This window comes from Telopea speciosissima, chromosome 2, assembly GCF_018873765.1.
Source record: "Telopea speciosissima isolate NSW1024214 ecotype Mountain lineage chromosome 2, Tspe_v1, whole genome shotgun sequence".
Taxonomy (NCBI): domain Eukaryota; kingdom Viridiplantae; phylum Streptophyta; class Magnoliopsida; order Proteales; family Proteaceae; genus Telopea; species Telopea speciosissima.
The window spans coordinates 76,945,820-77,006,767 of record NC_057917.1 but is presented as its reverse complement, the minus strand read 5'-3'; the positions used below and the strand labels follow the sequence as shown (position 1 = coordinate 77,006,767).

General features: G+C 38.8%; 6 protein-coding genes and 1 pseudogene across 12 annotated transcripts in view; 4 read left to right on the top strand and 3 right to left on the bottom strand.

Moving 5' to 3' along the window:
- Window positions 1–782: 782 nt before the first annotated feature.
- LOC122652470 lies at window positions 783–4,527 on the bottom strand. The gene is made up of 3 exons (XM_043846214.1): window positions 4,442–4,527; window positions 1,639–2,136; window positions 783–1,552 (listed from the first exon to the last, which is right to left on the bottom strand). Exons 1-3 carry the CDS (start codon window positions 4,521–4,523, stop codon window positions 966–968), a joined length of 1,167 nt encoding a protein of 388 aa, XP_043702149.1. The 5' UTR covers window positions 4,524–4,527; the 3' UTR covers window positions 783–965.
- Window positions 4,528–8,054: 3,527 nt separating this feature from the next.
- On the bottom strand, window positions 8,055–9,724 carry LOC122651141 (annotated as a pseudogene).
- A 931-nt stretch (window positions 9,725–10,655) lies between these two features.
- Window positions 10,656–12,718, top strand: LOC122651140 (pectinesterase QRT1-like). Its single transcript, XM_043844462.1, has 5 exons — window positions 10,656–10,819; window positions 11,557–11,746; window positions 11,848–12,051; window positions 12,168–12,406; window positions 12,559–12,718. The coding sequence occupies exons 1-5, from the start codon at window positions 10,656–10,658 to the stop codon at window positions 12,716–12,718; spliced, it is 957 nt and encodes a 318-aa protein (XP_043700397.1).
- Window positions 12,719–14,350: 1,632 nt separating this feature from the next.
- On the top strand, window positions 14,351–18,558 carry LOC122649466 (putative disease resistance protein RGA3). The gene is made up of 2 exons (XM_043842638.1): window positions 14,351–17,760; window positions 18,287–18,558. Exon 1 carries the CDS (start codon window positions 14,844–14,846, stop codon window positions 17,748–17,750), a length of 2,907 nt encoding a protein of 968 aa, XP_043698573.1. The 5' UTR covers window positions 14,351–14,843; the 3' UTR covers window positions 17,751–17,760; window positions 18,287–18,558.
- A 2,250-nt stretch (window positions 18,559–20,808) lies between these two features.
- On the top strand, window positions 20,809–23,614 carry LOC122652772 (pentatricopeptide repeat-containing protein At3g09040, mitochondrial-like). Of its 5 annotated transcripts, none has more exons than XM_043846625.1 (2): window positions 20,809–21,368; window positions 21,735–23,614. In XM_043846625.1, the coding sequence occupies exons 1-2, from the start codon at window positions 20,834–20,836 to the stop codon at window positions 23,591–23,593; spliced, it is 2,394 nt and encodes a 797-aa protein (XP_043702560.1). In that variant the 5' UTR covers window positions 20,809–20,833; the 3' UTR covers window positions 23,594–23,614. The 5 variants fall into 5 exon arrangements, with proteins under 5 accessions (XP_043702560.1, XP_043702561.1, XP_043702559.1 ...); XM_043846626.1 differs by having other exon boundaries at window positions 20,810–21,353; XM_043846624.1 differs by having other exon boundaries at window positions 20,810–21,353; window positions 21,468–23,614.
- Window positions 23,615–26,194: 2,580 nt separating this feature from the next.
- On the bottom strand, window positions 26,195–43,975 carry LOC122652168 (mannosyl-oligosaccharide 1,2-alpha-mannosidase MNS3). Its single transcript, XM_043845846.1, has 6 exons — window positions 43,818–43,975; window positions 39,685–40,658; window positions 34,136–34,397; window positions 27,428–27,625; window positions 27,093–27,241; window positions 26,195–26,950 (listed from the first exon to the last, which is right to left on the bottom strand). The coding sequence occupies exons 1-6, from the start codon at window positions 43,887–43,889 to the stop codon at window positions 26,692–26,694; spliced, it is 1,914 nt and encodes a 637-aa protein (XP_043701781.1). The 5' UTR covers window positions 43,890–43,975; the 3' UTR covers window positions 26,195–26,691.
- A 6,216-nt stretch (window positions 43,976–50,191) lies between these two features.
- The window catches only part of LOC122652064 (ubiquitin carboxyl-terminal hydrolase 15-like), a 22,894-nt gene continuing 12,137 nt past the window's right edge, over window positions 50,192–60,948 (top strand). The window contains exons 1-7 of one of the 3 annotated variants that reach the window (XM_043845721.1): window positions 50,192–50,360; window positions 50,641–50,743; window positions 51,844–52,228; window positions 52,811–53,261; window positions 53,349–53,766; window positions 53,850–54,013; window positions 54,153–54,241. In XM_043845721.1, coding sequence (XP_043701656.1) covers window positions 51,942–52,228; window positions 52,811–53,261; window positions 53,349–53,766; window positions 53,850–54,013; window positions 54,153–54,241 — 1,409 coding nt within the window. In that variant the 5' untranslated portion in view covers window positions 50,192–50,360; window positions 50,641–50,743; window positions 51,844–51,941. The other 2 variants (XM_043845719.1, XM_043845720.1) reach the window with 2 other exon arrangements.

Genomic DNA, 60,948 nt, shown 5'->3' with positions numbered 1-60,948 from the left:
CACCATTATTTTGAGAGATTCATGCCACAACCATTCCTGGGGAAGAAATATCTCATGCTTTCTCATCATTAGATTCCCATGAAAATGTTATGACCAGCATCCAATAGAATCAATTTTGAACTGAGAGAAAACATGGATAAGAAGCTGCAGTAAACAGAATTCAAACTTATTTTACTTGTAACCTCTTAAATCAGTATAACTGTCTAATTTGCTTCTTTGTTGCTGATTTTGATAATTTGATTATGTTCTTCATAAACCATGGTATGCCCGTGTTCCAGAAACAGAGGTTTTCTCAAGATTTAAATACTTATCATCCTTGATTTTTTCTTGTTAAGTATAACTCACAAGCTTTATCAATGAACTTCCCCAGATTCTAATCTCATCCAATCAAAATCCGGCCTGGAGCTTTCCTTACACTCTTCTCCCTCATTAACACCCATCACTTTTTAAACTTTATCCCACTTGCCTGCTTCTGCATAAATGTCTAATAACAAGACATAGTTCCCCGAATTATGGGGCTCAAGGTCAATGAGTACCTTAACTACGCATTCTGCAAGTTGTAGGTCAGAACAGGGTAGAAGAGGGAAGATGGACTGAGAGGTTTTTATTTAAATAACTAATGGGGTTAAATCCAGGAAGTCTTGAGGACAGGGTTGGTGGCTTAATGCTGAAAATTTCAGTACAAATAATTCAATCCTCCTCGAGGCTTAGTTGGTGATGCTAAATACAGATTGACATGGCAAAGATTAAAACTCACTCTTTCAATTCATGTGGAAAAAAGCTAGCCTAAAAGTCTTGCTCCATTCATTCACCTCATCAAGAACTACAGTTATGTAGAGAAGGTTGTTACATTCACAAAGGGGAAGCTCAAATACAACTTAAGACATGGGAATATGGTTAACCGAATCTCCCATACCAAATTACCAAAGCATTCATGAAATATTAACTCAAGATAGCCGGCAATCCTAAACCAATACCAAAACTAACAATAGAAACCCTAAGCCCAGACCTCCACACATGTTTCTTCTGTAAGCAGAGGATGCCAACACCCTCACATCATCCACCACTGGTCCACATAAGGAGCTGTGATCATCGGACCTTGTATTGTAATAGATGCTATAGAATGCAATTCGCGTTCTCTCTGCCTTGGCTGTGAAAGTAAGATTTGTAGTTTCAAAGGTTGAATTGGAATTGGGCAAGTAATGGATGTTCTGCGCTTGATCCCCTGCAAAGGCCATGATGGCTAAGGGCTGTTGGCATTTATCATCAGCATGTCCCAAGTTGAAGATCAAGCTATATTGTTGCTGGGATTTTGTTTCCACCATCTGAGAAATGATACCCTCCTTTCCTGATAGCAATTCAATGGCTCGTTTACCTTGAGGAACACTGTAATGATACGAATCAATGTACCTAACAGCTCTGTTTGATTCGACAATCCAGCCCGGCAATGATGATGTCTCTTCATCAAGGTTTGTAGGCAATAGAACCCCTAGTGAAGCATTTCTGAACATCCATGGACCTTCTTCAAAGTCACCATTAAGGACAGCATTGTCTGCAACACAAAACAGTGAGGCTCATGCTACTGCATTTCATATAGAAGAAGAAACCAATATTATCACATCATAGTGTTATTTATACCTTTTGGTTTATCAGGTGTAAAAAGCTTCTTGATGGCAATGTTATCGATGATGGGCCCACATGTAGGGTCATCTTCCATGCCAGTATTCCGGAACACTACCTCTCCAGCATCTGACTCAGCCTGGAAGGCCCATGCATATGAATCCCAGCCCTGCACATTGTAAAGGGTCTGCAGATCAATGGTCTGAGATGCTGGGGGTACAGATATATTGAGAGACTCCAACTGAGCACATGTCCTTGCAGCACTGAATGTGATCGAGTACAATGACCCCTTCTCAACCTTGATATCCTGCCTTATCTCTGCATCATTGCCAAGCCTCACTGCATGCATACCTTGAGGTACTATAAGGATCATACCCCCTTGCTTTTGCCCTGATTCTACTAGTTCTACTGTTCCATTCAATTTCCAATCAGGGATAGAGATTGGACCATCTGCCAGGCCCTCATTTGAGAATCCGCTCACCGGAGCCGTTTCAAAATCACCATTTGCTAGTAAACCTACATACAAATTAATCAGTAAGAGAATGAACTGAAAGTTTATCACAGGTTCTACAGCTGCTTTTGGTATGCATTCTTGAAATAGAAACAGAGTCTAGAACACATTCTAAAACCCGATACTTTTATATTTTCTCACTTCAGAATGTGTTCTAGACCCAGAATCTATTCCAAGAATGCATACCAAACACAAGAATACATTTGGTATTCTAAAATTCTGCATTATTGATTAGGTTTTATTACATTATGTCCAGTTTGAACCAGTCAACAACCAGTTTTCATATTTCATAATCACAAGGAAAAGGCATGGTTAAACAGTAACACCATGAAATCATTTGAGACAAGCATGCATGACTTTATTTAAAGCAAAGATGCCTGCACCTGCAGGATCTGTACTCCGGACCCAAGATGGTCCCCCTCTTACATAATTATATTATATTGATCAGGCTACTGATGAACCGGGCTTGGGTCTAACATATGCTAAAACTTGAACCAGTCCAGTAAAAATGTGAACCCAAATCCTTAATATTGGGTCAGTCAAAAAGACCAGGCCCAAAATAACCATAGTTCCAAAATCAGACCAAGCTAAACCGAACCAGTCACTTGAACAATTTCCTATTCTTTATGTTACATTGGATATTAGTGACAAAAGTAAAGTGAGAACAAAACACCAAAATGGTTCCATTGGGGATTTGATTTTTCTGATTTTGGGCCAAATACAAGCTAGTATAGCAAGTTGGTTCAGACCATACCCACATGCCCTACCACAATTATAAGTGGAAAACTCCACTTTAGTCCAAACTATTCCAAATCGGTAAAAAGTGAAATCCGCGTAAATGGTGGACCCTTTTCCCTTGTTTTCCCGCCATAGAAGAGAATCTGACAACTGGAAATTTAGGACTGTTTGGTGCTCTCATTGTCAACCATTTTTCATGAATCGGTATCGGCTATGGGATCGGTCTCAGCCGGTACTGATATGATACCGATCCAAATCTCCTCTATCGGTCTGGATTGGACAGATTTACCCTTATTTTCATTAAAAGATGGGTTTTCCCCCCCCCCCTGTCCGAACCAGACCATCCTTGGATGGGATCAGGACTACCGATACAGATCCGGCGATTCCACCAATCCGATACGATCCCTAAAACCATGCACATAACAGATCTGAAATGGACAAAAGTAAAGAAGATCTTCACCATCTCTTCCCACAATCCGTATCAATTTTAGTCTCTCTCCTTGACAATAAGCCAAGATGTCCCCCATCACCATGAATACTCCCCTGGGACCACTCTCAACACATTTATTCCAATCACACGGTAGAAATTTATGGAGCTCACGTAAGACCCTAGCACATTCAGTCATTCCCCTTATGCTCAACAACAACGACAAGAAAAAAATTTATAGTACAACCCACTAATCTTAGCTACCAAACATGGAGTGGAGTGGGGTTGGAGTGAGTTTGTCCGGTAAGCTGAAGATTTTTTTTTTGGGTAAAAGAAAGAGCAGAACGTACGAGAGAGAGAGAGAGAGACTTAACTAAATATTAATGGAGCAATGCAATGGAAGCTGTGAAAGGGAATCAAGTTTCCCAAAGGACAAGGCATCAAAGGACGTTAGGTCACATTAAAAAACAATGTCGGTGCTAATCAAGGTTTTCTAGTTTATTACAAGATCATCACTCAGGTATCATTCAACTATTTAAAAAAAAAACTTGAAACTTCTGCAATTTGCATAGAAAAAACAATGGATGGTTAGGTACACGAATCCCAAGAACCAAACACCGCCAATAAGGGGGTACTTTTGAGATTTTACTGGTGAATGGAAGACCTTTGTTCAGTTTGTTCAAAGGTTAATGGCAAAATAGAAAAAAGTACTACTGGGACTGCAAACCACACTGGTTTTTTTTTCCCCAGTGATTTCTGTTTGATGGGTGGAAATGGGGTTGAAAGTTGTAGTTGAAACCATGGAACTATATTCCAATAAATTAGTTGATTACCCGAACGCAACTCTCCCCTCTGAAATCAAATCTTACTTCCACTGAAAACTAGAGGTATTTGAAGCATCAAAGCAAAGAAAAAGAGGAACAACAAATCTATTTTGCTTTACTGCTCAATAAAATAATCTTTGGGGTTTCTTTAGGCGAAACGAGAGCAGAAAACCTTAAATGGAAGGAAAAGAACTGAAGAAGACACCAGAAAGAACTCCCTGAGCTTCTCCTTTTGTGTAGATTAGAGAAATATACTCAGAGCTTCAAGCTTTAGAGAGATAATAAGAGTGTCCCAAAATGAGAAGAAAGAAGAGAGCTTACCGTCTTCTCCAGCAGAGAAACAAACAAAGAACATCATCGACAGTACTGCAACCCATTTGCAACTACTCCAGCTTTCACTCATCTTCGAAGCCGCGTTCCTCTCACTCTCTCACTGAACCACACAAACAAACAGAGAATGAGAGGTGAAGGACAGAGTGAGTGCGATGGAGTTGCTTTTAATCAGAACTCCAACTTTTGTTATTTACCCTTTTGACCCAGCCGTAATTACTTTATTTTTAACCAGAGATTAATTACTTCGTTTTTTTTATTTTACTGTAAAGAAAGGACTTTTTTTTTTCTTCTTTCCAATAAAATAATGAGAAATGGAATAAAAAGAGAGTTCCTAGTTTCCAACTCCAAATCCAAAGTAGTGTTCACACGATCACACCGATTGACTGATATTCTTCCATGTTTTACGATTTGTCTCCGCCGTTCTTGACAGCTATGGAGGGTTTATCGATTGATGATCTCTCGTCGTCTAGTAAGTAAATTATAGCATTTCCGCAGATCTTAACAATGGTCTATAAATTCTATGGACCTAAACCTAAACCTATGGTCTACAAAGATTTTGATTTGTTAATATAATATATGGATAAGGTAAAGGGTGTTTTTGAATTTGGTTTGACATACATTCCGAGGAGAAGAGAGAGAAGGGGTCTTACCTGTTGTCAGCAACTTACTGGAAAAGATAACGAAAGTTGAAACGATCGATCATGAAAGGGACCCACACGCTCCATTTTTCTTACTTTATACTAACTTCTTTTCAACTCTTTCCGACCGTATGTTTTGATTAATTTTCTTTACATGAAATACACAAATATCTAAGGCTTCGTCTCCCTTTCTTAAATTAATGGACAAATATCTTGGGAAGCGAATTAGGTTGTCCTGAAGTGGGTGAGTGCGAGACCGTAAGAGTGTCTTACCAAAAAAAAAAAAAAAAGTCTGCAAGAGTGAGTTCTGTTCCGCAAACTCAAAGACACTGTTTCTATTCTCATCGGAATTCTGATAATCTGAGATATGGGACAGGGTTGGGTATGTCGCCAGTTTTCGATAATCTAAAGGGAGGGCATTGGGTATGTCGTCAGAGTTGGACGCATGAGATTAAGAGAGTCTTTTACAAAGAGGAAAGAGATGACACTTGTTGGATACCCTATTGAAAAATTCTCTCTTGTAATTCTCTTCCCGCGTCAATTCTCTAGTGCTTATAATAAGAGGAGGTAGATTCCACCTGGGCTGGGGTGGAATGATCATTGCACCTCCTCTTTTTAGGGGCACTATAGATGAGAATTATAGGGGATAAAGATTCGTACCCTACTAGTGTGCCGAGTCTTTTTTCCTAAAATATTTGAAAAAATTTTTAAAAAAATATGATATACTTATTGGAGTTTGACTAATTAATACATGTGTGGTCAAGTGCCTAGTGCACTTGGTAGCTAGTGATGTGTAAAGGTCCATTGCTATCAGGAGGTCTTGAGTTCAAGTCTTCTGGTTCACATCCTACATCCTCCCCGTATCTATCCAAAAAATAAATAAAAAATATTTATACATATGTGAATGTTGTATGTATATTCATCCACCGTTAATTTTAGAGTTTTTGAGAGGTATTTAAAAAAAAATGTGGGTTCTCCTATATATGATCGTGAGACATTCTCTTCCGAGCGCTCGTTGGCTTGGTGTTGGTGAATGCCAATATATACAGGCCTTGTGTAGATCCCTCCCAGGGATTAAAAATCGGATTGAATCGATTGATTTTAGTTGATTTATATCAGAATTGAGAAGCCGATTCTGATTCCAGCCAATCTTCATTCGACCAATCCTTGTACGGAAACTGTCCTAATGAATATGCAAGTCAATTCTAGACCGATTCAGGCCAATTATGTTCTGATCCCAATTCTGAGATTTTGAACCCTAGCCTGATTCCTCCCCTCCCCACTTTATATTATTCTAAAATATTTTAAGTATCGAAAATTTCCAAGGTTTCAAATTTGACTCCTTAATTGAAGCATCATCATCGTTTACCAAAAATAAAATAAAATTGAAACATCATTATTTATCACAAAAAAAAAAAAAAAAACCTATTGAAATTTGATATACATTTTAGGTCGATTTCATATTCTAGAATGCATATCAAACACAACCTAAGATAACAAAATTTTAAAACCATGATTAGGTTTTTGCACTTTAGAACCTAAGATCTCACCCATTTTATCTTGTTAATTTGTTTTAAGTGTAAGGGTGTCAATTTGGAACCGATCGTTGAAAATTTTATTGAATCGAACCAAAGAAAGATCGATATAGTTTCAGTATTTAGAAAAATAATCTTCCTCGATACAATACAGTTTCAATTTCTAATGCAAAACTGTTCAATACGAACCAAATTATACCGAATTACCTATTCTCGAATGAAACTAAAAATACACATGTATAATAATTATAAATTATGTATCTCATTATATATTATATATGTATCTCAATACTTCAATATAATTTATACATGATATATCATATACTATATATGTATCTCAATATTTAGATTTTCAAACCGAATAAAAACCATACCAACTATTACTTTTTAAAACCGAATAAGGAACCGATTATAAAACCGAATAAAAAACGTACCAGAACCAAACCAGCTCAGTATGATTTTGGTATTGAAAATGCATCCATGTTATTGGTACGTATGATTTTAGTTTCTCCCATCCGTCTCACACCGAACCGAAACATACCGATTGATACCCTTGGCATAGTACTGGTGATTTGGGTCCCACTTTTTGGTATCCTTAGAGGCAACCTAACTTTTCAGTTGATTGGTAATTTGGTATCTAGTTTTCAAATTGGCAAAGACTATTTTCCTGCCCTTTATTGTGAAAGTCATATGCATGGGGCCACCACACATCATACATTCAAAGGATTAGGAAGCATACATGATTAAGTCCCACGTTAAGAATCTTTTATTAGTACAATCAAATGATTTTTACCCTCCTAAAGTTTTGAACCAAGATTCTATGATATTTTGAAATCATATTTGAATGCTTCTCACTATCCAAATGAATGAAAAAGATATACATACACAAACACATAATCGCGTATCCAATGCACGAGGCTCCATCACTGTGGGGTCTGAAGAGAGTCGCAATGTATGCAATTTTACCCCCATTTTGTGGGGAGACTCTTTTTTTTTCCGCAACAACTAGGTCACAACATCATTGCAACAAACATGCCATCACAAAATTTGGTCTTAAATATGAAGAGGAGTAAAGGTCTAAAAAAATCCCACATAAAAGATAATGCATAAATATTTGAAACCAAAACATAAGTAGAAGGCTCATTTGGCTCTAGCTTGACCAGTAACTCAGCTATTCGGTTGCCAACATATATATTACCAGGATTTGGATCATCTACGCCTTGGGGTTGAGTGACCATCGTGCTATGCTCAACTCACAAGCTGCCACATGGATTTGATGCAAATCCAATGGTTGATAGACGACCTCAATTCAAAATTCAAAATTACTGTACAGAATTCAAAAATTTCAGGCCCCCGTCTACCAACCATTGGATTTGCATCAAATCCATGTGGCAGCCTGTGAGTTGAACGCCCCAAACCGCAGAGGATTCAAATCCATATGACCATACTTTCACACTTCCAACACATATCTATCAGCTGTGTCCATGCTGTAATAATGGTGCTTCAAGACACAAGATCTTGTTCAGGCATAAAAGAGAATACTCGAGAAGCATCACAAATGTCACTTGGACTTGTTGCATACATGACAATCAGAGCACTTCCCACAAAAGCATGGGCCTCATATCCTGTTTTTATGAAGTAAGCATGGAGTTGTCTTCCTTGATCTGGCGCCTCAAGTCTTCTAAAAGCCTGAATGACAACAACAATGGTAAACTGGCTTGGTTTTGCAGGGCTGGAGAGAGAAGCATATCATGAAACAACTACAAGGCTTCACTGTAGCTCTCTAATTCAGTGTAACTCAATATAGTAGTTGTCCATGTGAACTCATTTGGCATGTCCATCCCTTCAAACGCTATTTTGGCTTCCTCAACTCCTCCAAATTTTGAGGGCATTCCCTGTGCATAAATTAGAATCAGGATTCCCCAAAGTTTTCAATATGTGAGAATGGAGAGCTTTACTTTCTTCCAACGTATTCAAATATGCAGTCTCTGATGGTGTAGCTTATTGTGGAATGACCCAGGATCAATCTTATATTCTCCATCTCAGAGAACAATTCCAGAGCTTTTATATCCTCTGAATTTAAAATGAAATCAGCAATAATGGCATTGAAACATATCTCATTCTTATCTCTAACCTCAAGCAAAGCTTTATAAGCATCAAAAGTCATTCCAGAACTGACATATATGTTGATGACAGCATTCCCAATGAAAGAATCCAACAAGAAACCACTCTTAATGGAACTGCAATGTATCTGCAAACCAACTCTTACAGAATCAAAATTTGAACACAGATAAAATGCACTTGCGAAGGTAAATGGATCTAGCTCATGACCTTTGGATACATATTCAAGATATCAGGCCAGCTCTTGTTTGGCATCCCCAATCTGATGGTAACCGGCCAGCAGAGTACTCCAGACCACATTGTCCTTCTCTTCAAGACTGCAAAACACTTTAGAGGCATCATGTAAGGCTCCTAATTTTGAGTAGGCATCAACAAGGGCTCCACCTACAAAACCATGGGTTTCAAAGACAACCTTAATTATAGAGCCATGCAAAGACCTTCCAAGGAAGACATTCAAAAGATCAGCATATAATTTAATCATAATTCTAGAAGAGAAACATGTAGACAATATATCGAACTGCTGTATCTAACTGTCAAGCAATGTATTCCACAAGGCTTTAGATCTTCCTTATACTGGAATTCTGTCAAATAATCTGTGTGTATCGTCCTAATTCGGATATTCAACTTGCAGTCCAAGAACGGAGGTACTACAAAAGCCACAGAATTCCAATCCACATTTTAGTAGTTGACCATGAGAGACCTAACACCCCATCTGCATGCCTTGAGTGCCACTGAGAACCCGAACTCGTTTGGTAGCAATCCCAAATGAAACATTAGGACAAAAGAGTTGGCTACAAACCAAAGTCGTTAAAACCATGATGTATATAAGAGGAGATCATGCTTGTCCAAGAGACCAAATTTGGGTCTGGCATTTCGTCAAACGTAAGACGAGCATTTATCAAATCATATTTTTCTGTATAATAACATTCTAGTTTTAACTCTGTCAAATCTCCTAGATGCCCGCAAAAGTGAACCATTGCAGAGAAAACTGAGGCTCACTGTTACCAGACACAGAGAAATTGAAGGCGTAAATCATTCTTTGAAACCAAAATTTATTCCTGTTGAAATGAATGAAATAATTCCTGCAATTGGGTATTACAGAGAGGATTTTACTCAGAATAAGGGAAGATACCCTGAAGGGGTATGATAAAAACCAAGAACCAATACCCCTCTTCTGGGGAAATCCCTCACGAGAACGCAAATATTTTGGGGAGTTAAACCTTCATTCATTCCAAGACTTCTTAATATAGGACTCGGCTGAATACTCGACTAAGTACCCAATTACAATTGGACTCAATAACCAAAGCTACAAATAAGAGACCCAACGGAAAACTAACTTATAACAAAGAAACCCAACTAACTGATAACTGATAAGAATGCGAAGTCAGCTATAACTAGGATCGTATCAACGAAGATGAGATTCATTTGTGGTTCTCATGATGGAGCTTTGGCGGTAGGACTTAGCAAGAAAGGCTAGGAGTTTGTGGAGAGGCAAGTTTACGAACAGGAATCCATATTAGAAGGATACCTTTTCCTATCTCAACGTGGAATTGAGACACAACCGATAATGTAGTTTTCGAACAGAAATCAAACTCTTTAGGACTGTGAGACACACTCATTCCTTGTTGCTCTACAATTTGAATATGACTGTGAGTAGCTCTCACTTCTTGCTCTACAATCTTATATATAGAACACCCCTAACCGAGCTCTCCTCTGTTGATCGGTTGCTCTACCACAAAACCATCATAATAAAAAGCTACAAGAAGCATGGGTTTTTCAGTTTTTAAAATTATTTTCTTGGTTTTATCGATATTCTTGATTGTCCAATTCTGTGCAGCCCAAGGAGAGGGAGATCCATCTTTACAGAAATATATTACTTGGAATGACTTCAGAATTAATGAGTATGATATGAGGTTTAACTTAACAGAAGGGTTTAATAATAATAGCACACAAGTGATTGTTGTAGCCAAAGATGGAACTGGTGATTCGCTTACTGTTCAAGGTGCCGTGGACATGATTCCTCTTAATAATGAAATAAGAGTGAAAATTTTGATTCAACCGGGTATTTACAGGTTAGTATTTTATTTTTGAGTCTTTGCATTAAGGTGTTAACGAATTTATAATTGTTTACCCATTTTGGTGAGCCGTGTAGCCCAAATAATATATATATTTTTTCTTTATTACCAAGGTTTTAAAAGATGGAATCAGGGATCGAATCAGTGGATGTCGATTCTGATCCTAATCGATCAGAAATAGAACAAAATCAGTTGAATCTATCAAGGTTGATCGATTTGATTTTGATTATTGAAACCATATTTGTTACTTATGTGTTAGAATACCATAAAGATAAACAAGTCATTCGTTAGTGTTTCTTTAAACCCAAGAAACTCGATAGCCCTTAAAATTCATGAATGGATGATAACGAAGTGGTGGTATTAGAGATTGTGTTCTGGTTGATTATTTTATATTTTTCCAAAATCAATTGTAATTAATTTAAATATCTAGTGTTATATCTTCATAAAAAAAAAAAAGGCCTGCCCTCTAGTGTTATATTTTGATAATTAGTTGCAATTTACTTAGGATATTAAGGTTGTAACTTGGCATAGAATGGAACCTTAATGCATTCAGTCCATTAAAATTTAGGTTAAAATATCCAACGACATCAACAGTCAATCTGTCTTACCCTACTTTAATTTGTAAAATCTTACAGTTATGGTTTTTGCCCTATCTCTCTCTCTCTCTCTCTCTCTAATTTTTCTAATTGTGAATTGTGAATTGTGATAACTAAACTTCTTTACAATATTTCCAGGGAACATGTAAAAGTTCCAAGAAGAAAGTCTTATGTTTCATTCATAGGAAAGCAAAGCTCCCAAACAGTGATTATTGGGCATGCTAAAGCATTTGATAAAGATGCCAATGGAAAAGAAATCGGAACCTTTCGTTCAGCTACCGTCGATGTGGAATCTGATTACTTCTGTGCTACAGAGATCACTTTTGAGGTAAGTAAAGTAAATCATTCATAAAAAAATGTCTGTATATCTCTCTATGGTTTAGTGCGGTTTTGACTTGCAAAGTTAATAATGTGACTATATATATGCAGAATACAGTAGATGCACAGAGTGGGATATCTGGAGGACAAGCAGTTGCATTAAAAATTACTGGAGATAAATCCATGTTCTATAAAGTAAGGTTTATTGGGTCACAGGATACTCTCTTAGATGATTCAGGAACACATTACTTCTATCAATGTTACATTCAAGGATTTATGGACTTTATATTTGGAACTGCAAAGTCACTCTACCAGGTAATTAAAGAGAGTATATATTGAGAAACATTGGTTTATTTCATAAGTTTAGTTGCATGAAATTAAAGCTTTATTTGTGATTCTAACAGTAACAATGGTATTGTTTCATGAACCAGAATTGCACCATTAGCTCAACAGCTATACACTCTGGAGCAATTGCAGCTCATCATAGGGATTCAGCAGAAGATGATTCTGGGTTTTCTTTTGTCAATTGCACAGTGAATGGGACTGGAAATAGTGTTGATCTAGGAAGAGCTTGGGGTAAATATGCAAGAACTGTGTATTCCTACTGTGATTTGGATATCAATGTATCTGGACAGCGATGGAGTGATTGGGGAGATGAATCAAGAAGAAGGTAACAAAATATTTTCCACTAAGAATAGAAAAACTATTTCTAAACTTTGTAATGTTAAAAAGAAAACCTTAGATAGTAGTAGTAGTAGTAGTAGTTACTTGGACTAAAGTTTTGATCAAACTAATTGGAAAAACTTGACTATTGATTTGTAGGACTGTGCAATATGGAGAGTATGAATCTAGTGGCAAAGGAGCAAAACAAAGGAGACAAAGGAAACAAAGGGCGCCATGGATCAAGCCATTGAGTTATCAAGAAGCAATGCCTTTTTTGGATAAGACTTTCATAAATGGTGATGAATGGTTAAGAGTTTAGCATCTCGATCTCCAATGATATTGAGCATTGATGCTCAATTCGTCATTCATGTTAGACAGTTCGTCAAAGGGTGGAATCATACTTCTTTAATAATATGATGGAAAAGAAAGAACTAAAAAATAAGAGATCAAGTGGTGAGAAGCTGTACATATACGTTGGAATGGCGATGGAATAGAAATATAATTTATAGGGATAATTATCTGATTTTTTTTTATTTAACTTTTGATTTTGTTTTTGAAATTAGACAATGTAGTCTATGTATTGTCAATTAAACAGAAATTCTTTTAGTTTCAAAACTTGTTAGTCGTGGTTAAATTTTGCTATTCTACTTCGATCTATGTAACTAACCCTATTTAGTTGGGAAAAGGCCGAATTGAGTTTTTGAAAATATTGAAAAAACAATTTGTCTAAAAAAGACATGCATAGTTTAAGTAGGAGAAAAGGGATCTATCTAGACAACTTCATTTAGTTAGGTTAAGGCATTTAGTTGGAATAAAACTGAATTGACTTACTCAAAATATATATATATATAAGAGACTTACTCAAAATATTGATGAGAAAGGGAGAGGATAGCACGAAAATGGGTCCCACCAATAGAAATGACATTGCCTACAATTAACAATCAATGCATTAACTAAAGATTCCCAATTTATTTGTTTGTTTGTTTTTTAAATCTAAATGAAGTTACAATTTGGTATTAATTTCCACTAATGAGGATATTAGGCTCCAGGCATGTTAAAATCTGTTGGAACACATTATAAAAACCAAACAAAGCCAAATAAATAAGGGCTTCCCTTCTCACTTTACCTCCCTCATCTTCATAGTTCATATTTGAGAAAAAAAAACTTCTTGAACTTCCAAGATGCTTTAAAGCTGATATCTCCCAGTCCCCAAGTCCTCTTTGAGTCTCCCTTTATATAGGAAAAAAATCCTTTGCAGTGCTCTAAGCTTATAGTGCATTGTAGTGCACGTCTGAGAGCTCGACACATGGAAGATGCGACATCCAACGGTGCCGAGCTTGAGAAGAAAAAAAAAAAAAAAAAAAAAAAAACTACCTTGCATCGAGCACGCACCATTGGATGAAGTTTCTTCCACGTATTGAGCTCTCAGAGGCCGCATTGCAGTGCACCTCTAGATGCCCCGCAGTGGATTTTAATCCCTTTATACATTTTCTTTTCTAAAGGGACAGAGTTCTTTGAGCAAGCGATGTAGAAAAGCACATCAATAAAATATAAAGAAATAGCTTCCTACATAGAAGAGCAACGAGGTCGTTCCATACAAAGAAGAGAGAAAAAAATAGAAAGAGCACTATTAGGTTCAGAAATTTTTTTCTCTTTTTTTAATCCTTATTTAGTTTTTGGATTTACTTATCCCCCTAACTAACCCATCTCAACATTATCCTGAAATTTCCTGTCCTGTCAACTATAAAGGGATAGGTTTTCATACATGGCTGATTTTTGTGGACGGACAATGATGTGTAAATAAGGGGTTCATCGTTTCAACGGCATCTCCAATACTCTATGCATCTTTCCTTTAGACACAGGATCACGTGAAATGACCGCAGTATTTCTCATTGAAAAAAGATTATAACTCTTCTACCAAAAAAAAAAAAAAAAGATTATAACTCATTATTGTAAATAAGGAGCAGAATCGATTTTATCTGCGTGGGTCGTCACGCTCTTTGGAGAACTATGGCAGGTGCAATCCTTTCTGCATTTCTCCAAGTGGTCTTTGAGAACTTGGCTTCCCCTGTCATAGAAGAGTTAGCATCTTTATGGGGTGTTGAAAATGATTTAAAAAGATTATCTAGAACACTGTCAAGGATTCGTGCAGTGTTGGACGATGCTGAGGAGAGGCAAATAAAAGAGGAGGCAGTGAAGATTTGGCTGCGAGATCTTAAAGATGTGGCTTATGATGTCGACGACATACTTGATGAATTTTCCACCAAAGCTCTGCAATCTAAATTGGATGATGGATTTCAGTCCAATAATAATAATAATCAGGTAAGGAGTTTCTTCTCCTCTTTTAGTTCAAGAAGACTTTTGTCCCAATTTGATTTAGCAGCTAAGATAAAAGAAATTGTTACTAAATTAGATGAAATTCAGAAGGATAGCAGTCATCTGCAATGAGAGAAGGTTTTGGGTTGAAGAGGATTGAACCAAGAGAGAGGCCACAAACTAGTTCCTTTATAGATGAGTCTTATGTTTTTGGTAGGGAGGAAGAGAAGTTGAAGATAATTGAGTTGTTAGTGTCAGAAGATAGCAGGGGAAAGGGGGTTTCTGTGTTTCCAATTGTTGGAATGGGTGGGGCTGGTAAGACCACTCTTGCTCAGCTTGTTTATAATGATGAGAGGGTAAAGAAGCATTTTGAACTAAGAATATGGGTCTGTGTCTCTGAAGATTTCGATATAATCAGACTTGCCAAATCGATCATCCAATCAGCCACCAGGAATTGTTTCGGACTCATGGATCTAGATCCACTTCAAGTTATTCTTGAGGAAATACTCAATGAAAAGAGGTTTTTACTTGTTTTGGATGATGTGTGGAATGAGAAGTCCAGTGATTGGGATGTATTACGGGTTCCCTTCAGAGTTGGAGCTAAAGGAAGTAAAATTGTAGTAACTACTCGAAGTGAAATGGTCTCATCAATCATGGGAACAGTGCCTGCTCACCATTTGGAGGGCTTATCAGATGAACATTGTTGGTCATTGTTTGCACAGAGGGCTTTTGCAGGTGGGCTTTCTGGTGTTCATCCCAACCTAGTAAGAATTGGTAAGGAAATCATTAAGAAATGCCAAGGATTGCCTCTGGCAGCAAAGACAATAGGAGGACTCTTGCATTCTAAACAGGATCCAAATGAATGGGAAGTTATCTTGAATAGCAGAATATGGGACTTGCCAGAAGATTTAAGTGATATTCTGCCAGCTCTGAAATTGAGCTATCACCATCTACCAGCTAGCCTGAAGCGGTGCTTTGTCTATTGCTCCATATTCCCCAAAGATTATATATTTGACAGAGAGAAGTTAGTACAGCTGTGGATGGCAGAAGGGTTTATTCAATATGATGGAAGAAAGCGAATTGAAGATATTGGGAATGATTATTTTAATGATTTATTGCGGAGGTCATTTTTTCAATGTTCATATGATCATAGAAGGGGACACAAAGTACATAAAATGCATGATCTCATCCATGGTCTCGCTCAAAGTATTGCTGCTGATGAGTATTTTAGGATGGAGGATGCTAAACCATACAATATTTCCAGAAGGGCTCGTTATTCATCATTGCTTTGTGGCAATATTGACCCCTCAATGTTTGATCTATTCTATAAATGTAAAAGCTTACGTACATTTCTCTCACTGTGTGAGCAGCCGCCAAAAAGCATCAACAAGATTCCTCTTGATTTCTGTTTGAAATTGAAATCATTACGTGTGTTGGATTTGAGTCATACTCGCATCACTGAACTGCCAAGTTCAATTGAAAATTTGACACATCTTCGATTCCTTGATATCTCTCATACCCGTATTAAGATGTTACCGGAAGCACTGAGTAGGCTCTACAATCTACAGACATTGAAACTAAAAGAATGCTTTGAGCTTCTTAGATTGCCCAAGGAGATGATGAACCTAGTCAATCTGCGGCATCTTGAGGTAGAACCGTACTCTCGGCTGACATCAATGCCACCTCATGTAGGGATGCTAACCAATCTACAAACACTATCCACATTCATTGTTGGCAAAGAAACTGGATGTGGGATTGGAGAGCTGAAGAACATGATGAGTCTTCGTGGATCACTTTCCCTTTCAAGGCTGGAAAATGTGGACAAGATAGAAGAGGCATGTGAGGCCAGGTTGTTTGATAAGCAACATATACAGAAGCTGGAGCTGACATGGAGTCGTGGCGATGCCATCAGAGATGAGGTTGTGGAGGAGAGAGTTCTTAACAGCCTCCATCCTCACACAGATCTTAAAGAGCTGAGCATACTTTACTACTGTGGTGTCGAGTTTCCTAGTTGGATTTTTGATTCAACCCTCACAAACCTAGTAAGTTTAAGACTCGTATATTGTCGGAAATGCAAACTGCTCCCATTTCTTGGACAACTACCCTTTCTCAGCAATCTCTACATTGGTGCAATGAACAGCATAAAATATGTGGGCCATGAGTTCTCTGGAAGTCAAAGGGTAAAAGGCTTTCCATCATTGCAGGCTCTAACATTTGCCAGCATGCCATATTTTGAGGAATGGAGTGGACCCAAGGAAGGGGAATTTTGTTGCTTGAGTGAAATTTCATTATCGATATGCCCTAAGTTGAGAAAATTATCCTGCCTCCCACCTACCTTGACAACATTGAACATATCAAGTTGTCGGATGTTAACTAGCATACCAAGGCTTCCATCGATTCAGAATTTGGTGATTCAGTACTGTGATGAGCCACTATTGCTATCCTTGACTCAACTTACAACACTTTCCTCCCTGGAGATATCTGGTTTCCGGTATCTAACCATGCTACCTACGGGGTTATTGAAGTCCTTGACATTACTTAAGGAAATAAAAATCAGTTTCTGTGATGAGCTCATGTGTTTGTCAGATTATCCAGAAGGTCTGCAAAATCTGGTTTCTCTCAAACATTTGGAAATTTCAGAGTGTCCCAACCTCAAATCGCTTACAGAAGAGGTGCTGCCCACCGCACTTGAACATTTTGTGGTGTCATCCTGTCCAAATCTAAGGTCCTTGCCTAAGGGAATGGGAAACCTTACTTCTCTACAGGAGTTGGAAATTAGAGACTGTGAGCAGCTTGCAACCTTACCCAAAGGAATGAAAAACCTTTCTTCCCTCCAACTTCTGGAAATTTGTTGCTGCCCTCAAATCCTGTCCTTGCCAGAGGAGGGATTGCCAACCAAACTTCAGCATTTATCGATTAGTGATTGCCCGATACTACAAAATCGGTGTCAAAATCAGGGTGGTCAAGATTGGCACAAGATAGCCCATGTCCCAACAATATTGATAGATGGGAAGCGCAAATTTACTATTTATTAGTATTCAGAAGGTAATTTCTCCCTTCTTCCAGAACGAAATAATTATCTTCTGTCTGAGCTCTAGTACAAATCTTCTCAACTGTTAATTTTTATGGTGCTATATGTGTCATGCTTTAACATTTTCATCTACTTAAAAGTTAAATCTATTGTTTCTTTTCTTTATTAACCTCCCGTCTCAAAGCAAGTCTTCTTTGGAAATTTTGTAGATCTTTATTTAGTAAAATGGGGATGTTTGGATTGCACGAATACTGGAAGAGTTTTTGATGATACCATCATTGCCAGCCATAGATTTTGCCTCCTTTTTTCTTGTTTTCCCTTGGGCCTGAGAAGAATAAATAAAATGACTCATCATCACCCAAACTTCTGCAGCTCATATTATCCTCTCCATTATTGGATTTAGACAGACAAGTTTGATTTCATGTGTACATTCACATATCAGATTGTTTTTCTGAATTCATATATTTCAGATGCTCACTTTCCCCTCCCCCCCTCCTTATAGGCTATGTTTCAGGTGCTTGAGCCAATAAAATTTGACAGGAAGTCTTAAACCTCTAAGAGCCGCATGCTGTTAATTCATTCCAAATGCTGATGTAAGGATGAGGTACACAGCACCCTTTGCCTTGATATAGTCCTTGCAATCTTGATGGTAATTGGGTTCTCAGAAGTAGCTGCTCAAATTGGTGGTTGGAATTTGCTATATGACAGCAGCTTTGCATATAACTCAACCCACATGCATACTGGCATTAATTTTCCTGGATTGCTGAGAAGTCTTGACTTGGCTCTCTGTGCTACTTAGTCCATGCTCTTATCTGTACAAAACATTGTTTGAATACAAAGAAATATAATAATAATGATAATTGATAATAATAAAATTATGTATAGCAAGATCTGTTTGAAGAGTTTACAGACTGTCTTTGGTGTGTTAACCCGATCAAGCAGTAGTTGACATGATATGTTCAAGTTATTGTTCATATTTGGCGAAAGTTTTCCTTCACCAGTGGGGGAGGAAGAATCCCTTCGCCACTGATGATGTGACCTTGTAATGGGACTCTCCCTATTGTTTTGGATCGAAACTACCCCTCCCCTTGGGCATCCGACTGTACCGATGCTCATGGTGAAGAAATTCCTCCTTCACCATTGCTGAAGGGAATCTTTGTCCTTCATATTCTACTCTATGTTACAGGATAAGACTGGTGAGACCATAAATAGACTAGCATATTATTCTTTTCATATATGTGGTTTACCTTCACTGGAAGTTCCTATGTCAACCTTAGTAGATAAGTGAGGTTAACTTATTCATAGAGACCAGTGCTGAAAGTGTTACTGCTAGTAGTTCTGTTGCTTCCCTGTCTCTGGCTGAAAGGTTGATATAAGGAGGGGAAGAGAGGTGACTACATCATGTGTTGAGGATACCATAGATCTGCAAAGTCACTCTACCATACCCAGAAAAAATAAAAATAAAAGAATCTAAGTCTCTTGATCTTATACAATCTCTTACTATTGCCTTCTTTTATGATTCTATCACTGTTATAGCGGTACAGATTTGTAGAGGGTCACAACTAAAACATAATTATGTAAGGTTTGGAGCATCCAAATGCCATAGAACAGATTACAGTTGTAGCTTATAATAATTCATGCTTGAAGTCAATAGTCCCTCATCACTCCCACAATAATGACAGGGCAAAACTTCCTAATTACCCAACAAGAGTGTCTTCTCTTGACAGTTCATGTATTTTGGCTATGTTTTTTGTTATCATCTATTACTCTACTTCTTACTCCCCAAAATGAAAACTATTGCGAGTAGTCAGTTTCTGCCCAATCACTTTTATCCATTAATTAGGAGGTATATCTTTCGAAACCGGTTGAAACTGGTTGAATTGATCTTTAGCAATGAAGTTTGACTGTTGAAAATACACAGGGAAAGCACAATATAGGTCATATGGTTGAGATGAGACACTAAGGCTGTGTTTGGTATGTATTTTAGGCTGATTTTGCATTCTCAGATGATAAAAATAATTGTTTCTATGGTCCAAGAATGTGAAATTGACTTAGAATACTTTTCAAGAATGCATACCAAACACAACTTAAATTTGAGACTTGACTAATCCATAAAGTTTACAACTCATCCAATGATGGGTTTTCCCATAATAGCTTCCACATGGCTCAAAATGGTTGAAATCAATCCGAACCATTTTTTCTTTATCTATGGTGAATGAGGAATACCTCCACCACCATTGCAGTACCATTAAATTCATTAGGGATGAGTGGGTTTTTACCTTGTAGAATAGGTTGGGAGTTTATGATGACACAAGAGTTCAATCACAAGGTCAAATCACTAGAGGTGAGGAGATTCTTTCTTCTCCATCAAAAAAACTTTGTCCAAATCTGGTTGGGATAAGCTATGCATAAATCAAATTTGAATCGTAATTGAATAATTTTCATATCCTCTAACTCAAAATCTAATCGAATTACTTCGATTCTATTCAGTTCCTATTCAATTTCATTTGGTTTATACACGGTCGTGATAATTCGGTTCAAATTCGTTTCAAGTTGGGAAAATAATTTGCTGAAACAAATAAAGTTGGAAGGAAATTAACACAACTCAACAAAGAGACGTGAGCTGTGTAAGTCCATCCTTGTGGCAGCAAGTGATTTTTCGCACTCTTTGACTTCTCCGGAAGTCCCCGTCTTTACCGTCTCTCTCTGATCCCCCTCGTCTCCGGGAACAAAATAGGATTTTGAAATCGCAGCTTTGAACTTGAATTGCAGGCGTCAAATGTGAGTTTCGTTTTTTTGGGTGCAATAGGGCTTTGAAATCACAGCTTCAAAGAAGATGAAAGAGCCGAATGGGAAGGAATACTTTGAATAAATCGGGTTGGGGTAGTAGCTAATTGGGTGATTTCCTCATTGGAGAGGAGATGTTGGAAAAAAATGCGTTCGGGTAATCTACTTATTTATTGGAAATAAGAGTGGGAAATATAGTTTCATGGTTTCAACAGCATCTTCCACCCATCAAACAGAAATGATTGGAAAAAAACCTGTGTGGTCTGCAGTGCCATTGTATTTCCTCCCACTACTTTTCTCATGATCTTCGTATACCCCTTCAGGGTATCCTCCCTGATTCTGAGTGAAATCCTCTCCGTAATACCCAATTGCAGGAATCATGTCATTGATTTCAACAGGAATAAATTTTGGTTTCAAAGAATGATTCACACCCTCAAATTCTCTGTATCAGATAACAGTGAGCCTCAGTTTTCTCTGCAAGACTACGGTTCACTTTTGCGGCATCTCGGAGATTTGAGAGACATAAACTATGGGCAATCACTTCACTCCATCCTCATTAAAAATGGGTTGGATCGAGATGTTTTTATACAGAACAATATCCTCAGATTTTATGCTATTTGCCACGATTTGATGAATGCCCGTCTTGTGTTTGACGAGATGCCGGACCCAAATTTGGTCTCTTGGACAAGCATGATCTCGTCTTATGTACAACATGGTTTTAACGACCTTGGTTTGCAGCTCTTTTATCGTATGTTTCATTCGGGATTGCGACCAAATGAGTTCGGGTTTTCTGTGGCACTCAAGGCATGCAGAATTACAGGTAATTTGATGATGGGTAAGGCCCTTCATGGTCAAATACTGAAATATGGATTGGAATTCTGCGGCTTTTGTAGTACCTCTGTTCTTGGACTATATGTTGAATATCCAAATTTGGATGATGCACGCAGATTCTTTGATGGAATTCCAGTATGGGGAAAATCTGAAGCCTTGTGGAATACATTGCTTGACAGTTATGTCCAGGCTGCTGACGCTGAGGAAGCTGTCGAGTTGTTTCGGCAGATGCTGCAGTTCAATATATTGCCTACGTGTTTCTCTTATACAATTATGATTAAATTATGTGCTGACCTTTTGAATGTCTACCTTGGAAGGTCTTTACATGGCTCTATAATTAAGGTTGGATTTGAAACCCATGGTTTTGTAGGTGGAGCCCTTGTTGATGCCTACTCAAAATTAGGAGCCTTACATGATGCCTCTAAAGTGTTTTGCAGTCTTGAAGAGAAGGACAATGTGGTCTGGAGTACTCTGCTGACTGGTTACCATAAGATTGGGGATGCCGAACAAGGGCTGACCTTATATCTTGAATATGTATCCAAAGGTTATGAGTTAGATCCGTTTACCTTCACAAGTGCATTTAATTTGTGTTCAATTTTAGATTCTGCAAGAGTTGGTTCGCAGATACATTGCAGTTTCATTAAGAGTGGTTTCTTGCTGGATTCTTTCGTTGGGAATGCTGTCATCAACATGTATGTCAGTGCTGGAATGACGTCTGATGCTTATAAAGCTTTGCTTGAGGTTAGAGATAAGAATGAGATATGTTTCAATGCTATGATTGCTGGTTTCATTTTTAATTCAGAGGACATAAAAGCCCTGGAATTGTTCTCTGAGATGAAGGAAATAGGATTGATACCGGATCATTCCACAATAAGCTACACCATCAGAGCCTGTGCAAATCTAAATATGTTGGAAGAAGGTAAAGCTCTCCATTCTCACATATTGAAAACTTTGGGGAATCCTGGTTCTAATTTATGTACAGGGAATGCCTTTATCGAGATGTATTCAAAATTTGGAGGAGTTGAGGAAGCCAAAATGGCATTTGAAGAGTTGGACATGCCAAATGAGTTCTCATGGACAACTGTTATATTGAGTTACACTGAATTAGAGAGGTACAGAGAAGCCTTGCAGTTGTTTCATGATATGCTTCTCTCTCCAGCCCCTGTAGAACCAAGCCAGTTTACCCTTGTTGTTGTCATTCAGGCTTGTAGAAGACTTGCGGCGCCAGATCAAGGAAGACAACTCCATGCTTACATCATAAAAGCAGGATATGAGGCCCATGCTTTTGTGGGAAGTGCTCTGATTGGCATGTATGCAACAAGTCCGAGTGACATTTATGATGCTTCTCGAGTATTCTCTTACATGCCCGAACAAGATCTCGTCTCTTGGAGCACTATTATTACAGCATGGGCACAACATGGACATGGTGAAGAGGCTCTAAGGCTGTTCTTAGAATTTCCCCATGGGACCATCCCTGTTGATGAATCCATCTTATCAAGCTGCCTCTCAGCTTGTGCGAGCTTAGCCGCATTGAAGAGTGGCAAATGGGTCCACTCTCACATTATCAAATCTGGATTTGAATCTCATATACATGTTGGGTCTTCTGTGATCGATATGTATTGCAAGTGTGGAAGCATTGAAGATGCACAAAAGTTCTTTGATGGGATGGAAAAACACAATGTAGTTTCTTGGACAGCAATGATATCTGGATATGCCCATCATGGGCTAAGTGAAGAGGCACTTGTCCTGTTTCATAGGATGACAGAAGTCGGTTTGAAACCTGATGGCATCACTTTCATTGGGGTTCTTACTGCATGCAGTCATGTTGGGCTTGTCAAGGAAGGTTTGCAGTATTTTGAGTCCATTCAAAATGATTATGGCTTGAATGTAACAATAAACCACTTTGCTTGCGTGGTTGACCTCCTTGGCCGTGCTGGAGAGTTGGATAAAGCAGAGGCCCTAATAAACACAGCTCCATTTCCATCAAAAAACCTACTGTGGAGGACCTTATTGGGCGCCTGTAACAAGCATGGTAATATACATGTTGGCAACCGGATAGCTGAGTTACTGGTCAAGCTAGAACCAGATGAGCCTTCAACTTATGTTTCTCTTTCAAATATTTATGCATCATCCTTTATGTGGGATCATTTTGTTGAGGTTAGAAACAGAATAAAAGAAGAGAATATTAATAAGCACCCTGGATGTAGTTGGGTTGAGATTGCAAGTTGAAATATTTGTGTCCTATATATTGTCTCTCTGTCTGACTCCCAAGAATGCCTTGAAGGTTTGAATATATTCCCTCAGTTTCTTATGCCCCTGGAGGTTTGAAGGAGGCTTCAGCTTTAAAAGAGCATGCTTGCCATTGTCTCCAACCGGCTTGCCCACTTCAAGAAAGAAAAGCTTCTACAGACACATTCATAAGAGATATCTACTCTCTCTAACCCAGATTGACCCAGATTGATCTTATTATTAATGTCAAAGATTATTCTAGTCTCCTATGAACTAAGGAGAGATGGTCCAATATGTGATCAAGACCCAACCTTCAAGAAGTTGCAATCAGCTAAGTATATCTAAAGACCAGTTTCCTGGGAATCTGGGATCAACCTAAATGAAAAAGGAATCAAAATTGAATTTAAGTTAGCGAAATTAATTTTTTATTGATCAAACAGAGGTAAGTTTCCTTCTCCCATTCACATTAATTTAGTTTTAGGGTAAGTGGTATGCCGGGATTAGGAAAATTGATATTAGAACAAATCCATATGCTTAATATTCAATTAAAGAGATCTCTCTCCCACTCCCCTCTATCTGTCCGTTACTTGTTTTCATTAATTCTTGTTGATCAAAACGACATCCTCTTCCTTTCTCCCGTCAAATTAAATTGGTTTTATTGGTTTGTTTTACTAGTACATTGGATTGGGCAAGCCGAATTCAAATTACTAAAAGAATCCATCTCTCTCTGAGCAGTAGTAGGAGTAGCATTTGAAGAATTGGGCCACCAACATGTCGCTTTCTTTTCTCAAAATCATCCTTACAACGGCTTTGTAACAATGAGCTCCACATGGAGAGTGGCAGTCATGGCTTCTTCTCCAGCGATCTCTTGCCATCCCTTGAGGCCAGGATTCCACCAAGCCAAGGGCACAAGCTTAGAAGATAAATCATCTCTCCTTGAAGATGTTTCTAATTGTTCTTGTCATTTACTCAGCTTGGATCTACCATTTGAGTTTTGCATTTTTAACTTATAAGCAAGACACACTGTTCATTATTGACAACATTGTCAATAGCTTCTTTGCCATTGACATCATCCTGACTTTCTTCATTGCGTATATCGACCGCCACGCTCATCTCATTTTAGTTTATTGCATCTTCATGGACCTGCTTGGAATAAAGAAGAGAAATTAGCAAGTGATTTTAAGAAATAGGAATTCACAGATGAATATAATGCATGCAAATTTGGAGGATGGGAAGATTATCATGAACAACCTTTTCCAGGTACACACTAGGGATATATCCATTTAGCAACCCCCCCCCCCCAACTGTGTGTGTGTCGGGGAATGATAGTTGGATAGCTATAAAGCTAATCTGTTTTACACCCTCCATTTTCTTCCAGAAACTCAAGGGCAGGAAAGGCTAGAGTTTGTAGACCCACATACGGATCCAGGGATGATCCTCAAAGAATGGCTGGACACACAGCCACACAGGACATCAAGGAGTTAGTTCTCAAGTTGAATATCAAGAAGATTATCCACATGGAGATTAATCCATTCAATAAGGGGAAACAGAATCCTGGAAGGTACAGAGAATGGAGAAATAGATACAGTTCATGATCTCAACAGACATGGCGTCGATGTAAACTCAACAGATAAAGATGGCCAAACATCTCTTCATGTTGCTGTCTGCCGGGGGGGCATCCAGAAATGGCTAAGATTCTGGCACAGGGAGGGAAAAATGTGAACAAACCAAATGCTATGGAGTGGACAGCAAATGCCCTAGCAGAACAAGAGCAGAAAAGCACCAATGACCTCTTACAGTGCTACTACAACTGTACCAAAAATCTAGATGTCCATAAAATAGATTTCATAGAGACAAATATCACTAATTACAATGGAATTAATCAAAGAAGCTACAGGAAAATGCCGCCAATTTCACAAACTCCTATCTTGGAATGGTAGCACCAAAATCCAGTTTGAGCAGCTATTATTTTTCCATTGATTGCAAAGTTGCAAAATTGGCCAACAGGAGAGTTACAATCCACATGAACTTTCCAAGGAGAGTGCATCACAATATTAGCTTGGGAATTCAGTAGTCCTACCCGATTCAACAGGAGAGAAACTCAGGATTGTTGGTACTTGGTAAGTTGGGTCTGATGCCAAAGAGTATTGATGATATTAATAAAACTGCAAATTCAGGGGAAGCATTATTAGTTCAATTCATATACAGATGCATTTAAAAAAATGAGAATGGATAAGAACAAACTTACCTTAGTACTGCAACCTTCACACCTTTGACATAAAAAGTAACAGTGAAAATTAGGTGCATTTATCACTTCTGTTGTACCACTCTCATTCCAGTACCTTGTGAAACTGCAGGTCAAAATTTTGCAGGCTACCATCCTACAAAAGTTGTCAATGCAGAGAGCAGAGAATGCAGAAATAGATGATATACGCGTCATTCGAGATTGGGATCATTTGTTTCTTATTCAAAATAAATGTGAAACTAGAGGTACCGATTTACCATAATCACTATTGGAAAGATACAATGTAAAGCTGCAGATAGTTCGTAAATTTGAGGCAACTTATAATGAGAATAACAAGAAAGTAGATTGTGTACGTTAATGAAGCTCATTGTTCAAATCCAGGAATCATACTAGAATAGTGAATATTACATTTGGGTCCACTCAACTCTCATATGGAAAGGGGAAAATCCATCAATAGATAATAACTCAGAAAAGAGAAAATTTTGAAGAGACTACATCTTGCAGTATTATCACAAATGGAAAAGGGGGCATGGAGCTATTTCTGACATCAAGTTTCCAAGTGTGATACATAGGACACAACAAATCAATTATGCACTGGAAAAGGAGAAGTAACAATAGAGAAGCCATGAGCTTCTGCCACTGCGTTCACAGCTTCACAGCAATGCCACTTCACATCCTCCACAACAATGCCAATGCCAGTCCTTGCATGCCATATTGTAACAGCAAAAGCATATTAGGATGCTTCAATGTTATCAAAGGACCTGTTTTACTTTGCTCCACTCACAATCAAGACACCTTGGAACCCCACATACTTTCTTTTCCACGATCATTCGAAAGGACTGTAATACATGTATCATTCCCTTTTCACTAGGCTGTTGATGGGAAAAGGGTGAGCTTCTGTGTTAAAAACAAACTTATCTAATGGAATAATGCTGCTGTCCCCAAACAGCAAGTATAAATACTTCAATGTCTCGCCCAAGAAGAAGGTCTCCATCTTGTCCCTTCTTTGAGGGGGAAGATGGGTGACATCATCTAGAGAACTATAACCCCCAGAATCAATCTTTGTATAGTTTTCAAATGCCTCAAATATCTGCCAACCCCACTCACGGTATCTGCAGAAGTTCAAAACTAGTAAAATGTTATGCAAAGGCAAGTGGAATGATATAACAAACTTAACTTCTATCTATTCATGTTGATCTATGAAGCAGAAATCAAATGGGAAATCCTTGCTCAGGGAAGAATTGTTAAGCATACTTTGGATCTTCTGTAACACGATACAAAACTAACAATGATTCAACAGTTTCTGGGCGCAAAAGATTGTGGCGATCAGCTTGTTTAATTATTATATCATTCACGTATTCAGAACTCTTGTTTCCACCATCAAGGCCTCCTTCAGTATCTCCCTGATAAGAATGAAATAATATACCAATACTCAATGCATGACAAGACAAATTAATGCAATTAAAAAATTCTGCCAATATGGAAGTAGAAAAATATGGTACATTATATAGTTCACATTCACTTGTATGATTGTATCTGACACATTCAACTGACAAAAATCTCAAGGTTGGTACATCAATTCCACTCACCTCTATATGGAAGTAAGCAATTTCTGGAGCAAGGCCTGTAGAGGTCACTGAATACATCTCAAAGCAAGTTTTTGCCAGGTCTTCAGCAAGCTTCAAATTTTCCAAGTCTTCGAAAGTGAGCATATTTTCTTCCATAGCCTTTCTCTTTGTAATACCTTTAGTAGCACCAAGTGCCAGAGTTCCTGGGAGGAAACAAACCTGGACAGGCAATAAGATACTTCTATGTCAAAAGATTAGCATAGTAAATTACGCAACAAGCGGGATTTATCTCATAAATAAAAATATTTTTTTATTCTTACGGACTATGAAAGGAAATACAGTTCAACCACATTCATGCAAGTATTCTTGCAACTGTATATGAAACACAGAATTCTGCACAAAACAAAACACAGATGCCTCTAACGCTATATCATGAAGTTAACAATGACTCTAGAAGCAAGTCAACAGCATAAAGAATAATAATTATAATAAAATCAATATTGCAAACAACCCTCAGTTCCATCAATAGCATGGAAAGAGAACTCGATCGAAACCAACCGAAACCACCAAGATATCTCGGTTTCGCAAGAAACCAAGATGAGATGTGGGTGGAGTTTAAAAAATCACTAGTTTCGACAGGCTTCAACCAAAACAACCCATATTTCGCAAGTTTTGACACTCATGCCCATCGAAACTTGAGGAAACCTGGCTCGAAACCAGGACAGATAATTAGTTATGCCAGAAACCAGGACAGACGCTTATTTATGCCTAAATACCTAATATCATTTAAGTAAATGTTTTTCATTTACTTAAGATATTTCATATATAAGCAAATACCCCCTATTTGAATCCAATAAAAACAGTTAAAAAATAAATTCCAAAAAGGATAAAAGTCAACCCCCCTAGTTCAAGAACAAAAGCTGAATTTTCGGCGGTAGGTGCAAATTTCAACTTTTAAATGCTGGGGTTTTTCTCAAATCTAAAAATTTCATAAATCTTAATATGGTAAAACATTTGCTAAAAACCAAAAGTGCGGTAAAATATTCATTTGTTTTGATGTCTAAAAAAATATTTACATTCAGAGCGATTTTGACAACATTTGCTCATACCAAATTAAGTTTGACAGGTACATAACTCCTTCGATTTAAGCAATCTTGGATTTGATGGAAAGCTTTCCATATCAAATCCAAGATTGCTTAAATTTGTTCTTGAACTGGGGAGTTATTTTTTATCCTTTTGGAATTTGATTTTTTTTAACTATTTTTATTGGATTCAAATAGGGGGTATTTGCTTATTTATGATAATATCTTAAGTAAATGAAATACCAATATAAAAACATTTACTTAAATGATATTATGCATAAAAAAGTGTCTATTTGGACAACTATGATTCTCAGTACATTGTGTGTCAAAACCACAAGTACCATTTTGAGTGTTTTTTTTTTGTTTGTGAAAATAGTTCATGCATTGTGTTTAGAATGTCAAAAATAGGTTGTATACAAAAACTCAGATAAAAAAAAAGCATTTTTGGGCCTCGAAACCACCAGCTCGAGTTGGCTGGGAAAAAAATCACAGGTTTCAACCAGGTTTCGACCATATCTCGGTTTCTGGCTGGTCGAAACCATGCTCAGGTGCAAAATATGAGGTTGTCACATATCAATCTTTTTCTATTGGTATCATGTAGCCTATATGTTGAGTCATCCTCGGACAGGAATGATGTACATTTGGAATGTTATCCCTGAATTAAGGATCTCTTGAAGATGCATGTATGTGTTTAACCTCTAAAGTAAGCTGGAGAGGTGGCAGTCTCATACATGACAAATAAGTAAGCGGCTCAAAAGGGTTCCACATATGTTCGTCAAATTATTCTCGGTTCATATGAGAACTTTCAGCGCCGAAGCTGCTTTCCAGGTGATGAAAGAGAGCTAACTCTTTCAGAGACTTTTTACATTTAAGAATACTTAAGAGGCTAGAATTACTAGGGAATAAGGGTGTTTATTGCTTCGGTTTTGGTTTATTCAAGATGTTATGGACGTAAATCAAAATCAAACCAATTCTTAATTGGTTTCAAGTTTCCAAACCGAAACCAATTAGTAATCGGTTTTGGTTAAAAGGTTTGTAGGGTTATATGGTTTATTATCATTTTGGCTGTAGGGTTATTAGCAGTTTGGTTATACAGTTTATTATCAGTTCATATGTGGTTTATTACCGGTTTGGTTATATAGTTTATTATCAGTTTGTTTATATGGTTTATTATTGGGTAAGTTATACAACAACAACTCAGCCTCACCCAACTAAATGGGGTCGGCTACATGGATTATTGCCCTCTAATCAACTCTATTCGAGGTCTCATACTTGATACAAGGCCTAAGCTATGCATGTCTTTCCTCACCACTTCTCATAGGGTCATTTTGGGTAAATGACTCCTACATACCAAAGCATCCAAAGGCCTCCGTTGAAAATGTCCATGCCACCTCAAACGACTTTCTCATAGCTTATCATGTATTGGAACAACTCCCAAATCAGCTCTAATATGATCATTCCTTACTTTATCCTTCCTAGTTTTGTTACTCTTCCATCTCAAGTCTCAACATCCTCATCTCCGCTACATTGAGTTTATCTATTATTGGGTCAGTTATACGGTTTATTATAAAATTTGTTATTGATTTCTGTTATATGGTTCCTCATCTGTTTCAGTTTAGCTGAAAACCAAGCCCAGACAAGACCGGAAATTTACCCAAATTTCTAAAATGTGGCTTCTAAAATGAACCTAGATCAACCTGGAAATTAGAGGATAGCTCACAAAAGGTACTCTAGCATAACCACTTTTGGGTCAAGCCAACAGTTTTTAATTGGTTTATTCTATTTAATCGGTTTACTGGTTTATCAGTTTTAAATGGTTTTTATTGGTTTAGAACTGACGATTTACCAGTTCAAAATCGAACCGAACCCATTTATTATTCAGTTTTATTATACAAAATCGAACCAATTATTATTAAGTTTATCGATTCTGGTTTAATGGTTCGACCCAGTTTCGGCGAGCAGTTTTGATTACAAATTTACACCCTTACAAGGGAATGAGTCCAACACATTGAGATAAGGGGCTGACATGGGATGGAACCAGACTATGATTTATCTAATTGATAGGAAGATGGCAATTCTAAAAAGTGCCACGGACCCAAAGGTAATGTTCTAATTGATCCCATCAAATTTAAAACCATTTCACTTAGTTTTTTTTTTTTTTTTTTTTTCCCTTACTTTTTTCTTCCTTCATCTTGAAACTGTGACATAGGATAGCAGAAATAAATAGAATCAAGCTAAAAAGAGTGATGTAGGAGTACATGAAGAAGAAGAAGCCAAAACACTGTTCACGTGAACAGTGTCACAGCCCATATTTTCCTTGTGTGGGGATTTTTTTTAGAAGATCTTGTGTGCCCATCAAGTGGAGAAAGATTCAATCCTAATGCAGCTATAGTTTAGTTTCTATTTTCAGTTTTAAAAAGTATATTAGGTAGTTTCTAATCAGTTTATTACTATTTTCGTTTTGTTCTTTAAAATAGGAGTTTCTATTTTGAAATAAGGCAGCTAGATTTTTTTAGGATGTTTCTATTTTGGTTGTGAGCTACTTGGTAGCAAGTTACTTTCTATTTTTTATTTAATTGAGGGGCAAGGTATTGCTGCCTATATATGTAATGGCTCTTAGTAGCCTCCAGACGATTAATGAAGTTGATTTGATTGCTTTGTGCAAAGTTTATCATCCTATTGTAAGGTTGAAGGGTGAGAGGGCCTGGCTGAGAAAGCTGAAACCTTAGGGCTGGTGAGAGCCAAATCTCCTTATCCCCTTCTCTCTTCTTCTCCTATCTTCTTTTCATTGTCTTCTCACCTCAATCGAGCTATACCCCTGCAGTTACTTTGAGACATCAACTGTTTGCTGTGCTTCAACTGAGAAGATCAGAAATCAATCCAAACAAGTACTGGAGTTGCTGTTGCTGAACAGGGGTCAGAAATCCCATCTCCACACCTGCCGGCTGCAACCCTTTCAAGTTCTCTGCCGCTGCCATCAAAGGACCTAAACCCTACAGCCTTTATTACATCGAAGGTGATAATTGGAGAATTGGAGATTTGGAGGACTGTTCCAGACCCCTGAGGAGACCACTCGATCCCAGTATTGGGCTCTGTTGTTGGCTGGATTGGCCTGCAACTCTACACTTTCTATTATTTGGAGTTACCTTCTAATTCCAACTCCAGTTTAGATCCCTACTTCTGGCCATTGGAATTGACTGAAATTTGGGGCAGAGATTCTCTTCACTATTATCTCCACTCAACCTAAGTTTGGTGACATTATGTCGGCTGGTATGGTTCTTATCCACTAAGTTACTAATTCTGATTTTATTTCTAATTTGATGTTCTACTGCAACCTATCATCGATCCTACTGTAGAGTGGTTCTTAGCTGAACCCCTTCTATATTAAAGAGCTTGCAGGAATTTCATACCAGGAGAAGAAATTTCTCTTATTGATGAAGTACACAATAACACCTTGGTTGACATTTTTACCCAAGAAAGTAGTAGATGCAAGGACGAGATAAACAAGCCATGACACATAATTGTGCAAAGGTTAGTAGCCTTCTCAGCCAAGTGGTACATAGAACAAATAAAATGGTGTCGAATTGAGATTATAACCGAAGAAAAATAGACTAAAAGACAAAGTTAAATGAGCCATGTGATGTGGGAGCATGATCACCACCATTGGATGTGGCTTGATCCTCAATTTTGGATCTTTGATTTGCACTTTGTATCTTGGTTGTATTGTAATAATGTATGCTAAATACGTAAGATAGTTTTTAAACTGGTTTGAGTCCTTAGTTCAGGTGTCATTAATACTATAGTATTTAATTTTTATTAGAAGGGCCCATTGGTATGTCGTATAAGGGACTTTATTTAAATAATAGATCTTAACTAGCATGAGGATCTTGTGGGGCTCATTCCTAGTTGTTAGTTTTTTCTTGACTAGCAAGTAAGCTTCCAACCAGAAGTAGTTTTTGTTTTTGGGTTTTCGCAAGTAAGAGTTCTTTCTATTTTTTTGGTTTTGAGCATGGTTTGAGGTTTCGGTATCGTATTGCCCGTATGGGGCGATACATAACGGTTTTTCTAGTCTCCAATCCTGATACCGTTCCGATACCGTATCGGAGACACGGAACAGACAAGGGGCAAAATATTAAAAATCCTGTTTTTTAAGGGAAATCAGGGGCAAATTTGTCCGATCCATGCCGATACCGTATTGATATCGTATCGGTTTTGCAGGTGACCAATACCCGATCCGATACCGTGCACTAAAACCATAGTTTTGTCCTTTATAAATACATGTAACCCCTATTGATTAGTTGAAGAAGAAAAAATAAAGGATTTTAGTGGAAGTCTCTGCCCCTGGTTTATTATAGCTTTGACCTGGGCCTGTGTTGCAGTAACCTTCTCAGCATAATCAAGCAAAGCAGTGGAGGCTTTTCACTGGGGGGCTCAAAATATCTAGGGCTTTGAGCTAGGATTTGACAAGGGTCCAGGTAAAATTTAGAGTTAAATGAAGGTAGTAATTCAACAAGCTAATTAAACAATTGTGGGTAAGTTGATAGAAAGAACTAGGGTTTGAATTTGTTTGACGAATTAAGTTTGATAAGGAGTGGTTCGAGGTTTATAGAGTGGAAGGTTGATGTAAGACAATTACAGTCCTAGTAGAAAGGGCTTAAAAATTGCTCTTTCACCATATATGAAATCAAATCCAACAGCGGTGATATTTGGTAGGCAAATACTAGGACATATCAGAAACTATTATTCAAAATGCAATTCCAGTCTACATTATACACCCAAAGTGAATATTAGATTTGAAGGGGCAAACAAATTCCATTCAACTTGACAGTTTAGAGTTACAAAGAACATAGATAATAGAATAAAAAAATTAAAATAGCAACCACCAGGTTCTTCTAGATAGGGTTTCATGGCACTGCAGCAGATCTGAATTTCAAATTGTGCAGGATCCACCAAAATAATTCTGGAAACTGGTAGATTTCAAAAGAATTTGATGAAATTAATAAAAAAAAAATGGCTAATAACAATACTGCCCCTTAGTTTATGAGTAATTCATAGACACATATACCCTTAAACAAAGAAAATAAATAATAAAGGAAATACCAGAAGAACCCTAACGGCACCATTAAACTTTACCAGATTCAATAACAATTATATCACTCTATCACATTTTGATTAAAAACACATGAAACTGAGAAATGCTACAATTTGCCAACACATATTGTATAATACATATGAATTTTTTTTTGTAACTATAATTTATTTTACATACTATTTCAACCACATTTAGATAATTTACCACAAAGGATTGAGGAAGAGAGTATTATGTTTCTCACTTTCTCTAAGAAAAAACCAAAAAGAAACATACAAAAATTGGGCAAAATAATTTTATTTTTTTTGCCAGGAAAATTACCCATGGGATCAGTGAAGTTCCCCCAATTTTGGCTGAAATTGTGGATTCCAACAAAATGTCACAAATTCTCAATTACAAAGAAATTTTGGACTTCTATATTCCTAATTTTCCATCTCGAGACCCAAGGAAGTATTGAAAAGATTTGCAAAAGCTTTGGGGACATTTCAAACCATGCAATCAACTGGGAGATAAATCATTATCAAATATGAAAAATATTAAGTAGGAAGAACCACATACCAGGTGATCCATTTTAGGACTAAATGCGCCTTTGGATCCATAAGGAAGTTCCCCTACAAAAACCAATCCTTTTGGGATAGATTTCCGAACCAGAAGGTTCCTAACACCCTTCATTGATTCCTCATACATTTCATGTAAGTACTTCAGATTACCATCGCGATTTGTTCCTTGCTGAAGCCAAACTTTTAGTAAGTACTCGTAGTAGCTGTCACCACGAGATCCCAACCGAATATTTTCTCCACTGAACTCACCAGAGTGAGGACTGCACTAACAAAAAAAGAAAGAGAGAGAAAGCATCAATAAAATATACAATGTGATTAAAATCTCTATTTCATCTCAGAACAACTCAAAGTAAAACAGGAACAAGAAATAGGAGTATAGCACATCAAAAAATAAAACTTAATGTAAATAGCATTGAAAGAAATGAATGTGTACGTAATTTATAAATATAAAAGGAAAACAAAAAAAAAGAAGAAGAAATAGAAATAACTATAACAATAACTCATTCTCGTTCATATAAGTATTTAAAACACTATCTTGTATATGAATTACAATAGCTAACAAAGCTTTTAGATCATACAATAAGTTTCACGAAGAAATTTTCTGGACCCTGGACCACCAAATCAGACACTAAATGTCAAATATAGCTTATCAAAACATCATTCAAGAATTTAGTCTTACAAAACATGATAAGCATCCAACGATAAAATTATTTAGTTTGGAAGGCACTCACTGTTGAAAGTTTTTATTTTTTAGAATTGACAGTGAAATCACTGGCATAACCTAATATATTCAGGTGACAAGCAACAAGCAGTGATAGCATTTGTAGAGGTGAAGCACTTTCGAGTTTCAACACAGTATATTGGGTTTCCATGAGTGCTTCATGTAGATATGGAAAATGGATTCAACCATTTGTAGGTGAAATCATAATGATCTTACCTAAGTTCCCACCCACACTATGAGAGCGAGAGCAGATTAGGAGAGAAAATGCAGTAACGCACAAGTGCAATCTTTCCTACAATTGAGAGTGGCTCCAGAGAGTATTCATGTAGATTCAAGGTGGACTTTAAGTTTCATTGAATTAAAAATAATGAATGGAAAACAAGGTGATGCAGTTCAGAAGAACAAGAAGGCCAGCAATAAACCAGACCATCAAAGCCAAAATTTGCCTTGTTTGGGATTGATTTTTAGAAGATCTTGTGGGCCCATCAAGTGGAGGAAGATTCTATCCTAATGCTGCTATAGTTTAGTTTCTATTTTCAGTTTTAGAAAGTATATTAGGCAGTTTCTAATTTCAGTTTGTTACTATTTTTGTTTTGTTCTCTAAAATAGGAGTTTCTATTTTGAAATAAGGCAGCTAGACTTTTTAGGAAGTTTCTATTTTGGTTGTAAGCTACTTGGTGGCAAGTTACTTTCTATTTTCTATTTACTTGAGGGGCAAGGTATTGCTGCCTATATATGTAATGGCTCTTAGTAGCCTTGGGAACGATTTAATGAAGTTGATTATTATTGCTTTGAGCAAGTTTTCTCTTGTCCATGTGTGTCATAAAGGGCCGGGAGGCCTGGCTGAGAGAGCCAAATCTACTTATCCTTCCCTCCTATTCTATTTTCTCTTCTTTATTATTCCACTGTTCCCAATCGAGTGTGCTTGCTGCTGTCTCTTGTGTCTGCAACTATTGCTGCCGTAGAGTCCTCGAAGACCATAATTGATTCCACAATCAACACCAAGTATGGCGGCTTCTGTTTACACAATCAAGTGAAAGACTATTGCACCCTGCGGCTCTGTTTCTCTGCTGATTTGGCTGCAACTTCAAGGCTTCAGATCTCTTCATCTACTGAACCTATTGGGGCCATATTCGAAGCATCTGGAGAGTACAACCTACTCACCAATCAACTGTGTTTGGTTTCCCCAACTGCTGGCCAGATTGGTTTCTCCATTAACCTTCTATTTTGAAGGTTGGTTCTAATTTCAAGTCCTCTTCATAACTCTACATTCAGCCATCAGAGTTGGCTGTAATTTGGAGCAAAGGACCTGATCACCATCACCTCCACTCAACCTAAGTTTGGTACCCATCAGTTGGCTGGTTTGATTACCTCCCAAGTTAATAATTCTGGTTTTATTGCTATTTTGATGTTCTGCTGCAACCTGTCATCGACCCTACTGTAGAGTGGTTCTTAGCTGAACCATTTCTATATTAATCAGACATGGGATCTTGTACCATTGCCCTCCGGTAAATAAGCTATTGGTTATCGTTGGGTTTATGTGGTGAAGGTGAATCCTGATGGTTCTTTAGCACGTTTGAAGGCTAGACTTGTCGCCAAGGGTTATGCCCAGGTGTATGGCGTTGATTGCTTAGACCCTTTTTTCCCTTGTGACTAAGCTTACTTCTGTTTGCATTTTGATTTCTCTTGCTGCTACTCACCATTGGCCCTTATTTCAGTTAGATGTTAAGAATGCTTTCTTGCATGGGGATCTTCATGAGGAAGTTTATAGAGAGCAACCTCCTGGGTTTGTTGCTTAGTGGGAGTATGGGATGGTGTGTAAGTTCAAAAAGTCATTGTATGGGCCGAAACAGTCGCCTCGGGCATGGTTTGGTCGGTTCACTGAGGTTGTATTAGAGTTAGGGCTGACAAGATGTGGTAGAGATCATTCAGTATTTTTCGGTATTCTAATGCAGGAAGAATATTTCTTATTGTATAGGTCGATGAAATTGTTATTACAGGAGATGATTCTTCAGGTATTGAGACTTGACGATGCATTTACAGCAGAAATTTCAGACTAAAGATTTGGGAAAGTTGAAGTACTTCTTGGGTGTGGAAGTGGCTCAAGGAAAGGAATTTCGCTTTCACAGCAAAAGTATGTTATTGATCTTCTTTCAGATACAGGAATGTTAGGTTCTAAACTTCTAGATACTCCCATAGATCCTAATTTAAAGCTTACAGTTGATGATGGTGATGTTCTTGGTAATCCTGAGAAGTATCGGAGGCTTGTTATGAAACTAAATTATTTGATTGTGACTCGACCTGACATTGTCTTTCCTGTCAGTGTTGCGAGTCAATTTCTATCTGCTCCACGGACATCTCATTGGGAGGTTGTTATGCATATCTTGCGGTACCTTAAGAAGGCTGCTGGATGTGGTCTACTTTACTCTGATCATGGCCATGGACGGATTGATGGTTTTTCAGATGTTGATTGGGTTGAGACTCCGGTTGACAGAAGGTCAACTACAGGTTATTGCACATTTGTTGGAGGGAACCTTGTGATGTAGAAAAGCAAGAAACAGACGGTCGTGGCTCGATCCAGTACAGAGTGAGAATATCGAGCCATGGCACATGCTACCTGTGAGCTGATGTGGGTGAAACAGCTCTTGGCTGAGCTTGGATTTACAGACCGTTCGCACATGCAGTTGTGGTGTGATAATCAAGTTACTGTCCATATTGCTTTGAATCCTATGTTTCATGAAAGAACGAAACACATTGAAGTAGATTGCCACTTTGTTTGAGAGAAGCTGCAACAAGGACTTATTTCTCCTCGTCATGTTCGTACAGGGGAGCAACTTGTAGATTTGTTCACAAAGTCTTTGGGGAATGCGAGAGTGGATTATACTTGTAACAAGTTGGGCATGATTAACATCTATGCTCCAGCTTGAGGGGGAGTGTGAATCGAGACAGTATAAGTCTCGGTATTAGCGTTGGTTGGTGCTAGAGCTAATACCGAGAAAACTCAATAAAAGTTTCGAAAATGAAAACAAAGAAAACAAAATTGGAGGGAGGGGTCAAGCTTCTTGAATGGGAAAAATGAACAAAAAAAAAAAGAAAAAAGAAAAAAGTATGCTATAAATAAAAATATCTAGGTATAATAATAATATAGATTTTTATGAAAATTGGAAAATATTAATTAAAAGAAAAAATTATTAATAAGAAAAACTAATAAATAAATAAATTATCGGAATAATTTGGACTGGAATCGTCTTGAAGATAGTATCTGGCCGGACCCTGCACAAATATGATTCAGACATGATATAATATATCATTAGGGTAGTTTAGGTATTTCTTTTTGTTTCTTATTTTTTCAGTTATGTCCTTTGTTTCTCTTGGTCATTATTTATTGAATGGAGAGGGAGTTTCAACATTAAGTTGTAACTCCCAAGGTTACACAGACCTATCAACTCTCTCTGTTCTCTCCCTCTTCTTTTATTATTTACAATCACCATCAGAAATAACATAGCATGTTGCCATAAGTTTCTCAAGTTTCCCCATTTTCCCAAAAAAATTGAACATTACATTATCCAGATATCTTGAAGGTCGTGCCTGGCGTGTTGGTCAAGTGCTCACTTGCTGAACGCTTGGTCACGGGTTCAAGTCTTGGAAACAGCCTCTCTGGAAACAGGGGTAAGGTTGCGTACATTTGACCCTCCTAGACCCTGCTAAACGCAGGAGCCTTGTGCACTGGGTACGGCCTTCCATTATCCAGATATCTTACTGAAAATTTCAACTCCCGGGGGATCAAAAGGTCCAAAAACAGATCCAAAAGCTAAAAGTAAAACATCAACTCCAATTGCATATTAAGTTGATTTCAATCTGGACCTCTACTCATATTTATGTTTCCTTTCTTCAACTCTTGGGTCCACTGTGAGACCTTACACTTTGGGTTGCCTCCTCCAATGTTGGAAAGTGGAAACTTGCCCTCAATTTTCAATCTTCAATAGCCTGCACAAAAGGGAAGATTCTATGGATACCCACCCTCCTTAACGCATTCTCTTACTCCAGGATTTTATAATCTCTTGCTAGTTATTATGGACCAGGATTGAATGTGGTCTTTCAACTTGACCCCAATGAAACAAAATACTTGTGAAGAACATTGATAGGGGTTGGATGAAGTTCAATGTGATGCAAATGATTCTTCACTGTGTCCCCCTGACTAGTAAAGTGGAGCCTAGAAATGAATACAGAGAGTTTCTAGGTTTATAGTTGATCACAGAAAAACAGGCTTAAACCTTGAAGCAATTTTCATGCCCATTGCTAATTGAAGGGGACTATCCTAGCACTATTTGAAACAGCAGAATGGTGAGACAGCCCAAGGATATGAGAAAATCCTATCATTTATGGAATGGGTGAGAGGGTGAACCATTTTTCTTCACCACTTGCTAAGGATCAAAATGATTGTGTGAATTTCCAAGTAGTAACAGCAGTGAGTTATAAGTATCTTGCGCACAGGGTATTCTCTTACCTAAAACTTAACAGTTGTTCTCCATCAATAGAAATTCAATATTTATGACAAAGAAACAGAATGAACAAAGCTTCAGTCTAAGCTTGACACTAGGTCCTCAAGTAATCATGTTCAAATCCATGTCACAGAAAGAAAAGTAAGTTTCCTGGTCATATACCGGGTTAAAGGAATTTCTCAAAGAGAAGGAATGATGTCACCAAATCAAAATCAACTTATAGCATTTATGAAACCCATAAAGCCAGTTCGGAAAAAGAAAAGGCAATAGCAACTCTTCAAGAAAATGGTGAAACCATTAACCAATAGGGATATGGCATTTTACCTGATGTAGATGGGTACCAGTCCTTCAACCTTAGGAAGAGTCTTCAGATGTTCCAAGACTTTCATGGCTTCCAGACCATACTTTGGATCACCTGAAATGATACTGAGGTAGTTAAACTCGAGCTGGACAGAAGAAACTTCTGATGTACTACTCAATCCATCAGGAGCTGGATGTGCTGAGCGATCTCGAAGAACAACATCGCTAAAAGGAACAGAGGTTGGACTTGAAGTAAAAGCAACCAACAGACGATCAGCCAAGTCCTTTGCTACATCTAGGTAAACAATTGGATTAGGTCCTTTGACTGCTTTAGAGTCCATCCCATGCTCTCCCCCACTTAAATGATAAGCACTAAGAAGGCCACCCAGAACACGTATAGTAGTTTCAAATAAATTTACTTGATCTTTCTCACTAATTCTCTGTGCAAGATTTTTTTCAATCCATGTACCTGCTTCCAAAACAATTTCATCTATACCCATTATCATGGCTGTATCTAGTGCATCCACAATAGTAGCACCCAGGCCGCCTAAACCATCAATTCCCCTCTTACTTAGCGGCATAAGCTCATCGTAGCCCATTGCATAGTTTTTATAGCCAGACCATGCATGTATAAATGCCTTTTTAACATTTTGTTGCCTAGATGTCCATTTTGACAATGAATTTATCTTCTCCAAATTGAGAGCAGAACTATTACTGCTGCCTTCCTCATCAGGAGACAATCGTGGAGGCAGCCTAGGTGCTCTTCTCCAAAGTCTCCGAAGTTTACCAGCGCCATCTGTGATAACCTTATGTTCTTTGCCCATAATGTCTTCCCCTAATCCACCTGAAGCAGAATGAGTAGGACTTGTATGCGTCAATGTTAAATATGTTAAACCACCAATCAACAATAAGATTAAGAACCTCCCTGTACTACATCTTAAACATTCACGTTTGATGCTTCTTGCGAGCAAGGTTTGGCTTATCACCTGGAGAAATGAACAGAACAAATGAATAAAACTAAAAATCAGTTCAGACTTCAGAACAGATATTTGATGCTGACATAGGAGTAAACAAATTTCAGTATACAAGTAAAAAAGACTATAAAGAAATTCAATATATGAAAGATCCCTAATAGGAGAAACATTTAAAAAAAAGACATCTAATAATACATTAGTTAAGGTAAAGCTAAACTCCAGAAACTTCATCAGCAAGGCAACAAGCAGAAAATATAATCTGACATGGACATGGGGACCACATAGAGACGGCAACAGTTATCAAATCGGGAAATCCCATGAAATCTAAAACCACACACAATGGCAACATCTCAAGCAATCATCAAACAGAAGCTATTCCAAAATAGAATTATAGTACCAAAACCAAAAGAAGAAGAAAAAAAGGAGTACCTTTCAGCAAATTTGAAAAGCATTGATGCACCATGTTAGAAGATAAATAAATGGTCACAAGGGCCTTGCAACCAAGAGGTCCACTTCCATAGTTCCACGGCCAAGAGCAAGAAGCGAGGCGAGAAAAGCCTGCATATAAAAGAACCAAACGAACCATGTTTCTGGCCTGGCAATGGAATAAGCTCGATTCATACCCAGACAGAAGACCAGTTACTAGTATAGATGAGAGTGGAGTGCAGAATAGGGTGAATCACATGAAGTCCTGGGTGGTAGGGTGAATCACATGAAGTCCTGGGTGGTGGGAGAATTTCAAAGCTGGAACCTCATGACTTTGCCATTAGAATATTGTTCAGCAAAGGAATGGCCTTGATGTCATACCCAGGTGGAATACCCACCAATCATGTGAAAGGGAGTGAAGAGCATGCTGAGGTGAGCCCTCACATCCCTACTAATCCAGTTATTTCCCTCCTTCCATATGCTTCATAGAATTTCCATAATGATGTATCGCTACAACACTTTCCCCCTCTTATCAAAAGAGAGAGCTCCAAAACCGAAGCCAGATGACAGGTGAACCAGGGAGCACATTGGGCCACTAGTCAGCAAAGTTTTCAAGGCATTCTTTTTTATTATGTCAAAAGAGAACAGGGGCAAGTGGTGAGGTCCAATTGGCAGTTTGGTACAAAAAAGTTACAGTACATGAATGGACAGCTTCACCAATTTCATCAGTCAAAAGCTTTGATGGGAGTAGCATGGGGAAACCAGGGCATATCAAAACTGGATGGGCGTATAGAGATCACATGGGTATCTTTTTCTGGTTTTCTCAGGCCCTGAAGGACGAGGGAATTCAAATACCATGGAGAATAAAGTGGTTACACAAAGTCTAGAGATATATGAGGCAAGACATGGACTCACAATAAGGTGGAGGGAAACTCAGTTTTGATACTCAATAAACCTGTCTTTTGAGCTGGAAATCTAACATGGTAGTAGAGCAGGTCCAATCCAGATACAGGTCCTGATTCCTCCTCGTGTGTCCCCTTCATCGACATGTACGGTGGTTGCTACCCACCTACACGTGAGGGGGAGTATTGGATCCCACGTCAATTGTGAATGGGATCGCCATTCAGTTCATATACCTGGAAGTACATCCACTTAATACACTGGTCTTTTGAGATGGAAATCTAACAGATAAAAGATTGAAGAAGGTCACCTGGACATTATTCAGCTTTTGTATGCAGACTTAGACCCTGATCCGATTCATTCTCTGATGAAGGACAGGTATGGAAACCCCCACAAACCAGTCTTATTCTAGCCACAAATACGATTTATTGGGGTTTATGAGCTGTTGTATTTGAAAGAACAAATGGAAGACACTTAAGAAATGAAAATGAGGATTGGGATAAATATGATAATCAAAATAGGGATAGTTTGCTGTAGGTATAGAGTTTGAAAGAGAGGAGTGGATAGAAGAATGAGGTAGAGAATAAAGAAGAAGATCATCTTGGCTTCACACCAACTTGGAGTCACTCCATCTAGGCTTCACACCATGAATTACATAGAATCACTCATGCTTTCATTCCTTGCTTCCTAGTCTTCCTCTCCAAATACAGTCTTTTTAAATCCAAAATGAAAAAAGAAGGAAATAACTCCCTAAAAATTACTTTTCAGCAATAACCACTCCCTAATAACTACTTCACCAGCAATAACTCCCTTGCAACATTAGTAAGTAACAATTCTGGCCCCAAATAAAAATACAACAAAATAATAAAAAGAACTACACATAATGCTGGTCATCTAGCCATGATGAAGTGACATGTAGCTGCATAAATCCTTGAGTGATGTCCTCATCATTCTCCGTGTTATAAAGGATTGTGAACTCTAGGTTGGATGATTTAATAAGATTGGTAGGTCATAGTTACGTGATGTACTGTGGCATTTATGGTTTTCCTTTCTATCGTATTGGATTTCCCTTCTTTCTTTCTTCTCAATAAGCTAATAATTATTCATCTAAAGAGGACTTAAAAAGATAAAAAGAGGATAAAGAAGAAGAAACCAAAAGAATTTTCAGTAGTAGAATTTATCTTGCAAAGATATCAAACTATTTACTGCTCGTCGCACTTATAAACTTCCCTTGAAATTCCAGAAACCGCTGAGTAATCAAGAGCGTATCCACGGCCACAATGATATAAAAATAGTTTGCATGCTACAAAACCTATAAATCATTAAAATTCTGTCAAATAAATTCAAGTCACAATTAGACACAATCACTGCTTGAAAACAAGGGGATTACTGCATCTTAGGCATTTATGCATTGCTCCCATGAAGTAGATAGAGAATTTAAGGAGATTCTCTTGTACCAACTTATCTTTCTCACATCATTCAATCAAATTCAATTCAAGTGCAACTAATGGACCCACTAACACGCACACTAGCATGTAAATATAATCAGCAGAAGATATAGTAATTCCTCTAGACCTCTAGTAGTGACCAGAATTAAGGACAATTTTCTGTAACAAACAAACAAAAACAAGGTATGGTAGGTCTCTAAATTTCCAACATTACTAGTATAATATTCACATTAACAGATCCAAACTCAACTCATTCTTAAACCCCAAGTCATTCTATTCCATCAATCAACAATTTTGTCATTCCACGAACATAAGCGCAATTCAAATCCAAACCAAACAAACAAATATACATATCAGAAAATCAAGATCTACTTTGAAATTCAACAGTTTTAAGAAACAGTACGTATGAGCGAGGGCGAAACTTCGCGTTGTCGTAATCAACATCTTTCATTGAGTAAGGTAAACCTTTCGACGTGCTCATCCTAACCAACTATTTAGGGATCTTTCTTCTTCTCCTTCTTCTCCTTCTTCTCCTTCGACTTCGAAATTCGTTTCAGATGAACATATTGACGAAACAGATAGAATCAGAGCAGCGCAATTGATTCAGATTTAACGAAATCGAGTTCTATGGATGAAAAAATCGAGTTGTAGAAGAAGCAATTAGTACAGGAAAAACTTGCTGCTTGCAGATGGGTGCTTGGGCGCAAACTGCGGGTCGGGTGGATTTTATGTAACCCGACGGAAGACCGGAAGGCTCAGTATCATCTGAAACTCTAGTGTGCAGTAATAACCTGTAATACAAATCAAATAAAAGGAAAAGGCATTTTATTCGGCAAAGCCTTCAAAACTCAAGCGGCTCATAGATCTGCGTTGCAGGCGATTAGCGCTCTCGTCATTTTTTCCTGAAGTCAACGCGTGTTTCTTTCTTCTTCTTACCGAGTTTCGAGATTTTCCACTTTCCCGGCACGTTCGGTCCCCACTACGAATGACCGTACCCTTTGGTCCAAACCTCTGTTGTAAAATAAAAACGTTGGATCGGAATCTCTATTCGTATGTAATAAAGTCTCCTTGAGACCGTTTGATTGGGATCAAGCCCATTCTAGACTGATAACATTAGGGATGCAAAAGGGTCGATTTGGGCCTGGCCTTTTAAAACCTCAGCCCAACCCTAAGTCCCCGTAGCTGGGCCCAGGTGCGACTCGGCCTGACTCAGGGCCAACAAAATCCAACCCTAACCCATCCTGAAGATCGGGCCTAATTGACCCTGATTGGCCCTGATCATGAGTTGGGGGGGGAGGGAGATGCATGGGCTGGCTAGACTGGGAAGAAGAAGAAATAACAGGATGAAGAAGACAGGGTTAGGTTGGGCTGGGCTAATCTCACCCCGAGGCCTCAACTTTGACACAGCCCGGTCCTGACCCACCCTCAGGGCCAAGGTATCTCAACCAAGGCTCTGTTCGGTCTCAGGATGGCTCGGACAGTTAGGGCCAAATTAACTTGCACCCCAGATAAAATACGTTTTGTTCTATAACGAGATTGCATCTCATGCAATTGTATACATCACATGTTAGGATTGAAGGATTTATTGCATAATAAGAGACCATCGGTACCAATCCAACGGTTATTCACAAAAGAATAGTATTTGATTTAAATGTTTTTGGAAATCATTTCTAATATTTAAAGATTTTGGGTTTTGGTGGGAACAACATATCACACAGATTTTCAAGTAAAATTCAATGGATGGAGAGGAATGAAATCATAATTCAGCTTAATCAAAATAAATGAACTTATAAAAATATAAAGAGGTCAATTGGTTTTTTTTTTTCCTGTTAAGGTTGACCCATCATGCATTCTTAATCTATTTTATGAATTTCAAATTTAATCCATTATAGAAGTGAAAGTCAAAATGGCCTAAAACCATAGTTAATTCATAGACAAGAAAAATAAGTTCCAATGCTTTGGCCACCGTAAAAAAATTATCAAATTCTACTCAAAGAGAGGGGTGAGAAAAGACACTTATTTTACTTTTTTTAACATACATTTTGAACTCTTTTTTTTTTTTTTTTGGGGGGGGGGGAGGGGGAGGGATCACCTATGTAGGTGATCTTTCAAAACTACATTTGACATCAAAATGCCCCTAGTTCCAATACAATGTTGATGATTCCAACCATAGGATTAGTTAAGGTCCGAATTGGTGATGAATCGAATTTCAGCTTGAAATACAATCATTTTCCCTCCATATGATAGCATACCCTTATATATATTCATGTATCCTCATTGTAGTACAAAATCTTTTAATAATTTATTTTTCAACCAGCCCATCATGGTTGGGCTCAATTTTGACATTGTTAAGGGACCTTGGGATCAACTTGTCCATAAAATTTAAGCCCATATAAAGTTGTTCCATGGTAGATATATATTTGATATGAAATCATCTAAGTGGATGTCTTGTAACAAAACCTTCTTTATAGCTATCTAATATTTCGATTGGATTTGGTTGAATTTTTTGGAAGAATCAAGAATTGTAAATTTATTAATTTTTTAAATGTATAGGAATTATACCCAAATTGAATTGACCAAACCTACTTGAAAATAACAAGAAAACCAGTATATAAAATGATAATGTTTTTAAATAGAGGCACACATTTCAATTTTCTAGCTGAAATCCAAAATTTTCAAAATGTTGATAGAAATAAAATAAAAGTTACAACTTAACTTGCGGGAGATTCCATCATTTTGCCAAAGTGTTGTCTATCCTATAAAGAGAATGAATGGTTTGTCTAGGTGGTGTCGTATTATCATTTAGATTGGCACCAATTTGTCAAATGTATATTATAAGTTGTTCCATGTGATAGAGTACAATATATTCATCTCGCTCCACAAATTCTAACTGCCTCAAAAGTGTTCAAGGTCACAAGATTACAAACATACCACTATATGAAATGATATTTTTGTAATTTTATGAAGTTTTACATCTTTTGTTTAGAGTTGGAATCTGACCAATAAGTTGGGTATGGCATCCAATATCACATGGCTTACTCATGATATTAGATTCTATATAACCTACACTAGTTGATATAATTTTTTTTTTATCATGATTAACACTAGTTCCACCCCATTTGTAATTAAGTGGTCCCCTTTTTTCCCTCTTTCTCTCTCTCATCCATAATGTAAATAATTAATGCTTTCTTACACATATTACTATTTCTAGAGTATCCATCTCTTTTAGTATGCAATCCTTCCAAATCCTCTCATTTTGATTCTCTTATAAATATAACTTTTCATATTTAGCCACACTATTTAACCTCTTGTTTGAAATAAAATTTGTTTACCAAATTTTCTTTTTCCACCATATGACAACTACATCATATCCTTGTGATAAGTGAGATTTGAGATCACTATGGCCTTTGGAGTGGTGAAGTTGATCATGAACAATACATGAAAATGGATATTTTGGTATATTTCTTCTCAAGCTAAAAATCTGTTCAGGTTGCACATTCTTTGTTCAGGAGTGCATTTGGATGTAGGCAACACCCAAATACATGGACCGGGGTTTGGGTTATTCAGGGGGCAGATTGGTCATTTTGCTCACCCCCCATGTGTTTGAGCGCACCCTATGCCCCCAATGCAGAGAACTTTATCCCATCTTTTTTTTATTATGACATTTGTATAAAAGTTATGTTCACTGATCAAAGAATAGATAAAGTTTTCCTTTAAGCCATCCTTGATCATCGATCATTGCTTTTGGATGAATGCCAAAAAATAATGAAAGGTGGTTCAGATCTTCAACAATAAGGATGGTGAGAATAGCAGTACATTTGTTGATGAACTTTGGAAAATTTTCCAAGGTAAATAATATGATACTCCATCGAGGTCCTTGGGTGAAGAATTCACTCACGGTAAAGGAAAGACTTTTACTTTTATTACTCAAGGAAAATTTAGAACTTACTTTTCTACAAATGGGTCCAAGGTCTCAGAATGTCAAATGCTTTAATGGAAAAACAGAATGCCTTCACACTACAAACTGGTTTTGAATAATTGACGGTAAAAGTTGATAATTTTATTCTCATGGAGCCTATGAATGTTCATATATTAATGGAAATTTTTTTTGGACTTTAGAAAGAAAATATAGGTCTTGGTCATGGACCTTATAGGTTTGCTGTTTATGGTTGGTTTTTCAAATAAGTAATGAAACACTAGAGTCTCCTTGGTTTCCAATAATTTCATGTGTTGTAGACCATTCAAACTAAAGGTCAAGATAGCTTTCAGTATATGACCCTAGAGATGTTGTCACATCATGGAAGCATAATAAAATGTGCACATTACAGTGGTGCAATGGGGTCAGCACCCAAAAAGTGAAAAGACCATCACACCCCTGCTCAGGCAAGGCACTCGAGCATTGGTGAGGTGATCTTTTGACGGCTCACTCTGTCCGGCACTGCATGTGCAGCCTGGGCAGAGTGTTGGACAGGAGCCAAGTCCGGTGAGCACTTACCAAAATTAAGAGATTTTGAACTAGAACTAGACCACTATTATTGTACTTTAGACCAGAACATTGCTCACCAAACATCCATAAGATGTTGGTTCTCTAGTACAATGGTTAAATTTCACTCTTATTAGTTATTTAAGTTCGGTTGTAATCTGTGTTGGATACCATTTTTATGGGGGAAAGAACGCTACCTGGTCGTATGGTTCGCTTGACTTATGTGTCTAGACACAGAAGCATGCAAAAATACCATTTTGCCCTCATAGAAAGGTGGAAATCGCACTCCCAATGGTGCTTGCATGCACGTTTCTATTGACCAATGTGCACATACAGGCTTTAGAGGCCCAGGCAGTGATCTCTTGCCGTATTTTTATAATATAAATAAGGGGCAATGTTCTCTACTCGGGAGCACATCTGGGCGCAAGCTACACCTAGACACATGGGGTGGGATTTCGGTCATTCAGGAGGCGGACAAGTCATTTTGCTCACCCGCATGTGTCTGTGCAAGGAACATTATCCCTATAAATAATGAGTTATATGAAAATTTGATCCATTGAGGGCTCACTATGTGCGGGTTTTTTTTTTTTTTTTTTTTTTTAATGTTGGATTGGACTCGAATAGGCACCCCACCTATCATTTAAACCAATCTAAGGGGAATAAAGAGACTCCTCATGTGACTTGGTCAATACAGACCGTCTATTTGATAAGTAACTGATACATCTAATATTCACCGGGCCAATCAACGACCGCCACGTGTCACAGACGACCCGCTCCATAGCTAAGGGGAACGAACCGGGGTCCCAGCACCACTCGAGGGCGCGGCCACCACTCGGGCTCTGCCTCCTCACCCAGGCGCGGCCTCCTTACCAGGGCGCGGCCTCACCCAGGCGCGGCCTCCTCACCCAGGCGCGGCCTCCTCACCAGGGCGCGGCCTCCTCACCCAGGCGCGGCCTCACCCAGGCGCGGCCTCCTCACCCAGGCGCGGCCTCACCCAGGTGCTGCCTCCTCACCAGGGAGCGGCCTCACCCAGGCCGCGGCCTCCTCACCAGGGCGCAGCCTCACTGAGGCGCGGCCACCACTTGGGCGCGGCCTCACCTAGGCGCACCACACATCCAGCGCAGCCTCACCCAGCGCGCCTGCACCCAGGCACAACATCGTGGGCACGTGAGGTGGGGGCCACCCATCTACGATCCGATCGTATCGCTAAGACTCATGTCACTACCAGGACTCTAGACCGCCGCTTAGAGGTCACGTCATCCAGACGGATTCAAGCACCAAGGACGTTATCACCACACGCGGGTATCTATCCACCAAGGATCCTGATGCCACCAGGACACTCCCTCCCACGGGGAGATGGCCAATCAGGATAGAGCCCCGTTACCTAGGGCCTCTATCCACTCAACGGCACAATCGCCATCAAACTGGGACTCTCCACACCGCCATACACCGCCATATGCTACTATAAAAGGCAAGGTACGCAACCCCATCAAAGGATAGCAAAACTCATACTGAATAATCACTATTCATCTATTTGCGCCAGGAGATCTAACTTTGGCATCGGAGAGCCCTAGGCCGGGACCACACCGGTTCTCTCTGATTGACCCCTTTGGTCCACTTGCAGGTGACGGCACTCGCAGGACCGCTCGATGATTTCTTGACGCAACAGTAACCATCTAAATTGGTCATGCTTAAAGTGGGTTTGCTCTGTAATCACTGAACTTTAATTTGGGGAAAAACAAAAAAACACCAAGAAAAGAGAAGAGGGATTCCTTGTCACCACGTGGAGTTTCAAACTGAAACTTATCACAAGTGACGTGGGATACACGTGGAAGAGTTTTTTCCCTTCCACATAAGCTGCCATGTAAATTTTTTCTTATAAAAAATAAAATAAAAAATAGTATGGTCTGAAGCTTAGAAAAAGGAAAAGTGAAAATGAAGATGAAGTACAAAGAAGGAAGGAAAGGTGATATGGATAAACAAAACGAATGATTTGGTGAAGTAGGTTGTACTGATTGGATGGATGGAATCTTTTTTGATTGATTAATCATGACCATCCATCACATTAACTTTGTTTTTATCACCAGTAACTACTTTCATCTTTATCAGACGGTAATGATCATCTAAAATAGCGGTAGACAGTAATCAATTTATCATCTTTTCAGTCTATGAACTTTTTCGGAATAACCAAGGAGATTTGAGATGGCCCACCTAATGGACATCAAAGATTCTTGAAGAATATTAGATAACATCAAAGCTTCAATGGAGCGAGAAGCAACAGATAATGCTTTATTTTTGGCTTCTCTCTTTATCAATTTCAAGTGGGTTGAGCTTAGCTGAGAAGGGGGGACTGAGCGAATGCTGCAGAGCACTGTTGGGAACTCCATATGCATTTTGAGAAATCGAAGAATCTCAGGGCAGAGAAGCTGGAGTCTGGAGCTTTTTGGTTGATTTCTTCCTATATGCAAGGTAGGAACTTACCAATCTTTGGTGATTTCACCAGTTTTCTGTTTGTTCACTGAATCTCACGCCGAAACTGTTGGATTCCGCGTGCGTGGTGGTTAAGCCAATGAAATCCCTGTAAAAGATGAAGCTTGGTGATTTGAGTTGTCGAATAATTAATCTTTTGAAGTCTGGGTAATGTGGAAATGTGACAATATTTCCTGTTTTACCATTTGTCTTGATATCTTAAGTATATGAGAATGTTTGATTTCCTGGCTTTTTTGCTGAATATTTTGTGTTTATCTAGGTGGGATTGCTAAATGAGGCGCCTTTTGATGTGGGTTTCTTTTGAAATCTCATTATAGCGGTGGGCTCATTGACAAGTGAAAGCTTTCATCATTTTTTCCTCAGTGAGTGATGGGTTATTTTGTTGATATTTTGATTCTGTGAAATGCAAAAACTGAAGCTTGTATTTGGTGGGCGTCTTTCAAAATCACATTTTGTTTGAACTGGAGTGTCCTTTAAACATTGGGATGTCAAAAGTTCTTTTCATCTTGGAGCTGAATGTGTGCGTGGGAGATGGTTTTCTGGTCCATAGTTTCTTCGTTCCATGCAGTGGAAGGGATTTTGATTTTTTTTGGTTATATTTTTTCACTAGTACTTCTTAAGTGAAGTTGATGAAGCTATATATGGTCTTGCTTTTGCTTGGAACTTCCATTTTCTGAACGGTTTTGTCAAATATCAGACCTGTCAGCAGTTCCTTGTCGTTTGATGCATTTGGTATCCTCGTGACATTTCTTGCATTCCTTCATGGTTTATTCAATATTATGAAAAAAATAGGAGGAAAAGAAAAAGAAAAAGGAGCAGAAGAAGACGCCTGATACACAATCCCCTTTCTTTCCTTTTTTCTTAATTTTTTTGGGGGTTCCCCCCCCTCCCCAAGGGTAGTAAGAGTTTGGTGACATTAGTCTATAAATGGTTCTTTTGAATATTTGTTGAGCTGTTCTTTTTTGTATCCTGCAAGTTAAAGGTAATAAAATTGTAAACAACTTCACCTTGTCTGTTTACATTTTATTCCTCTCTTTTCCTCTTCTATTTATTTTCTATGTATATCTGTATTGTTGTATCCTTTTATGGTGTCAGACTTTTTGGGGCGTTGTGGGTTGGAAGGAAGCTATGAATGTTTATCCTTCTTTCCTACCCCACCTCGCTTTCTCGTGGGGTTGTTGAGTCTTGTTGGAGCAGGATTTTCTCAGATCTGGATTTTGGTTGAGACAATTAGTATTTCAATGTTTCTTCCAGTTTGATGGACTTATTTTCTTCTTTTTGTATGGAGATGAAGTTTTTTTTTGTTCGACTGTAATATCATGATTCTTTAATGTAAACTGATTCTAAAACCTCAAACTTTGTCCAATGTTGGTTTTTATTTTTGTCATTTTGGAACATTGATCAAATATTCAGTATGTCTATCATTTTTACCCTTTCATTTACCTTCAATCTTATAATGTAGGAAAGGAAAAGAAAGAAAAATGAAGGAGAAACCTTAGCTTGTGCAGTTAACTGAGTTTCCCGTGTAAAGAAGTTGGACATGAATTTTTTGAAGGGGACATGCTTGAGCCAAGGGAAGCTGATATACCTGTCCTGTTTCTGGTCTTGGTTGTGCTTCCTTTAGTTACTTACATCTTACTTGGAAAATGGAATGAGGTTGCAAAGAAGAAGGAGAGGGTAAGTCTGCTTGCTCAAGTGGCAGCTGAAGAAGCTCTCCTTGCTGAAGCAATTGCTACTGCCAGTGTTATCCCTGTTGTAGCTTCAGCAAAGACTGGGTTTCTTGAGTGTGCAAGATGCTTTGGTCCGGCTAAGACCCGCTGCTCCCGTTGCAAGTCTGTTAGATACTGGTATGGCAACAATTCTTGCCATTTGTATTTCTTTCCAACAAAAAAAATGCACTGGATCTATTGTTGCTTTGCTCTTTCCTTTTTGTTTATTTTAAATTAAATTATGTACCTTTTGATGAATGAGATGAGGTTCTATTAATGAAGAGATGTATATATGTCAGGGAGGAGAGTTCTTGCTATATAGATAGTTGCTACTTACACCACTGATCCCTAGCAGCCAAGAGAAAGTAATGCTGAACCTACTCCCTAATGTGTCCATGATACTAGTAGTATCTGTGGACCATTAATATTATCCCTCCCATCTTATGACATCTGATGAATTCCTTTGATCTTTTTGGTATCCAAGAAAATATTAGATATGTCTAACTTGGTAAGCATATATTTATGGTAGGAATGTAAGTTATGGGTAATTAGGGTGCAAATATTCTTAGGAAGGATAGCGCATATTTTACATGCAAAATTATTATATGGACATATGTTATAAAAATAAACATGCCCAAAAGAACATATGAGGGCTGATCTTGCTGCATGACCTGGACCTTCTTCGTCTTCTATAATCCTGGCATTGATTACAATTTGCAGCTCTGGGAAGTGTCAAATTATCCACTGGAGGATGGGTCACAAGGAAGCATGCCAGCAGTTGGAGTCCACCTGCCTAAATTTATCTCCTAAGCCTGCCTCAGATGAAGAATCTGTCTATGAGAGGGCTCCAAATGAATACCAGGATGGTCTCTTCCAAGGATATGAGATTAGGCACTCTATGCCGGATAATGACACTGTGGATAAACCAAACCCTCCATCTTCCAACGCTTCTGTTACTTCTACCAATACTACCACGGTTGATACATGTCAAGTATTGATGGTGGAGAAAAAGCTTGTGGAAAAGCGTGTTTCTAGTAAATCAAACAGAGAAACATTGAGAAGAGAGGATGCTGCTTTATTGGGATCTTGTGGAGGAGCCTGTGGTGGTTGGGATGGCAGTTCAAGTTTGTCTAATGTTATCCCATCCAAGAAGGCATCCATACGACATAAGGTTACCAAAATTTAATATTGTTCCTTTTGGTTGCATTACTGTTTCTTTCATTCTTTTGTATCTCCTAACATCCTACTTCTGTGGCAGTTAGGAAATGACGACCCAATTGCATCATCAGAACAAATTTCAAAAAAGCATACCATCAACAGCCATGATAGTCATGACTTAATAGGTCAAACTGAATGCTTATCTAAATCAGGAAGTGAGCCTTGTACCACAGCCTCATTACATTCAGAGAAAATCAGGACAGGCTTGCTTGAAGTTGAGATGGACTTCACTTCAGATAGGGGCAATTTCCTTGGGGAAAGACTGGCTTCTGATAGTGAAAGAGTTGACTTGTGCTCTCCCCCTGAAAGTATCTCAGTCAAAGGAAGCATAAAATCTAAGAGAATGTTGCATCCTTCTGAACCCGAAATTTCAGGGTCCCCAGGATCAACTTTGAAAGCGTCAAGAGAATGCACACTCTCCGGGATGCCGAGTAAAGGGCGGGTAGCAAATGAATCAAGTGGGTTTTTACACTTTGTTGTGGATATTTCAACCTTCTGGCTCTTATTGCTTCTAAATTCTAATGCTGTATTCTTTATGCAGAAGTCCTTCAAGCGACTGAAGCGAGTGCTTTTACTTCTGTCCCTGGTAAAGAAAAAAATGTTTTGTCAGACACTATCATGAGGAAGATGGGTATAAAGAAGTTACCTAAAGTTCCAAGACAGGATGTCAGAGGAGTTACTGGTGATGGGCGAAAGAGAAACAAGGTTTAGCTTTCAATTAACATGCAATCCTTGATAAACAAATTCTTCGCTAATTTTACTCAATTTTGGAGATATGAATGAAAGCTTTCTTTCATCATGCTGATTTCTACCTCTTTTTTATTATTATTTTTATTTTTTAAAGGTGTTATTCCCTTATGAAGAATTTGTAAGGTTGTTCCAATGTGAAGGCTGGGACTTATCTCCTAGAGGCCTTCTAAACTGTGGGAACAGGTAATTTCATATCCTGCTGGTTTCTATCAAAAAGTGTTTTGGATAGCTGGGAATAATATTTTCTACTGATAGTTAGGTTGGTCATTGTTTGTCCTCTGCGGCTTCATAAGATCCCCACCCCCCTTATGTTGGTCCAGCCACCTACTGGAGTCCTCCCTTTTATTGGAAAACAGAAGATTGCTGCTGAACTGTGAATGCAGACTCCAGGTAATGCAATGTGTCTGCGAAGCAAACAAAAGGAAATAGATCAATCTTATTGAAAACTGAAGCACTAGTTCTTGGGACAATTGATAACAATGTTGGTCACTGTTTGTGATGTTGCAGTTTTTCCTTTGTGTTTTCCATACAGTTACATATTAGTGTATGTTCAGAACTAGAATACTAAAACCAGAACTGAGAAAGCTTGAATGATCAATTGTGATCCCCTAGGCACCTTTATTTATAATGCCGGAATATGAAATTACATGACCAAAATACCCCTGCCTATCCGATACAGCTAGGCAGTACATAAACAACTATAAAACATAATAATAAAGCATCCAAAAGACCAGAATACCCCCACGGTATTCTGGTTTACATTATTCAACACTCCCCCTCAAGTTGGAGCAAATATGTCGATCATGCCCAACTTGACTAGATTAGGGTTAAATAATTTTCCAGGCAGACCCTTGGTGAAGATATCAGCAAGCTGATCTGAAGACGTCACAAAGGGAATTCAAATCTGCCCATCTTCTAATTTCTCCTTGATGAAATGCCTATCCACCTCAACATGTTTGGTACGGTCATGCTGCACCGGGTTGTGTGCTATACTGATTGCAGCCTTGTTATCGCAGTACAACATCATAGGAAGGCGAATAGGGAGACCCAAGTCTTGTAGCAGCCCTTTAAGCCAAAGTAACTCACAAATTCCTTATGCCATAGCTCTGAATTCAGCTTCGGCACCAGAACGAGCACCTACATTCTGCTTCTTGCTACGCCAGGTAACAAGATTTCCACCTACAAAAGAACAATATCCAGAAATGAACTTCCGATTTGCTGAACCAGCCCAATCAGCATCGGTGTATGCCTCTACCCGTAGGTAACCATGTGAGGACAAAAGAATGCCCTTTCCAGGAGCTGACTTCAAATAATGTAGAATACGAAGAACAGCCTCCATATGAGAAGTGTTGGGATCATGCATAAATTGACTCACTGCACTTACAGCAACAACAATGCCTGGGCGAGTGTGTGAAAGGTAAATCAGCTTCCCTACAAGTCTTTGGTAACGGCCTTTATCAACAGGCTCACCACCATTTTCCTTGAGCCGAACAGTAGGATCCATAGGAGTGTCCGAAGGGTGGCAGCCTAGCAAACCGGTTTTAGCCAACAAATCTAGGACATACTTTCTTTGGGAGAGAAATATGCCTTTTGCAGATCTGGCCACTTCAATCCCAAGAAAGTATCTTAATTTGCCTAGATCTTTAATCTCAAATTCCTGGCCAAGGAAGGTCTTCAACTGTCTGATCCATAGTTGTCACGGCGGTTAGGCGACCCAAGGCGGTGGAGAGGGCTAAAGTCTAAGGCGATACCAACCAGGCGAACAAGGTGTCCAAGGCGTTGCCAAGGCGCCGCCTTGACAACTATGGTCTGATCTCATCACCATCATTGCCAGTAACCACTATATCATCAGCGTAGACTATAAGAACAGTGAGTTTTTCACCAACCCTCTTGATGAAGAGTATGTGATCAACATTACTCTGCTTATAGCCCACAGAAATCATGGCCTTGTGGAATCGACCAAACCAAGCCCGGGGTGACTGTGTCAGCCCATACAGTGCGCGCTTCAGCCTGCATACTTTTCCTCTATTATTGTCACAAGAGAACCCTGGTGGAATGTCCATGTATACCTCCTCCTCCAGTGCTCCATTCAGGAAGGCATTTTTAACATCTAGTTGTTGCAACTCCCAACCAAGGTTGACTGCACAAGATAACAACACACGAACTGGATTCAACTTTGCAACAGGTGCAAAGGTCTCTTGGTAGTCTATGTCGTATGTCTGAGTCAAACCCTTGGCAACGAGCCGTGCCTTATATCTATCCACGGTGCCATCCACCTTCTGTTTCACCACAAACACCCATTTACATCCAACGGTTTTCTTCCCAGGTGGAAGAACAACAAGGTCCCATGTGTTATTTTTTTTCAAGGCTTCCATTTCTTCCATCATGGCTGCCTTCCACTTTCCATCTGATAAAGCTTCCTGCCAATTATTAGGAACATGAACAGAAGAAAGAGAAGTAACAAAAACACGAAATGATGGGGAAAAGGAGTCATAAGAGACAACATGAGATATAGGATGCTGAGTACAAGTCCTGACACCTTTGCGAAGGGCAATAGGCAAGTCAGGAGAAAGAACATTACCAGGTGGAGAGGCAGGTTCTGGATCCAGGTTCGGCAATTGGATGGGTACAGGAGTAACAGTGGATTGAACCTGATTATGTCTCCTTCCATAGGTCTTCATAGTGCTCGCATCAATCCTCCTCTGAAATTCACTAATGGTACTCTGGACAGGAGTTTGGGCTTGAGGGGTCTGCTCCCCCTGAACAGGAACCTCAGTCTGGATTGGAGTGGTCTACTCCCCCTGAACAAGAACTTCTCCCCCTGACTCGGGGGGAGGACCAGAAGTAGGCTGAATAGACTCATTATAGACAGACTGGAGTGGAGGAGGATGCTCAACAGTCAACACATCTTCACTAACACTCTCCCCCTGAAGAGGTGGGGACACATAGTAGGAGAGACGCTCATGAAACACAACATCCATGCTGAGAAAAGTCCGGCGGGATGGAGGGTGATAGCATTTATACCCCTTCTGAGTGGCAGAGTACCCCAAGAAAATGCACCGAAGACTATGGGGTTCAAGCTTGCCCGGGGACCTGGTATCCCGGGCATAACACTCGCAGCCAAACACCTTAGGGGGAACAATAAAGGAGGAAGAGCCAAGTAGTAGCTCAACAGGAGGTCTAGAGTGAAGGACCTGACTGGGCAGCCTATTAATTAAATAGGCGGCAGTGAGAACAGCATCCCCCCAATGAACTGAGGGGACGTTCCGGGCAAACAAAAGGGCACGGGCAACCTCTAAGAGGTGACGGTTCTTCCTCTCAGCCACACCATTTTGGGCTGGAGTATCAACACAGCTGGTCTGATGGAGGATCCCATGGGCAGCCAGGTATTTTTGGAACTGACCTTCCATATACTCTCGCCCATTATCACTCCGTAAAATTTGAATAGTGGTATGAAATTGAGTTTGAACCAGCTGGTGAAAGTGCTGAAAACATGAGAAAACCTCACTTTTGTTGTGCATCAGATAAACCCAAGTAAACCTAGAATAACAATCAATAAAGGTGACATACCATCGATGACCCGACAGAGCAACTTTTCTACTAGGACCCCACACATCAGAATGAACAACATGAAATAAAGAAGATAACCTTTTATTAGAAATAGGATAGTTGGAACTTGTCTGTTTGGCCAAGACACAAGGCTCACAAAAAAAGTCTTCTTTATTATAAGTTTTGCCTAATGCGGGAAATAAAGTAGATAAGGTTCCTAAAGGTGGATGTCCTAGTCTTGAGTGCCATAAGTGTAATTCGGAGGAAAAAGATGCTGGTGAACAAAGCCTAGAAGGTAAAGCCTGTGTAGATGCAGGATCTCCATTAAGCAGGTACAATCCGCCATGCACTTTACCCGATCCAATCGTCTTCCCCGAGTCCAGTTTCTGAAAAACACAATGAGTAGGAAAGAATGTCACTTTGCAGTTTAAAGATTTAGTGATACTACTAATGGAGAGAAGGTTAGTAGTAAACTTGGGAATATGTAACACAGAAGATAAAGTCAATGAAGGAGAACAACCAATGGAGCCCTTCCCAGATATGGAGGAGAGGGACCCATCAACAATTTTTACTTTGTCTTTACCAGAAGCAGGGAAGTAGGTATTAAAAAGATTGGAGGAACCTGTCATGTGATCAGTAGCTCTAGAGTCTATGATCCAAGGAGTGGAGACTACTGATGCACAATGACCAGCAAAGGAAATACCTGTATGGGCAAAGAAGGAACCTGAATTGGCAGCAGATGTAGTGGGGGCAGCAGATGTGTTCAACAGACGCCGGAGAGCTTGAAGTTCTTCCTGGGAGAAACCAATGTCAGTAATGGGAGCTGAAGCTACACTTTCAGTGTGATTGGCCTTGTTTTTAGATTTAGCACGACCACGTTTGCTCTCAAAATCAGCAGGCTTCCCATGAAGTTTCCAACACTGAGCCTTAGTGTGATATGGTTTGTTACAATGATCACACTTCACAGGCTCTTTACTAGCAGCAGTAGTAGCAACATTATCAGCAGAAGTGTCAGTAGTGATGGAACCAGTAGTCTATAAAGCTGATCTGCCAACCTTAGGAGTAATCATCATAGCAGCCCTCCTTGTCTCTTTACTGCGAACATATGAAAAGGAACCCGACCAAGAACCTGCACCCGAATAGGGTCATAATCATCATTAAGTCCAGCCAGGAAGTCATGGACTCGAAATTGATCCACATAAGTGTGGTAGGCTGTAATATCTGCAGCAGTAGTAGGCAGGAATCGAGCATAGTGATCCAGTTGCTGCCATAAGAACTTGAGGGCAGCATAGTACTTGGTGACTGTCATCTCTTTCTGGGTAGTGTTTTGAAGAGTCTTTCGGATCTCATAAACTTGAGCACTACCCCCTGAACGACCATAAGTACCCTTAACAACAGTCCATATCTGAGTCGCAGTGTCAAGGAGAAGGTATTGACTAGAAATGTCAGTGGTCATAGAATTCAGAACAAAATACATCACCATCGCATCATTGGCTGCCCATTTAGTGCGGGCAGCCCCTTCTTCAGTGGGCTGTTTGGTGATACCAGTAAGGTGGCCAGTGAGTCCCCTGCCAGCCACAGTGAGGGATAAGGATCTGGCTCAAATCAGATAATTGGTACCATCTAGTTTTATGGCAGCAGCATAGGGCAGGAAATCAGTCCTGGTCTGATCTCCTCCAGTAGCAGCTGATGTAACCTCTGAGTCACCCATAATGCAGCAAGGTAAAATTCGAGTTTTTTGAAAAAAACTGAATTTCCAAAAATTCTGCAGTAATCGATCTGAAATTGGACAGAATTCTGATCTTCAAAAAACAGCAGGAATTCAAGGCTGAAACAGTGTCGAGTACAGCAATATAACCAGGGAATAATCCCTCAAAAAATCTTCCCAAACAGCAGCCTAGAAGAACAAAATCGATAAAGTGTCAGGGTTTGCAGTTGAGATCGATAAGAAGGGGAAAGAGGCTGCAGCTGTGGGGTCTTCAATCAATGTGAAATCAGAGAGGATAGATGCTGTCGTAGGCCTGCATTGATGCTCCAAAGAAACCAATCGATCTCCCAACTGTTATGAGATCGATCTCCAAAAAAAAACTGAAGCAATCCTGAATTGCAGAGAGAGATAATGGCAGCAGCTATCGATCTGAATTAGGTTTTAAAATTGAGGTGAGATGGAGGGCAGCACTCGAACCATAGATGGATCACCTCATGGGTGCTGCCCTAAAAAGGGTTGAATGGATCAAAGGAAGAGAAGAGAGAAGGGAGAAGGGAGAGGAGAAGGGAGAGAGGAGAGGAATCAAGGGGAAAGGGTTTTTTTGAACAATCGAGCAGGTCTTAAAACCCTAGCTCTGATACCATGTTCAGAACTAGAATACTAAAACCAGAACTGAGAAAGCTTGAATGATCAATTGTGATCACCCAGGCACCTTTATTTATAATGCTGGAATATGAAATTACATGACCAAAATACCCTTGCCTAGCCGATACAGCTAGGCAGTACATAAACAACTATAAAACATAATAATAAAGCACCCAAAAGACCAGAATACCCCCACGGTATTCTGGTTTACATTATTCAACAGTGTATCATTGCTTTTGTGGAAAGTGGGTAAAAAAAAAAGAAAAGAAAGTTTCACTACTGTTCAATTTTCTGCTCATTACATTTCACTCTGATAAAAAAGAAGTAACCAATAGTAACAAAAGTAGCTTTTGCAGAATGAAAACCAATAATCAATGAGGTTAACAATCCCATGGAGACTACATGCCTAATTAGGCAGGCTAGATCCTTGTGTGAACAAAGGAACATCTCATTTATTTCGAGGGCATCTGCTTTTCTGTTTTATTGGACTATTTCCCACTCAGAAAAAATGTGTGTATGTGTGTGAGTGAGAGATGAATTTTTTTTCCTGGTGAAAAGACCACAGGTTTTCCCTGGGTTTGGAGCTTTCTCTAGGGTTGTGACTCAAGACACAATATCCCCAAAAATTTAAGGGCATATCTTGGAAGCACTGAGAAAATGTTAATAGAACTGGTCAAGGCATCATATGTATGGGAGTGCTGTGATGTTAAGAGGTGTCTGATGAGGGGATTTTCAGTTGAGAATTAGGGATTGGAGGAGGTTTGAGGAAGTTTCTGGAGGCAATTTTTCTGATCTTCAAAATTTTCTTTTCTATGCACAGTCTGATTAGTTGTTTCTGAGGGAAATATGAGGGATCAAAGGATTGAATTTATCTTCTTAAGGATTTCTTGTGGGGGTTATCGTTCACCCCAAGGGCAAAAAGTGCAGAGGGCAATGGAGGTGGGGGCTCATAGGCAGGGGGTGCTCCGGCAAGGAGTGTTCACGGCCA

Coding starts and splice junctions, on each gene's coding strand:
- LOC122652470 (XM_043846214.1), bottom strand. CDS start 4,523: ATGAGTGAAAGCTGGAGTAGTTGCAAATGGGTTGCAGTACTGTCGATG. Junction 2,137..4,441: donor TTTCTCTGCTGGAGAAGACG/GTAAGCTCTCTT, acceptor ATTTGTATGTAG/GTTTACTAGCAAATGGTGAT. Junction 1,553..1,638: donor TACACCTGATAAACCAAAAG/GTATAAATAACA, acceptor TTTGTGTTGCAG/ACAATGCTGTCCTTAATGGT.
- LOC122651140 (XM_043844462.1), top strand. CDS start 10,656: ATGAGGTTTAACTTAACAGAAGGGTTTAATAATAATAGCACACAAGTG. Junction 10,820..11,556: donor ATTCAACCGGGTATTTACAG/GTTAGTATTTTA, acceptor CAATATTTCCAG/GGAACATGTAAAAGTTCCAA. Junction 11,747..11,847: donor CTACAGAGATCACTTTTGAG/GTAAGTAAAGTA, acceptor ATATATATGCAG/AATACAGTAGATGCACAGAG.
- LOC122649466 (XM_043842638.1), top strand. CDS start 14,844: ATGAGAGAAGGTTTTGGGTTGAAGAGGATTGAACCAAGAGAGAGGCCA.
- LOC122652772 (XM_043846622.1), top strand. CDS start 20,834: ATGATCTTCGTATACCCCTTCAGGGTATCCTCCCTGATTCTGAGTGAA.
- LOC122652168 (XM_043845846.1), bottom strand. CDS start 43,889: ATGAGCACGTCGAAAGGTTTACCTTACTCAATGAAAGATGTTGATTAC. Junction 34,398..39,684: donor CTGGTACCCATCTACATCAG/GTAAAATGCCAT, acceptor TTGTTAGTGCAG/TCCTCACTCTGGTGAGTTCA. Junction 26,951..27,092: donor CGTGTTACAGAAGATCCAAA/GTATGCTTAACA, acceptor GAACTTCTGCAG/ATACCGTGAGTGGGGTTGGC.